This window comes from Mytilus edulis, chromosome 1, assembly GCF_963676685.1.
Source record: "Mytilus edulis chromosome 1, xbMytEdul2.2, whole genome shotgun sequence".
Taxonomy (NCBI): Eukaryota; Metazoa; Mollusca; class Bivalvia; order Mytilida; family Mytilidae; genus Mytilus; species Mytilus edulis.
This window is the reverse complement of record NC_092344.1, coordinates 28,046,225-28,118,313: the sequence shown is the minus strand read 5'-3', so window position 1 is coordinate 28,118,313 and position 72,089 is coordinate 28,046,225. Positions and strand designations below refer to the sequence as shown.

The 72,089-nt window shown below is 31.6% G+C and overlaps 1 long non-coding RNA gene and 1 pseudogene across 1 annotated transcript; both read left to right on the top strand.

Annotated features, from left to right (window-relative positions):
- Positions 1-28,623: 28,623 nt before the first annotated feature.
- On the top strand, positions 28,624-33,219 carry LOC139493192 (uncharacterized; annotated as a pseudogene).
- Positions 33,220-47,065: 13,846 nt separating this feature from the next.
- On the top strand, positions 47,066-55,057 carry LOC139528924 (uncharacterized). Its single transcript, XR_011665727.1, has 2 exons — positions 47,066-47,156; positions 53,885-55,057. It is a non-coding gene; the product is annotated as an uncharacterized lncRNA (long non-coding RNA).
- The last annotated feature ends 17,032 nt before the right edge of the window (positions 55,058-72,089 follow it).

Below are 72,089 nucleotides of genomic sequence, written 5' to 3'. Positions count from 1 at the left end.
TAATATCAAGCTAAATTCCAACATGTGTGATAAAAGAGATGATTTTTTCATTTCATATTAAAACATATTCAATTTTAGATGGTGACGTTCCCTTCTCACCATTGTTTGGTGTTTATATACATGTATATCAAATTGTTCGATTCGCTCGTGTAAATAGCAACGCATTTCAGATATCTCTTTATTACTGAGACATTAAAACACCACAGTTTTTCGATATCACAAACTAGTTAAAACATGTACTTTAATGTTGTCATCGGTACAAGGACATCATTCGTAAGTATAAACTAACATGCAGACATCTTATACGTCCAGGTATTTGACATTCAATATTTTATGGTTATATTCGTAATTAAGCACAAACATGTCGGCATTCACGTCAGACGCTAACCTAATCGTTTAACAGACTTATTTGGAAAGGATATAGTTACAATACTGTTGTTAAATCATTAAGGATTGCATACTTTGGTATTATAATTGATTTACTAATAGGGTCTTTGCATCGGAAATAAATACATTTATTAAAACACCAGTTGTTGGCATGATAGGGGTTATTTCTTCTCATATATTTTATAATGGCATGCTACTCAACCCCTAACGGGAGGGATTGTACTTGATTTTCATATGATTAAAACATAATCTTTCAATCAGTTTAATTGAGGTCTGGAGCTGGCATGTCAGTAGCTGCTAATAGTCCTTTGTTCATTTATGTACCATTATCATTTTGCTTAGCTTCTTTTAGTACCTTTTCTGACAGCGGACTAGGACTTCTTTTAATCTGAGTTTTACTGTGCGTAATGCTATGTTTTTCTTCAATCTACATTAAATAGAGGTAAAGGGGAAGGGTTTATATCTAGCAGAACATGTCTAACTCCCGCCGCGTGTGTGTGCCTGTCCCATGTCAGGAGCCTCTGGTGTTTGTTAGTCATGTATATTTGTTTTAATAGAAAATCATTTTTATGTTCAGGAGTTTAGTGTGACATCCATTTTCACTGAACTAGTACACAGTTTTTATTAAGGAGCCAGCTGAGGACAAACTCTGGTTGCGGAATTTTCTCGCTTTGTTGAAGACCCATTGGTGGTCGTCGGCTGCTGTCTGCTCTTTGGTCGGGTTGTGGTCTCTTTGACATATTCCCCATTTTTATTCTCAATTGTATAATGAATAAAATGTAAATTTGTGTTTGAAGCTTCTGGTTTATGTTCTCAGGTGGTGTGTTTGAATTGTTCTTTTCAGTGAAAATCAAACACCTTAAATGTAAAAATAAACAGATATTTAAGACTATTGGGTATAAGTAAAACCTAATAAAAATATACTCAGAAGGCATCACCGACATTTTTTTTAATCCCACGATTATACTTTATTTAAAACACTGCTCATTAAGACGACATTCAATTATTTAACCAACACGACAAGTATAATTGTACATTTGTAAGAATATTGGGCATAAGTGAAAAGACGGCAACTTAAAAAAAAAATAGGTAGAAGGCATCACAAGACAGTCACATGTAATTTATAACATTTGAGAATTAACTTACATGCAACAAAAACACTGAAAGACTTGCCATCAACGCCCATTTCATTCTTATGAAGGAAAAAAATGTTGTCTTCGTGCATATAATATTTACTAACGGACGTTAAGCATTTATCAAGCGATCATTGTCATGAAATGACATTATGTTTTGAAGCTCGAATTTAGTATATTTTTATATATACATATGGAGTTATGAAACTTTGATTTTGTTTTTTTATGTGACTTGACTATAGGTGTTGCTGTTTACCTTTACTTGTACGACTTTGCCTCCAGAAGAGCCATTGAAAAACAGTAAATTAACGGAGGTTAAACGGACACTATTTGGATGATACACTTTTTATGAATAGAATCACTCATGCATGATCAGTAAGTTCATGGGCACTTTTAATTTCAATTAGATTTGATCTTTTTGTTTTACCGACGTATTTTCTGTCTTTTTTTATAAAAATATTTACGTTAGCGTCAGTTATTTCTTTTTCAAACAATTCCACTAAATTACTATTCATATCAGGACACTAAGAGATTGATCATTTTACTTTAAATGGGGGTTATGGTTTGAAAAAAAATATTTTGATCCTCAATTTTATGAAAAAAATAAATTGTGGTCAAGCAGATGCCAACATAATGCTTTGATTCCTGATTTTCCGAATACAGTATTATATAGTGGTAATTTCGAAAAAAAAATTATTTTGGTGATAGCGTTAAAATACTAAATGAATTTCTTACTCAAAAAAGAACATATCCGCTTTTGAAGCTAAATGGTCGGTCTATTAAATATGTTTTTCATTATATGGACATGATTAGTATTCTGGACAATGCTGAAAGTAAAGACATGCTGATACCCACGTTTATATTCCAATGAAAAAGACAGGAAATATATTAAAACAAATCAAATCTTGTCAAAAGATAAAATCCAAATCAACTCACAAATGCACGATTGATCCTACAAATAAAATGTGTCCGTGTAATACATGTTCAAATAGGCAGTAAATCCTGAAGAAAATCATTCAACTTATGTCATCAATTTTGGACGGTAAGCTGCGATTTGATTAATCCTGATCCACACTATCAGAGACACGTAAAAACCTATAAGCATGAACTTTTTGTTAAAATCTAAAATATGTGTCTATATATATCTAACAACAAGACAAGATCCTTTTTTCATAACATTTCATTCACTAATGAAATAGATAATTCATTCTTTTGATACGTTATTGAATTGATGACAGTTGAATTTGTATGTATTGAATTCATATACTAGTATTTGGCAGCAGACGTACGATTTGTACGATTTTTTAAAAGGGGGAATGGGGGGGGGATGGAATGGGACATCCTGCATTTTGAATTTAGTTGCATATGATATCAAACAGTAATTGCAAATTTGAAATTGACCCTGTTTAGCCGAACACTTTTTATTGGAATAATTATCTCCCCTATCTCTGTTTTTCTTGTGTCCGCATTTCCTTTGCCACCGTTAAAGATTACGACACAAATAATTTTGCTTGTTATATCCTAAGGATCTAAAAAAAATAATGTTCACCAAAGCGATACGGAAACTCCATATGGATACAATGAAAAATACTGAACACCGAGGAATATCAAAAACGGAAAATCCCTAATGAAATGGTAAAATCAGAAGCACAAACACATCAAACGAATGGATAACAACTGTCATATTCCTGGCCTGGTACAGGCATTGTCTTATGTAGAAAAAAGTAAATTGAATCTAGTTTAATAACTAGCTAAACCTCTCACTAGTATGACAGTTGCATCAAATTTCATTATATTGACAACGATGTGTGAATAAAACAAACAGACATAATACGTAAAAATGTCAAAAATAGGGGTACACCAGTCAACATCGTGTTATAATCTTAATCATTTAAAAAACATATAAATATGTAACAAAGAAGCACACTTTGGCATATAAAACTAGCATATTAGCAACAATTAAACACAAGAAAACACAAATATACCATAGAACAATAACACTATGACGGGAAACATAAAAAGACATTTAGACAAAGCATATAGCAAATATGAAAACAAGCATACAAACATGTTTAACAATAACACAATAACGAGATGTATAGGTATAGAGCCACGCTTTATGTATCAAGGTAACACCATAAGACATATAGACAAAGCACATTAGCAAAAATTAAAGACAAGAATAAGAGAATTATCACAAACAATAACATAATGACAGGATTTACAAGAACCACAAGTTTCTTAATCATAATAAAAACAAACAAATATTTAACAAAGAAGAACAAAAAGGGCATATGATTTCGAATCTGTTCAAAGTTTTGATTTTTCTACCCTGTATAGCACATTGCCTCACATTTTCATTTAGAAAAAAATCACACACCTAATTACATGGGCATTTAAAAAGTCAGAATGTGAAGATAGATGTTCAAACTTTGTTAGGTCATTTTTAGTAGCAATAAACCAAAAAAAGTATATAAATTGGATATCCTTTGATACCATATATGCCCTTGAAATTTTACTAGTTAACATTTTTGTTCATTTTGGGGATCCCGTATATCATAAGGTTATCGGAATTCCAATGGGGACTAACTGTGCATCACGATTTGCGGACCTGTTATTGTATTGCTATGAGTTACAATGTATGACAAAAATAAGCAAAGACCCATCAAAACAACATCTGATAAACAAATTTAATAATACTTTTAGATATTTGGGTGATATCTTGGCTCTAAATAATGACGACTTCAGTATGTATAATAAAGACATTTATCCTGTTGAACTTACTTTAAATAAAGCTTATACTAACAATGGCCGCTGCTCTTTCATCGATCTTGATATCTATATCTCTAACGGAATGCTGAATACTAAAATTTATGATTATTCTTAATTATTCATTTTTAGATGGTGACGTTTCTTGTCACCATCTTACGGTTTTTATCTTTCTCAAGTTGTATGATTCGCTCGTGTATGTAACAATGTTTTAGATTTTAAAGAGAAATTTATATATAACTGAAAAATTATTACACCAGGGTTTTCGATATCACAAACTTGTCAAAACATTAATTTAATTTTATCAGCGGTATAAGGACATCATTCGTAAATATAACTCAAGATGCAGACTTCTTATACGTTCAGGAATCTCACATCAAATTTTTTATGGCAATATTCTTTATAAAGCACAAAAGTGTTAGTATTCACCTCAGAAACTAACAAAACCTTTGAATAGACTTATTAAGAGGGGATATAATTACGATACTGTTGTCAGGTCATTACAGATTGTATAGTTTGGCGTTAATATTGATTCACTTATAGGGTCTATGCTTCGGATCTAAATAAAACCTAACGGGAAGCAGTGTGCCTGGTGTGCATATGATGAAATCATAAGCTTTCAGTCAGTTTAATTGAAGTCTGGAGCTGGCATGTTAGTTAACTGCTACATGTAGTAGTCTGTTGTTATTTATGTATTATTGTCATTTTGTTTATTTTCTTTGGTTACATCTTCTGACATCAGACTCGGACTTCACTTGAACTGAATTTTAATGTGCGTATTATTATGCGTTTGCTTTTCTACATTGGCTAGAGGTATAGGGGGAGGGTTGAGATCCCACTCACATGTTTAACCCCGCCGCATTTTTGCGCCTGTCCCAAATCAGGAGCCTCTGGCCGTTGTTTGTCTTGTATTATTTGAAACACTAATCAATTCAAATGTTGAAAAGTTTAGCAAACTTTTAAAGTATCAAAATACTAATTTTTTTTTAAAAATCTGAAAAATTTGAATTTTTAACCAAATAATCACATCTTCTTCATAATGTGAAAGCCCCACACCCAATTTTGAATGAATTATTTCCTCCTTGATAACTTCATGACAATCCATTCATGGAAAAACATATCATAATTTAAGTGGCAAAATTACCATAAAAGGCAGCTCAGATGGGAATGCATATAAACTAAATCTAGGATTGTATGCACAATGATATCAGTACATTTCAAACATTGCAAATAATATTCCAAAATGAAAAAGTTGAAAGGACAGACGAAACAAGAAACTGAAAACACCTGAGTAGTAAAGTCTTGTTTCTCTGAATGATACTTTGATGAGGGTAACAATTCTAAAGAATCATTATAATGTAAAAAACGATTTAATGTTCTTACATTTTAAAATGCACCTAAATAAATCTTTTACGGATTTATATTTTTTGGTACAAATCATCTATATATGGGATTTAAAACAATGAAAACCAAAAATATTTCCTTTCCGATCCTTTTTTAACAGAATAATCCTAGGCAAAGAAACACTTCAGGGAAAAAGAACGCTGTAATATTGAAGTCCGTGTACATTTACGCGAAATATTTGTCATTCTAAAATGAAAAAGAGATTTTGCAAATTGTGCAACTTTTAAAGTTAATTGGTTGGAAAAATGTGACAAACATCTGTTGAAGTCACTTTACTAAAATAATTTTCTTAATAAGATTTGAAATTTGTAATTTTTATGAGATAATAATTTTGATTTCACGAGGATAAAAAAATAATAATTAGATAAACACGTTTGTATAATTTAATTTATCAACAGTTTGAATTAATAAAATCATTTGCATTTGCTTGTTTCGAACAAATACCATATTTCAATCGCATTCTAAATCGCAAATATCAAAGTTGTTGACCTTTAGCATTTTTCATTTTGTATTTATATATTGAAAACTGCAAAATGCTCTAACGTGGAGCATTTTTCAATTTGCCTTTTAATATTAAACATTTTTCATTTTGACATTATAAATTTGAAAGTTTATAATGCTATAATATAGAGCATTTTTCATTTTACTAAGAAATATTAAGATTTAAAAATGGTCTACATTTGTTTTTACTTAAGATAGTAGCAGAAATAATGAAAATTTATGTACTTGTTCAGTAAAAACATACTTGAAAATCCAAAATCTAAACAAATTGAAATTAAAAGAAAAACAAACAGAACTATCTAGTAGAGAGAAAGATGATCCAAGTTGACATGATGCCCCGACGATGACCTTATGAAAGGCAACATGGACATGCAACAATCAACGCATGGTGTTTCCGATTTTCTTTTCATTTTGCCTAGGCTCACTAATTACTGTCGGAGCCTCAAAACTGAATCTGGTTGTCATACCAATGCTTCGGATGCGCCACAAATGGCCCCATTTGTTTATGATTAAATCCGAATTTTAATATTTTCTCTATCGTGTGTTCATCTTTGTTACAGTGTAACGCATGCATGACCAACGGCAATAGTTGTCTACTGCGAAGCCTGCTCCTTTTAAGTAAATTGCTATTTGGGACAACATCCCTAATGCGCCTCGAAATGAGGAACTCAAAAGTCACGTGTAAAGAAAAAATCTCTGTGTAGTGATATTGGACATGTTTCTATTTTTACCAAATGACTGAAAATAATTATTTGTGGTGATTAGGAAAGTAGAGGAACTTAGAATAAATGTGTAAAAACTATGGAGCTATTGAATGTGTTCAAAGTATTAAATTTTCAAAGAACTTATTGTGTTAAAAAGGGGATATTTTACCACAAGGAGCCGCATCACAAAAGGATGTTCGGGGTTTGCTAATTTACGGGAAAAGTAATCTCACTTCGTACCCCGAAAATTTAACCACATACATGTATGTGAAAATGTCACAGCTTCGAAACGAGCTATCATACATATTCAAGTTTACGATATGGACTGAGCTACAGGTAAAAACGTTACCATTACCGCCTATGTAAAAACAATTAAAGATATTGAGCCGTTTGTCTGACTAGCTGAACGAATAACACCATGACTATTTGTCCAACCAACCAATATAATGCACATATGTCTGTGCTTTTGAAATATTATCTTAAGCAGCACCAGGAGGTCGCAAATTATATAGAGGCATATGGACATATAAGAAGCAATGTTTTACAATCTAAATTGCTAGGCCCCAATCTTGTTACTAGTAATTGAAATCGTTGTTTTCTTCGTATACAGTACAATTTGGGGAACGTATCATCAGAACATTTAAAACACCCATATCAAAACATATGTCATTTTGTTCTAAATTAAAAGAATGATGCAGATTGGATCATTTTTCAAATTTTAATATTGCTAAGTAAAATGAAAAATGTTTCAAGTTTAAAAGTCAAGGTAAACATTATTACATTATAATTCAAATTGAAAAATGCTCTGCTTTGGAGCTTTTTTTCATTTCGCCAATATTTAAAATAAAATTTTAAAGGTCAGTAATTTTTTGAAAGACAATAGTTCATGACTTTGTATTACGACATGTTGTCCCTATCTATCAAATGAATTTTGCAACTTTATGACAAAGACCACAGTTAAAACATTGCCGAATAGAGTTCATATGTATATCTTTTGTTCATTTGTATTTACATTTATGGTACACATTATTCTGTTCTGTGTTTAATTTCTTAATTAATTACTTCTTGTTATATCAATGAATAGAATTGTTTTTAAATACAAGAACCATAGCCACTAATACTATGAATATAAACAAAGACATTCAGACGTTTGTTCACGAAAGAAAATACCAGGACTAAAACCACAAAGATGAACACACAGAACTAATATAGTCGTACATGTATAAGCAGCTAAATCACAACGACACAGATATGGTTAGGTTGACCTTCAAACAAGATTAAATAAAGATTGGCAAATGATGCTTCCGGACTGTTTTGAATGGTTTTCTAATGGACAGACCCTTAAGTGAAACTGATATTTGTGATGATAAAATAATGTTTAAAACAAATTCATTCAAAATTTTGTTGAAGGAAAATTAAATTGAATGTATCAAAATATCGAACTAGTGATTATCTGTATCCCCACTGGAATGTTAAGACAAATAAGATACAGATACGTATTACGGTTATATATTTGTCATGAGATTACTTCTTAAAGACAGTGTAAATATAGTTAATGCATGGATATATATTCTGATACACGAATTACAAAAAAGGTAAGATCAAATTTCAATTGCTGTGATGCATCCCTCCCTTATGTAGTGAACACAATAGCGACATGTAACTCCTTATATGGACATGTGTTATTTAGCTTAATTCTGCTCCCATCAATGCATGTATAAGTGTATCTTTACAATTTTTTGTTTATGTCTGTCGTTTAACTATTGCACTGAATAATTTGCAATGTGCAATTATTTCCAATGCATTTACAGTTGTCTTTAACTGACATACTACTTTATTGTTTACTGATAGCCAGAATAGATTTTATGCATGAATAAATAAAATAATACATTTGAGCACGTCACAGTAATTGCATGATAAAATACCCCTACAAGACCAATATTTATCATTTGGCAATTTTATTAGGGACTTTCCGTTTAGCATTTTCCTCGGATGTCAATATTTTCGTGAATCTACTTTTTTTTGAACGAGTGGAAATGTTGGTTAAAAACAAAACCGGTAGTAATTTCGTCAATCCAGTAACATATATCCGTAAAATGAACTCAATAAATGTAGTTTTGGCACACACTTGATTTTATGATTTATCATTACAAAGTAAATGCAACACTTTAAGTAAATGTACTGGTAAGTGCAACAATAGAAACACGATATGTTTAACGACTGTGACATTACGAATATAATTGTAGGTTACATAAGACGAGAAACCCAAATGCCTAATCATATTGCAAAATCAAAAGCTCAAACACATCAAACTAATGTATAACAACTGTCATATCCCTGACTTTGTACATGCATTTTCTTATATAGAAAATGTTAGATTACACCTGGTTGTATAGCTAGCTAAACCTTTCACTTGTATAACAATGGCATCAAATTCCATCGTCTTTACAACGATGTATGAACAAAACAAGTCACCAATTGGCAGTCAACTCGTAGTAGCCCGAAATTCAGTGTGTTTCATTATATGGAATGGTAAATTTATCATGGACATGTTTACATTTGTATTTTTCAAGTTACTATACACATGCATTTTTACATACTTAGGCGAAATACTTTTTAGCATGATATTTAAAAAATCCAGAAAATTTGATCATTCGAGTCTTCCATGTGTTCCGTGCAAAACAGTTTTTAGTCCAGACTACAAAACTGGTTTTAGAAAAGATCTGGGATCGTATTACAAACTAGTAATTGTTAAGAACTGTACCTGTGATAATATAAACGTCCGAAAATATACATCACTTCTTATAAAGTTGACCGACCCATGCGAAGAGCAGTTTATATTTTGTTGGTGATGTATTGGTGTGCTGTCATTCATTTGTGAGAGGATTCTGTAGTTATTCGGTGGTGTATATGTTGTAATGTTCAATTATGTCATATACATATAGATGTTTCCGTATGATGTTTCCTGTTATTGATTTTACTGTATTTATGTGACGTAGTGGTATTTGAAAAAAATGGTATATCTGCGGGAAATTAAATCAGCTATTAAACCAGGTCTATGCAACATTTCTTTCTTGAAATGTCTTGTACCAAGTCAAGAAAATGGCATTAATGGAGATTTCGTTTTTGTTTGTTTGTTGGCCCTTTCTGTTTCTGTTGATTTGAAGCTTGATGTAGTCAACCAGATAGCAAAATTGAAGCAATTCATCGAAGGTAATTCAAATGTTTCGTTAATATAAGTCTCATTAGTAAGGCTTAGGCCGTGTTCACACCAAACGCCGTGTAGAGTAAACATGTTTACAATTAGTTTAGTGTAGTGTACACTGGTTTCACATTACATTTGTTCATATCTATACACCTTGTGTAGCTACCTGTACATAAGATTTGTTCCCACTTGTAAACTATATGTCATTTAAATGTTCATTACGTAGAACTGAATTCAAAATTTTTGGAAAATTTTTCTAGCGGTAAGGGAACAACCATTTAACTTCAAAAGGGGGATGGGGATGGGAATGGAAATATTCCGATCCCCAATTTGATAAAAAAAATATATGGTCATACAGATGATAAACAAAAATATTCTGAATCAAGAGTTTCCCCATACATTATAGTGTTAAATATTGAAAAAAAAGTATTTGATTACCAGCATCGAAAAAAAGGAATAAAAACGTACGCGCGAAAAAAATCTGACTCAGATAGAAAAAAATTACCCTCCCCCTTTTTTTTTTAATTTAAGTGGTTTCTACTTTATGAAAGCCATTTTTAAAATTTGCAGTAGTTTGAATATACTAGAGATGTCTCGATATCATAACGCATTAGAAAACTTTAGCTACAACAGCGTGCTTACAGCCGAAAAAAAGGATTGAGATATTAGGGATCACTACATTTTTATCTTTTCTGTTCGTTTCAAATAGTATTTCTTCTCCAAGGAGTATTTGGTAAAGGAATAGGGTAACGTTTTTTTTTTTAATTTATTTTACGTGTTATTTAACGGATCTGAGATACTAGACAAACATATCATTTACCTCACACTTTTTTTAGTCATGCATTTATGCGTGAATCGTTTTTTGAGTAAAGACCAGTGGCGAATATTTCTGTGTACGTCAATTCGATTCGAAAAGACCTTTTCAAATGAATTAGGCAGCAACTATTTACTTCATTTTTTGTGGAGGGGGAGGGGGCGTGAGCTATTGATTTTTTTCAGGACAAATTTTGGTGACAAGTCGAGATCAATTTTAGCATTATATATAGGTGCAGCTGAGGGTGAAACAAACAATGTTTTTTGCAGGGCCAAAAACTAGAAGCATTTTCAACTATAATAGCCCCCCCTCCCAAAATCAATTGGTTGCTGCCTTGTGGGTTCGGCAAGGATGCTGCATTGAGTCTTGGTTAGGGGTTAATAAAGTACGTTATTTTTTTTAAACAAAAAAAAATCTGTAAAATTTAGACAACTAATAATTATCAAAAATATCAATTTTACTCAAAAATAGATTCCTCCTTATATATATACACGATAAAACTAATGTCCTAATTTCCTAGTTTTGTGTACACTTAACCTACACAAGGCCTACATCGACTATCGACTGTGTGTAGGTAAAACATGATTTAAACTACATGTAAACATTGAGTTTTATCAATGGGAACGCAATTGTGTTTAGTTTACGTGTGAGTTACACTAACACAACACCGAATTTAGTTCAATGTGAACACGGCCTTAATCGTATTTCAAAAATCATTCATGCATATAAATGGTACCGTATTGATTAATCTTGTGAACCCTTTGCAATGAGATTGATCCATTTAAATACATTGGGTCGTTAACAAAGTAACGGAGTACACACAAAAATGCAAAACAACCAATAGATTTGGCGACACAGAAAGTGAGAAGAACCAGGTTTACAATTATATATTTTTCTTTGATCATCAGCAAAGTTTCATTTCATGTATCTACCTTTATATTATTCTTTTTTACATTTATGTTAGTTCTTGTCAAAATAGGAAAACAATTATTGAAAGGATTTATGTGTTTCGATTGTTTTAATTGGACATACAACTATTTAATTTGGACTACGACGTTTATAAAATCTAACAAAAGTACTAGTCGTATATTGTTTGAGACAAAACTCAGTGACGTTAGAGTAAAAAAGCGTACATTAAAACAATGACCATATTCCTGACTTGGTACACATTTTTTTTTAAAGACAAAAATGGTGGGTTGAACCTGGTTTGTATCAGGAATATGGCCATTGTTATATCATAGTTCGTTTCTGTGCGTGTTACATTTTAACGTTGTGTTTCTTTTGTGTCTTTTGTTTCCTCTGATGTTTGAGTGTGAGTTCACATTATTATAAGTCGTGTCACGGTACTTTTCTATATCAAATTCGTGTATTTAGCTTTGATGTTATATTTGTTATTCTCATCGGATTTTGTCTAATGTTTAGTTCGTTTCTGTGTGTGTTACATATTAATGTAGTGTCGTCATTCTCTTCTTATATTCAATGTGTTTCCTTTGGTCTCGATTTATGAGTTTTGAACGGTATACTAACGTTGCCTTTATTTAGCATGATCAGCAGTCCAAACCAAAATGTTGTGTTTCATTTAAATTTAATTTATTATGCAGTTTTGTTAAAACAGTGGATGTTTTAACTTTATTTTTTATAAGTACTGATCATATTCTTTGTTGGTTTGTTTCGATCAATTTGATTTTAAACTGTTTTGAAACTGAACTTGTATTTTTCGATATTATTTCCGTTTATCTTTTAAAATTAAAGAATATTGACTGATAATAATAGTTCTTTAAAAGCAATAAACTGTGACACTATATATAAGTAAATATTTAGTACGAATAATGTGTGACCGATATCAAATACCTGTATTGAACTAATGTCAACCAAACGACATGAACATACACATGATCATGATGATACAGTACACGTGTTAAAACGGTTCAGAATTGTGATTTGAATTGCTTAAGGTAGATGGGGCGTCTCAACTATAATCCATAGATTTTTTTAATAATTTGCCAAAATATAGTTTACATCATGCTTTAAAAAAAAAGAGTGTGTCACGGGGCTTATTTTCACGCTACAGGTTGTGCAAAACTGACTGATTTTGTATACTTGTAGATTATACAAGGAAAAGCCAATTTTCTGCCATAAAACGAAAACTACATCATAGAATATTTAGATAAAATATGAAAAGATAGCTCTTATATTATGCTTTCAGATAAGAAAAAGAAAAAGTGGGGTCACGGGACCCATTTTCTTGCTACATAATAAAATAGGTAAATTCCTAACACATTCTATTGTAAAAGTAACTTTATCTAAATTATCTCCTCTTACATTTGAGTTGCCTCCTCTTATCATGCTTATGGGGCAAAGTTGGAAAAAAAATGAATCAAACAAAAATATTTTTTTTGGTAAAATACAACCAAAAACATGATAAAACATGTCATTTTCTATATTGAAATGAACATTCTTACACATTAATTACCTACTACATAAACACATGATTATTTTTCATTGTTATCATACCCTGTCATAATAATAATGTATATTGTAATGCGGGGTTTAAAATAAGGAGAACATATATTCTATTTGAAGCAAAAACAACATCATTTTTCTTTTCTTTATTTTATTGTTTCAGACTTATATGTCTTTGTTATAAAAAAAAACCCAACTTTCATTTAGACTAGCTTTAAATCTAATCATACACTTTAAGATTTCAAACGTTGAATTTATTAAAACGATTTAACTATTTCATTTGATAAATGATTATCAGAAATTACAATACATGCAATAGTTAACAATTGTATTCGTTGTCAATAGTTGCGTTTTTTTTTTGTCAAATATAAATAAAAGGATCATTACGATAATCTATAATTAGGCTTTTAACCGACATGCCTTCTTTAGGGTATTCGATATCGGTCAAACAATATATTTATTCTGCCAGCAAAACAGCATGGGAGAATAAAAATACTTGGCATAATATCACGGCTGATCAACAATATACTACCCATCTAGCCGCCAGAATGTGTTACGCTAGTGAATGAATAAGAGCAAAATGGTTTGTGGAAATAAACTACCAACATCATCACTGTGGCCAAAAAGAGAAACATATACACAGAAAAACAATATTTCACAAACAAACCAACGAAAAACTGAAACTTTAGCAACACGACTCTCAGTAAAACAATATTGGGAATATCAGGTGCTCTGGAAGGATTGCCATTTCCTCTTCCTCATGTTTCATCTGTTGTGTTGTTTTGCTATTGCAAACCCTGTAATAAATCTTATTCGGCAGGTAAATTTCCGGGAAAATGAAAATGAAAAAAACACCATTTAGTTCTTTCTGAATAACGAGTGTTAATGCAGCAATTTACCCATCATTTCAAGTCTGAGATAACAATTTGTTTTATGCATAGCATAGTAAAACTGATGTAAATGATGAGAAATTTATATTGTAAATTTAACGATGGCTCTGTACTTACACGTTTTATAAACAATCCGTTTTCAAGCACCCACTCTTATGATTTTAAATACTGGTACGTATTACTCTAAATGGAACCAGGAATGTAGGCCTTATTTATACATCTAAAATATAAACAGACCACACACAATTTTATTTGTATTTTATTTAAAAAAAAAATAATAAAAAAAATAAATATGAAAAAAATTCGACTAGATATTTAGATACACTTTGTATTCTCTAAACGTGGTCGACAAATACGCTATCCATTTCGAAACATGAACATACTATACCAGTAAATAGTTTTATAAAATTGTTGATCGACGCAATCTTGTTTCAATATAAATGAGATGTTATTCATCAAAATAATAGTTCAACACCGAGTATTGAGCTACAGTTACTATAAGATAATTGGTTGGATTTGCTAAATTATTTTTTCTCAATGAGTGTTCAGTTGTTGTATGATTGTAGACGTTGTATCATTCCATTACTTATTAGTAAAAAAAAAACCGACTCATTAAACACAAACAGGTAGTGTATAAAACCTATATGCAGTGTGATATAATAAAGTACTCAGACAAACAGACAGTATAGTTAAACAGCCTTACGGTCTAAAGTGTTATACATAGTGTATGTTAAATAAGTCATATTTAGTTTTGCATTGATATAGACTTTGTTTATATAGATTAGACCGTTGGTTTTCCCGTTTGAATGGTTTTACACTAGTAATTTTGGGGCCCTTTACAGCTTGTTGTTCGGTGTGAGCCAAGGCTCTGTGTTGAAGGCCGTATTTTAACCTATAATGGTTTACTTTTTAAATTGTTATTTGGATGGAGAGTTGTCTCATTGGCACCCACACCACATCTTCCTATATATATTTACTTACTCGTATGAGTTACGTTATATATGAGAACACCAGTTTTAGATACAAAACATGTGGTCTACTTTTTTTATGTACTTACCTTGCAGTCTTGTAGTTGCGTAGATAGTCAACCAACTTAAATATACAGGTTATAAATATTTCATGAAGAGTCAGAACATCTTAGGCCTTAACTCGATACATCAGCGTGAATTCAAAATTTACACTATACACAATTTACATAAAGCTCTGTCTTCAAAGTAAATCCATAATACATACATATTAGTAAAATCAATCACTAAGAATTGCGTATATTTACTCTTTCAGTCTTTGAAACTCGTAGATTCATATTGAATATTGTTGTTTGGGTTTTTCGATCTTACCTTAAACCCGAAAGTAAAACCATACTTACTTTCTTATGATCAAGATGATCATTGGACACTGAAAATAAAAGCGATATATTAAAATGTCTCAATACAAATCTATAATACTAAAATAACGAGGTCTAATTTGTCAGCCGTCATCACGTAAAAACGATGAATCAAAGAATACAACTTGATAAATAACTAATATAGTACAATGCTGTTGATTAAACATTACACCACTCCAGACTCTTTTTTTTCACATAATTAATATTGCCAATAATTAAGAAGTTCCGGGTCGAATTCGATACCGATACAAATAGTATATTCACCTGTTACCTATTGCCTTATCTGTACGTTCCGCATTTGACAGGCGCACACCAAACGCTGTATTTAGGATGTTGCTATATAAACGGGTCGTAATCACAGGGTTGACACTACTAAATTCAATTATTGTCACATTGTTCCCAATTGTAGTGTTTTATTCAGTATGACTTTCTAAGATGACAATACAAAAATAAAAATCTGGACGGGGTATAGGTACAGTATGTACAGTTTTCAATTTGTGAGCCGGAATGACGTAACACAGCGAATCAAAGAAATCAACTTTATTTATAACTCATAAAGGACAATGCTGTTGATTTAAAAATTTCCAGGTCCTTTTTGTTTTCAATATAAAATCATTAATACCAATTATGGATAAGTTCAAATTTAAAAGAAGCTTTTAAAACCGAGATTATACCAGAATCTTGGGTAATTTTCAAGATCAGGCCATTTCATAAGAATAAGGAAAACAAATTTGATCCAGAAAAACAATAGACTTATCACCATGATCATAATTGTTATTTGTGTTGGGAATTTAATAACTTCGATCTTATGTCATATATTATGAAATTTGTCAGATTGAGTTTGTTCCAAAAAATCGAAAATCAAAAGGTCTTTCAACTTCTAAGGATTTATTTTTTAAATTGGTTAAAAATATCATTTCCAGTGGCAAATAATCCCGTAATTTACGCTGATTCCAAAAAAAGCTGGTGTCTATACAATGTTGTTTAAAATAATGGAGGTAATTTGTTACTTCCAGTCTGACAATGTCACTTTCACATTTAATTGAAAGTTTATTTGACATTGCATTCAAAAATATATTGTTCTATATATTTTCCCCTGAAATACTCACAAAATTAATCACCTGCGGTTGTAACTATTATGTAATTTCCGATTTTTTTTCTTCAAATTCATATGGCTTGTATGCTAATTCACAAAGTCCTATCGCTTGTTGATTAACGAATAGAATTTTGAAGCAATTTGACGCTTTATAGTATATGATGTTCATGATGTTATTGAATAACATTGATGGTCATAGGTATACATTAATTCATACGATGTATGATTATATTAATTCATGGTTATCAGATTATGGCAATACATCATATTATTTTTCATGCAATATTAGACTTTGTCAAGGGCAGAATTGTTTTTGGAAAACGTTTTCATAAACCAAAGCTTTGTTCGTTTGAACCCTATTGAATCTCCACTAACAGAAACAAATGGATATGTATGTAAAACGTTTTGCAATTCTCTATGAAACCAGGATTGTTTTTTTTCTCAATCGATTGATGACTTTATACCTTATACTACGGTTGCCTTTTTCTATGCAGATGATACTGTGCTAATTGCGGAATTGGCAACCTTCAATTGTTGTTAGGTAAATTCCACTTATATTGTGATGTCTAGAAAATCAAAGTTATAATTCATTTTCAGTAATTATAACGTGTATAATCAACCCTAAAATCTTAGACTTACATGTAATAACTCTGTAATGTGTATCGTTAAAATATTTAACTATCCTCAGATCTTTTCTCCCCGAAATGGCACATTTGGATTCCTATATTAAACACCAATCAGAAAAGGCTGCAAAGCCAATATATGAGGTAATAAAACAAAGCGGCGAAAACATGGCTTATCTATCACTTGTCAATTATATTTATTTGTCAAATTAGTGAAATCGGTCTTATTATGCGGTTGTGAAGTTTGGAATTTATGAATAACGTCATTCTGGAGAGAATTCAATTAAAATTTTGTAAGCTTCAGCTGCACTAAAAGTCTTCTACCCTTAATTGTAATTGTAATGTACATGTAATATAAGTTGAACTTTGAAAATTCCCAATGGAACTAGATATAAAGTCAGTATGATATCAGTTGAAATTAATATGTGGTAAACCGATTAAATGATAAGTTACCATAAACTACTGTATATGCTGTCAAATTAAAATGATGTATATGTAATTTGGTTAAATCATATTAAATCTATTTTTAATGAAACGGGAATATATTTTGTGTGGTTATTTCAAACATGTACAATCACGTTTGGTAAAAGAATACATTTAGAAAATCACTTCAAAATCAGTTTCACCAAATATGGTTTTAAAGTTTGCGAGTATGTTCGAAATGCTCAAATCATAATTTGTTAAGGATATTTCGGCTTTGAGATTTTTTTGATATTTTACAATTTGATGATATTTAACTCTTGTGTAAATTTAGAACCATTAACGTACCAAGATATGGAGATGGACACATATCTAGAGAGAAAGACGAACTTGTAAACTGTTATTCAAAAGATCTTGGAGATGGTTTTCATTATATTATGAATTGTAAAATAATGCAAATACAAGGAAATATATGTACTGATAAAAAGTATGCATCTCGCCCAAAAACACAGATGTTTAAGAAAAATATGAATTAAACTAACAAGCCTATATTAAGAAAGCTATGTACTTTTATTTGACATACACAATCTCCAATACTCATTTGTTGCCTCCTGGCTAAATACTATCAGTATAATTGTTATTAGTGTAAACTTATATGTCTTCATGTTACATAGTTTACAAAGTTTAACGAAACGTTAAATAAAGGCAATAGTAGTTTACTGTTTGCACGAATAGACAGTTAATATGTGTACACACGAAAAAGCTACTATTTTTTCGGGACAAATCAGCGTTAAACCTTTTATACTGATACTTTCAAAACTGTTTCAAAATAAACTACTTTGGGTAAACAACATTTTTTTGTTTTATTTAACGCGAAGGACTTAACAATATTGTTTAATTTTTCATTGACATCACGAATACAACTCTGCGGACACACATCTTAAAGTCATAAATAAGAGTGTTTGCTTAGAATATTTTCCGTTAAAACACTCTTTTTCAGACAATTCGTTTAACAATGCAATGTATTCGTCAAAACATGTATTGCAAACACACATACTTTAGTAAAATAGCACTTTATATTTGATAAAGTGTTAATTTCATACAATGTATTAATATCTTAACACATAATAAGCTCTTAGTTTTTACAGGTCAGTTTTCAATTTTTAATTATTTTGTCCTGAAGTATCAGTGAATATACATTATTTTTACAGTCATTTAATGTTTATTACAACTTTTTTAAGGTTGCAACATCGTTAATGTCTAAAACACACATTGCATAGTGTGGTTAGTTGGTAAATGCTTAATACAATATGCTACCGTCACGGTTGCAGCCGTTAACAAAATGTGTTTACGTCTTACCCTTCCAAGGTTTGGTGTGGTTGTAAAATTACCCATGATTTACATTGTAATCCTCTACAGTAACTGTGGGTTTGTTTTGTTTTTTTGTATTTATTTATTTTTGCGATCTTTGTTTGCTTTTTGTCGACTGTGTTCCGTTTATTGCCTTGACATTAACCTTGTTTTCCAATTGTATTGTGCGTTTGACGATACAAGAATAAATCGACGTTCTATATCATAGCATGTTCTCAGGCAAAGTTTTAATTTGGGCTTGTGAACAGTCTATGCATCATTAAAAATCATGTATGACCCCCTTTCCACTCCGCCTTGCTAAGTTATGCTCATTCCTTTTTAATGTTGCGATCTCTGTTTGTCTTTTGTCGACTATGTTCCGTTTATTGCTATGACATTAACCTAGTTTTCTACTTTTATTGTGCGTTTGGCGATACCCTAATGTATCTTATCATTTATTCTCCGTAATTAGAGTCAATTACAACTAGCCTAATCATATTAGATGCATCCGTTTAAAAAGAGTTTAAAACTATTGCAGAAGAAGCCAATGATTTCATATTAATTTATATTTCACAAAATTGAGTTCCCACTAAAAAAATATGTCCGATTATTTCAAATAGAATCAATATTTTTTCAAAAATAAATATGACAAAGTTACTACATGCCTGGTGTATATCAAGTCAATACATTAAGATGTACACATGTTAAATGCGTTATTGTTCATTTAGTCATGATGTTATTCTGGCTTATTTTAATTTTCTGACAAAGTGAACTCAAAGAAAAATATTTATGAAAAAATTTGGTGTATATTACATTCAGAATGAAACAGTAAAATTTGCATTTGTGTTTTTTCCTTTTAGAAGATGAATACAACTCTTACGAAATTGTATTCAATTAACAACAAAAAGTCGGACATTTCTTAACTTATTTTGTAAACATCACTCATAAACTTACCTGATAATTTTGTTTTCAAAAATATCGATTTTAGTTGAAATGATAGTTCATTTCTTTTAAATGGGAACTCGTTTGATAATATGGCGAAATATATCGGAGGGACAGTCAAATTCATTTATAGAAAATAAACTGACATCGCAATGGCTGAAAAATAAAAAGACAAAGAGAAGAATTATAGTTCACAAGACACAACATAGAAAACTAAAGACTAAGCAACACGAACCCTACAAAAAGTTGGCGGTTAACTCAGATGCCTCGGAACAGCCAGGAGTCTACTTCGTCAAAATTATCTTCCCATTACGCCAGTTAATTTTCACAATCGTAGAAATGGAAGCCATTGTAGGAATGACGCGCTACCAATATTGCTCTTGGAAACCGATAAATTTATCCACATTGCACCATTTCGATCCTTGTATGTCAGTTGTATTTTAAAAGACAAATGTATCAACTAGCTAATCAGCATCAGTAAATAATCTTGTCTGCATTGATTCAACTTAAAACTATTGTCTGATCGGTTGTCGGATGGAATTATCGAAAATTGATAAACATTTAAAAAAATTCTAATAAAATATTTCGTGGAAGAGCAGACTTGATTTTTTTAATTTATGAAAACTATAAACCCTAGTAATCACACACAAAAAATTAGAATTTTTCGAAGATATGCATTTGTATCAATCAACTTGACAGACTGTCGTCAAGTACTTTCAGTTAAAAAATAGCTATTCGAACACACCTTCTCTGATTTTCTGACTCATTAGAAAGGTATTTACCTTGACCCATATATTTCGTCTTTTAGTACTATGATTTTTTTTTGTAAAGTCAACCTGTAGCTTTAATAAATAAAAAATGATAGAATCTGAAGCGAGAAGATGTATGAAATATTCTTACTTTGTACGATATCAAGACAAAATACTCAACTCAAACACGCCCTAACATGAAAAGATGCACTCGATTTTCTCTTTTCGATACAATTGTTACCCATTTTTTGGATTTTTTTCTTCAGTCACATAATGGAAGGGCAGACACGAAAATTACTGAACTGATAGATTGATATGTTTTCCGTCCGTGGTAATTTTTTCATAAAAATCGGAGGTTATCTTCATCCAACTTGAAAGATACCCATGTCGTCGACTTGATATATATAATTGTTCTGTTTAACTATGTACTGGATAAATTGAAAACTTTTGCAAATGGTGTTTTTAAAATAAAACACCTCGTAATTGAGACGAAAATTGCAATTTTGTTTTCTAATAACTTTTAAAAATTTTGTCACTATAGTAAACAATACAGTAAACATTTATCTCCTTCTCTAACAAAGAGCTTCGATTATTTTGTTCTTTTTCAACCTGGTTTCCGAGTGGGAAGGATAAGCAAATCCTGCTACACATGTGGTACCCGTCGTGTTGCTTATGTTATTACAAACTCAGAAAAAAGTCGAATTTGGTAGGTCACATTTCTGTTGAAAAAGGAAGTGGATTATAGTTATGACATAAGAAACATATCCGATATCTTCTGTGAAACATTTCTTCCATAACTCGTTATTATGCGGAAATGAATATATTGCGTCACTGTAATTTAAGTAAATTTAAAATATGGCAGCACATAATATACTGCATATTCTTATATGACGTGCTTCTTTCGCTTTGTAAACACCACCGTGATAAAATTATCGATACATCTATACTTAGCGCATACCCAGATGATAAACGGATGTTATAATATACCTTTTAAGTAAATCCACAGGTATCGTAATCTATGTGCAATCGCTATGACGATTTCGCTGTGTTTTTGCGTTTCGAAGTGTAACAAAACCTACAGAACTTTCATTCTTTTTTTGTTGCATAACAAAACGAATGATCGTATTAGAGCACAGGAAAATGTAAAGATATAATTGAAAAATAGAATTCCGCGTATATATTTGGCACATTAAAGTCATTTCAAAACCAGACGTCATACAGATAAAAACGCCAAAGCTTAGGGATTTTCCGTTTCGTAAACCATCTATATTCGGGTAAAATTTAATTTAAATGGAGTTTGTGGTAGGTTGCCGTGTTTTATAATCTATTGCATTTTTCGCACATTTACTGATTTTGGCACCTTTGTTACAAAAAAATCAAATTCGGATTTGACGGTGGCTTACAAGACAAAAATGTTAATAAAAAAAACCCATGTATATTGGGGTAAGATTTTAAAGAATTAAATATAATTTTTATTCTAGCGGAAATTAAAGAAAAAAATGATGCAAGACCTAGATTGCTCGGACAATGTGTAGTTTTATGTAACAGGGGGTAAACAGACCAGCAACACACAAGGCATACCAACCCTCGCTATAGTTTTTTTAAATTGCAATATTTGTCCTGTTTTAATCGAAATAGTTCATGAAAGCCATAGATTTGTTGAAAATTTACACATGGCCTCGCTAACGCTGATGATAAAATTCCAATATCACGGCCAAGGCTATGTGTAATTTCCATCAAATATATGGCTTCCATAAGTTATTTCTTAAATAACTTGTTTTGTTTGAATTGCTATCCATCAGGGACATGTTTCCATGATCATTAGTCAAATCTGTCAAGTTTTATCAAAAACTAAATATTCGTCACCGTAAACGATTTTACACTCTTTATTTCCCCCCCTCTCATCATGTCGACAGAACGGCCGGTTGGAAAACTTCATTTTACATAAAATTATAGAGGGGAAGCTACAGATGTTATACCACAGTATACTGCTGAAATTTGCATTTGGTGAGTAAAAATGAACAATATATTAAAATATGAGTATCATCATTATCATGAATTCAAAATTGTGAAGAAAAACTGTGCAAATGTTTGTTTACAAGAATAAGTCAACGTTCTATATCATAGCATGTTCTCAGGCAAAGTTATAATTTGAGCTTGTGAATAGTTTATGCATCACTAAAAATCATGTATGACCCCCTTACCCCTCCGCCTTGCTATGTTATGCTCATCCCTTTTTTCTTTTTGCTCCTAAAACAACTCGCTTTAGCATGATTAGCTAAAAAAAGAAAATAGGAAAATTATCAACAGTTCAAGCCGCAAGTACAGATACAGTATAAAAGTATTAGAAAGTAAACAATCTCTATATCATATATATGAACACCAGACTATCATGACTATATATACATCATACAAGACCACCATCACGTGAATATGTGAAGCAATTCAAACAAGAATACTTACTGATAACTAAACAATTTACGAAAACAAATATGACACACATGACACAACGATAACCATTGAGCTACAGGCTCCTGACTTTGGGCAGGAAAATAAAGAGGTGCACGTGGCGGAGGTTAACACGTATGTGAGCGCTTAACCCTAACCTAACCTCGGACTGTCGTGAAACACCACAACATAAGAAGAAAATGTGAAGACAGTTTTGATTGGCTCAACTCAATAGATCAGTATGAATAGGTAATATAACCTCATAAGGGTGATCTTCCATTTTTTCTGTCGTTCCCCTTGTTCATACCATATTAGGTATGGGACAATACAGTCCTTAGTGTGGAGAGTGTCTTACTTGCTAATTTATTTTATACCCCTTCAAAATTTATTTCCTCATGTTTTATGCCTCAAAAAGCAATTAGGGGGATGAAATTACACTGTAGAAACTTGGGTCATGAATTCTAAAGAAAAGTATAGATTTGGTTCAGCCGAAAAGCTTTCAAAAGATTTCAAGACCCCCTTAACATAAAATGTGACCTACCGAATTAGACTATTTACCGGATTTGTAATCACATAAGCAACACGACGGGTGCCACATGTGGAGCAGGATCTGCTTACCCTTCCGGAGCACCTGAGATCACCCCTAGTTTTTGGTGGGGTTCGTGTTGTTTATTATTTAGTTTTCTATGTTGTGTCATGTGCACTATTGTTTTTCTGTTTGTCTTTTTCATTTTTAGCCATGGCGTTGTCAGTTTGTTTTAGATTTATGAGTTTGACTGTCCCTTTGGTATCTTTCGTCCCTCTTTTAACATAAAATTGTCCATGTTTTGAGTTGGAACCGATTACGTTTTCTATAAATTAAATAAATTGTCCGAAAAGTAGTAAAACACACTTTTAAAATATATTATTGAGATTTTTTTAAATTTTCATTTATTGTCTAAAAGAAATGCACTACGAAATAACTGTATTCTTTGACCATAAACTCGTGAACTTAATTTATGGATAGCGGTACTCACCCAAAGCGCATTACACAAAGAACATATGGAAATCGGTCTAAAAAATAGAACATATTTTTCCGAATTGGTCACTTGCTTTACTCTAATCAAGTACTGGGATAACCACATCAAAGAATGACAGGACCTCATCAAATACTGAAACATACACATCATGTGGTGTACAATCGTCAAATTTTGAAACATTATTACGTAATAGTATAGCTGTGGCGTTCCATAATTGACGTCTCTTCGTCTCTTTGCTTTGTGGATAATATTGAGATTGAACACAATTATTATTGTGGAACCATGTGTGTGACTTTGATGCAACTTGTTGTGAAATTTGTTGCCCCAGCATAGGCAAATTGGTTGAAAATAGGAAAGTTAACACATCATGTATTTGGTCCTCTGGGAATTGAATGGTTGAGTAAGTCATTCATTTAGACAATTTAAAGTTCTGTAAACAGTACAACACGGGTATCTACTTCTAACCAACGAATTAGTAAAAGGAGAAAAGAAGTGCGGTTTCTCGGGGTTTTTATATGTTCAATGTAGCTCATGCATGGAATTGAACCGTGTTCCTTATGGTTCCAAACGTAGAGACCATAGTTAACCAAAGGATGTAAACACCAAACTTGGAGCAGGTAATTTGCATATACAAATCTAAACATTTTAAAACTAAAATTGGACGAAACTATCATATACATGTACATATTGACCAACACTATGAATGATATATAATACAACATATGCCTGTAATGTACATAATAATATCATTATATGAAAATTATTTTAAATCCAGGTCAGTTCACGTTTGTAATAATTCAAAATCAAACACCAAGTCATTAAAGTCAAGGCAAGAAACTTTAGCCAAACACAAATTTCTTAAAAACGAGAAAGCTGAAACAAAAGTGCAGTGGAACTATCTGGAAGAAAAAATCGCATGCTATACGACAGTTGAAGGATTCACGGCTGCTCTTCAACTTGTCAAATAGTTGGCATGTTTGGATGAATCAACATGGCTATCAATCTTGTTACATGAAGGCGGACACTGCTTCGACATTAAATAATTTATATACAGTATATACTTTGCTAATATACATTTAGTAATTTAATCAGTATTTGTATTAAAGTAGAATACTCATTTAGAATACAAAGAAACATAAATGAAGAGCAATGAACTAATGCATAAATGTCTAAAGGAATGGCTCGTTCATACATGTTGTACATTGTATGTATAGGATTTTTTTTCTTTTTAATTTTTATGAATGTTAAAAACAAATTTGATACTTTACATGTCTTTCCCATTTCAATCTTTATACTTTTAATATTTCTTGTTTTTATAATTAAAAATAAATGTTAATAATATGAATTAAATACATAACTCGATCCACAATATAGATAAAATAATACATTCTTAACTTTTTTTTTATCCATGATAGATTCCTTGGAAGGTCCACAGAGGGTGATCAATGATCTTACCACACTTAACTTGCCCTTCATTTCACATAAAAACTTGAAAGTCATGGAGAGAAGAGCAGGAGATATGACTGAAGACTTTGCCAACATGAGTATGGAAAGAAGAGGGCGAGAAGTTTTTACAGCTGAAATGGACTTATAAATACATTAAAGTTAGTCAGTAAATATTAAGATTCAAATGTGGTTCTTGATTTGCAGGCTATTGATATGCTACATATGATAATTGAAATAATTTATTTCTTTAAAGAATTTCAACCCTGTTTTTTTTAGTAAGAATTTTTTTTCTCCCTTTATTGTATATATTTGGTGAGAAAATTTGTTTTATTTACATACATGTACATAGTACATCTAAACATGAACATTCCTTTTCCATGTATTATCGAAATGAAAAAGTACATTTTTGAAATAGAAATTTACATTTATTTTTTTAGAGATTTCAAACTTGTTGAAGATATGACATTAATCCCTCCAAAACTACAAAACACACAGTTCATTAGTAAGTTGCAATGAATGATATTTTTGATAATTTTTGATCATTTATGTAGTTTAGGGTTTTTATAATAAGATGACCCACCTCCTTTAACACTAATCCAAGTTTTAATTAATTCTTGGTAAAATTCTGGAACACTCTTGAAAATTGATTTATCTAGATCATTTTTTTTTTTAGATTCATTAGAAATATGATCAAGTTATTACCAAATTTAAATAAATAATATCTTGGTATAACTGTTCAATTGTCTGTTTCAGTATTAGATAATTTTGTTATCCAGCCTATGTGTATGGATTTTATAAAATTATCAATGTCTATCATTTTAAGTCCCCCTTTTTTGTACTCTGTTGAAAGAGTTGATCTTTTAATTTTGTCTCTTTTACCATTCCATATAAAATTGTATATGAGGGTTTTAAATTTTTGTAGGGAATCTTTTGGTATTACAGTATTTGATGCTATATATGTTAAGTTTGGTAGAATTAAAGATTTAGTTACTACTATTCTTTCTAATATACCTAGTTTTCTTTTCTTCCAGTTTGCTATTATTTTTTCACATTTCAATATTTGTTTTACAATATTAAGATTTTGACATTCTAATCTGTTGTGTCCAAAATAAATTTCTAAACTTTTGATAGGTTTATTACTCCAATTAACATTGTCATATTTTTCTTTGCAGTGCTTTAATTTGACAAGCCATATTCCTTCAGTTTTAGTGCTATTTAATTTAAGGCCAGAAAAGTTACCAAATGTTTCAATTAAATTTAATGCAAGTGTAATGTCCTGTTTAGAATGTAGGAACAGAGTAGTATCATCTGCTAGTTGACATATTTTTAGGGTATTAGTGCTGCTTTCTAGCTTAATTTCGAATCCTTTAATATTTTCATTTTCTCTAATTTTTATAGCCATTACTTCTACAGCAAGAACAAAAAGTAACGAAGATAGCGGACACCCTTGTTTAATACCACGGAATGCTTTAAAGCGACTTGAAACCCATCCATTATTAGTTATACATCCCTTAATATCTGAATCCAACATATGTTTAGTTAATAGGCATTACTTGTAACTTCCAGTATATATTTTACGACTCCAACTTATATAGATACAATTTGTAAACACATGTTATTTACATTTGTATATCAAGGTATAAATGAAGCCAAACAAGTTGTTAATGACTCTGGAGAACTTATGCTACATAATACACAGACAAACACAGATAGGAGTAGGTAATAAATAGAACAGTTTTCTGAGATGAAAATATGTGTCAATTGTTATATTATGTTTTGTCTTGAAAAAGATAGATTTGAATCAGTAACACCTATATACAATGTATACATGTATTAGAGAGTTTTCTACCCTAATTAAAAGCTGAAAGCTACTACCAGATTTTCATTCTATGTGTTCCCCTTTTGTCCATAATTTACTTAAAACAGGATATGGTTTGAAATATAATCTACAAGGTTTGGTAAAATATCTATAATGCTTGCATTAGTACAGAGTCAATTTAAAAAAAAAGAAAATGTAGTATGATTGCAAAAAAGACAACTTTACACAAGACACCAAATGTCTTAGAAATAAACCGTCATAAGTTTTAAGGCTTGGTGTTATAGTTATCTTATATTTTAAGTGATTTATTTCAATGCCCAAATATCAAAATATATGTTCTATTTACAGTGTTGAAACAATTAACAGAAATGCATTAAGGATGACAGTGTTTGGAGACTATTGGTGGCATTAAAGAGGATTTGATAGTTTATCAGATAATTTCTTAAAATTTTTAATTGAAACTTTTTAATATTGAAAGTGGATGGGGATTATCATTTATATCATGTCCTACCTCTATTCATTCCCAAATAATTGGTAAGTAAAATAATCTTGATGGGTTACAGATCTAGTTTAAATGTTGTTTTGTTTTACCTATTTTTGACAAAATTATGGGTGTGGACTTCATTTATGTGAGTTGAACTCCATCAATATTATTTGATAAATTAGATTAAATTATGATGTCAATGGTAAGCGTTGTGAAGTTATGCATAAAGCAAATATTTTTGGTTTGGATGCTTGCAATGGGAAATAACCAAATTTAGTGTTAAATTAGTATTCAAATTATACAAGGCAATTAAGCTGGCTTATATTGTGCATAATTTTTAACTCTTTATCGTCAGAAACATTTTGTATTTGGTCTGTAAAGACTTAAGCTTACATTTATTTCCGTACAAGTATATAGCAGATTCATTGTTCCTTGTTGAATATGCAGGTCATAGTTTTCTAATGACTAAGCGTATGAAAATACAATTTGTAAGACAGTTGTAAAACACAAAACCTGTGCAACTTGCAAATGGTGGAGGAGAAACAGGCCAGGCAGAAAACTTACACCTCATAGATGTGTCTGTACCATAGAGGATCAGCAAGGTTGATGGAGAGCCAAGCAGGTCTTGAGGTAGTCAAAGAGATGATGGAACAAGGACCTCCCATCAAGACTATTGAGGGTGACAGGGACAACACTTTAATGGCAAGGATAATATCAGAACTTGGTGTGAAAATAAGCCAAAAATATTGTTAAAACACTGCATGACCTCCAGAAAGATTAGACACTGACAAGTCTTGTTGTTTAACATTTATCCAAAACAACTAAATACATATTTCCTAAAACCAAGGCAAGCCTGAAGCTCTACGTAGGAACTTAGCTGCATTTATCCCACACCAGTTTGGAGCCCAACGTTAATGTGAAGCTATGTTTTGTGGATACCAACGAAATCCAGGAGCGAAGTACCCTAACAGAAGTTTACCTTATGAAGCTCCTTTGAAAAATCCAGCCCTATGTGAAAATTTATTTATTTTGTGTAAGCCAATAATTGCAAATGCCACTGTTTATTCTCAGATCTTGGACCAAGCACTTACAATATGGTGAACGTTAAAGTCTAGATTACATATTAAAAGCCACAGTTACTTGCACCAATGAAGGACGAAGCTGCTTATCTGAGGTTAATGATTTGTGACAAAAAAGTTTTATCCAGCTGTGTTTGATTAGTTAATGTGCATGATTATTTATTTATTCTTTTTTATTTATTTGTTTATACTCATATAGGGCTCTATAGACAGAGACAGGGAAGTTTTAGAACTTGGGTATTTATGTTATGTAAAAGACAGAGGCAACAATGTCCTATGAATACATGAATTCTAGTTTGTGTGTTTCTTCCTTTGCATGAAATGTTTTAAATTTTAAATTCAAAAATGTTTTCCATTCTTGAACATTTGAGTCATATGTAAAAAAAAATACATTATTCAAAATGGATTCTATTATTAAAAAGGGAACTATTTACTTATTGAAAAATGCACCAAGTTTTAATTATTAATTGTACCTGGGTTTTCGATTAAAATGGGAAAAAGTAAAAAGGTTTAACTATTGATTACCATGATTATTATATAATAATTGGAGATGTTTGATCGAAATCTTTAAAACAACAGCCCTAATTATAAGGATTGAAAAATGAGCATATCTTTATATCTAATCTAGATATATATATACTGGTAGTGAGACATGTAAATGTTGTAACAAATTTTTAAGTCATTAATTACCTTGTATTTTTTTATACTTTTAAAGAGCATGGCCTGTCTCCCGGCAGTTACACTGTATCATACAACTTAAAGAAAGATATGGAAAGAGAATGTCGTCAACAAAAAACACCGAAACCAGATAAAAAGTTAAGACGTCTTCAGTTTAAAGATGAAATAATGACATCCAAAGAAACATGCGAAGCATCTGAAGGAACAATCTATGACTTAGGTTTTTCTAATTACAAAAAGGAAGTTATGGTATGACTGTGAATGCGACAACTCTCTACAAGAGACCAAATGACACAGAAAAAAATAACTATTGGTCACCCTACCACCTTAAACAATGACCAAAGCCTTTTTTTAATAATCAAGTGCATATGTGCATAAGTCAACTTTGTAATGTCCTTATTAAATTAAAAAAGAAGTATTCAGTTCTGAAATAAGTATGAAATCTATTTCTGTATACTTCTTCTCATAAAAAAGTATACCTTGATTGAGATTAGATGGAACCATGCACCATTTTTTAAATTCCAAATGAAAATTACCAATTGAAATTCTGAATTTTATAAGAAAATGACCCATTATCATACTTATAATAGGAATTTCTGTGTGTATTCTGGTGTGTACATGTTTGTAAAACTAATTGGCTTGTTGTTGACATTAGTCTGGGAGATCAAGATGCAGATATCCACTAGATACCAAATACCATACATAAGCCAACATCTTCAAACGTTTCATTGTAATAAACTTAGAAACAACTGATTTGCATATGTTAGCTGACATGTAATCAATTATGTTTGAACATTTCTATATTTGAAAACCAATGGCCTCTATAATAAAAGGAATTCAAGAGCTTTTAAATCTCATTTTTAAAACCCTTAATATAAAAAAAAGAAGATTGTTATGATTGCCAATTTGAATAATTCTCACAATGGACCAAATGACACTGATATTAACAACTATATGTCACTTCATGGCCCTCAACAATGAGCAAAGCCCATACCGCATACATGTAGTCAGCTATAAAAGAACATATGTGTAAGTGTCGTAAAACATACGCACAATTGGAAGACATTGCATTCTAGATAATAAAATGCAAAAATGTTGGAAAACTGCACACAAGATAACAATCACATTATACTGTGGATTCATTTATTTTCGTGGGTACCAATTTTCGTGGATAGAAGAAAACTTGCATATTCGTGGATATTTAAAATCGTGGTTCTAAACAAGTTCACATGCATTCCTTTAGAAAATTTGCACTTCGTTGAACATTATAATTCGTTGTTTCCCTGTACCCACGAAATCCACGAAAATTGGTATCCAACGAATATTAATAAATCCACAGTATATTTTAACTAGAACAATGACATATATATCATATCATATTTATTTTCTTTGCACAATGCACAGCATGATTTTTTTCTTCTTGAGCATGTTTAATTTGAAAGTAAAATTGATTCATAATGAATTTTCTTTTATTTGTTCTTCCAGTTAGGCAAAATGTTATTCCTCATATACCTTGAATAGCCGCTGTAGAACATGAAACCGGCAGCCAATTTACCTGTTATGTGGTACCAAAAGCTCCCATATCACCAGTAGCTGAAGTCATACCAGGAATTGTGTTGGATGGGACCAACCTTAGACTAAAAGGAAAGTTATTGCAGCATTAAAAATAGTTGAAGCTCGCAGTAATTTTTCTTTTAACTGCAGAAGTTTATTAATGCTGCCCTTATTGGTCATAATGAACACAAATGTGACTTTCGTATTATTTCAAACGCAGCTGACAAATCTAAATTATTTAATATGTACTTGGAATGCTGTGGTGGCTGTATTGACTCTATTGCTGTTCTAAAATGTAAGTTTCGAAAACTTCCGAAATATTCACAACCTTACTTGGCAGAACATGTTTGCAATAAGAATTATAAAGCACATAGAGCACCATACGACGTGTCTATATTAAATGAAATATCAAAAGTTTACCTTTTAAAGCATACATACTCACCTGGTGATCATTTGCTACAGGAAAACTTTGATAAAAACAAGCTTAGGAATTTATCCAGCCTGCACTTTTTAAGTGGCCAGGGTGTGGTGAAAATAACTAGAAAACATTTCAGAATCTGGTTTAAATTTGACCACTTGGAACCTATCTGAAAACGTGAATGTGAAGATGGACACACACATTTTTTCTGCCGCCAAAACAGTATTGGTAAACCCAGAGTTTCCAGCGACAAAAAAAACTTATATCCTCATATGTTCAGAAGCTGTCTTAGCTTTTTGCAGGCACATCATTAGACTATATACTTTTAAACACAGTATTGATGTTATACATGTAGTTCCACTTTTTCAAGAGACATTTCTTTATAGAAAAAGTGAAGTCAAAATAGTGTAATAGATCATTTTGGGAATAATGTGACAATTTAGACAACATTTAAATTATTTTTGCAAAAAATATTATAAATGTCTTATTTTTAACAACGTTTCGTCTCTCATATATCCATTGTCCTTTACCTCATTTTTCTTGATTAGTGAATAGTTGAAAAAAGTTTTGTATTGTCAATTCTCACTTATGATGATTAATAGGATATCTACATTTGGTATGAGCATGCATTGCAAGTTTCGCATGTATGTAAACCCGTTTTACTTGACATTGACCACATGTCATGGATCAGTGAACAAAGTTAAGTATTTATGATAAAGCCCATATATCAGATACAAAAACAATAGGTCTGCTTTATTGGTTGCATTGTAAGATTGATCACGATCTCATTTTGATGGTTTATTGATCAATGTTATTTATTTCTTGTTTGGTCTTATTTCAAGTACTAGTAAGAAATAGGTAAACTATATTTTATTAAAATCTTTGTAAGTTGTATATATCTAGTTGGCAGGTGTATTCTGACAATGACTTATTTTCATAGTTCATTGTTCACTGTTATTTTTCTCTATTTGGTCTATTTTCAGATACTGTAAGGACATGTGAACCACATTTGGTGTATGTATTAACGGTGGTATAGTGTATTTGTCCAATTTGCACGTGTGTTCTGATCTTGACTTGATTTTCATGGATTATTTATAATTGTTATTTTTTTAAAGTTTGTCTAGTTTCTCAGATAATGTAAGTGATAAGTCAACGATTGTTCAGCCTACATGTATTTATCTCACCTTGATCTCAAATACATTGATCATTATAATGCTAAATGAATGTATAACTTTTAGTGTGATATTGTTTTTTTAGTTACAACATAAGTTGATAATGAACACTGTATAGGGCATGACATTCCTGTGTGTCCACTCTGAAAAACTAAAAATGTCTTTGTAATTCAATTAGAATTAGCTTTGCTGGCATATTTCTGAAAAAGTCTTTACTATTGATTATATAAATATGATAATATTTATTTGTATCCTCTTAACCACCATGACCATGTTTATACTTTCTTTTAAAAAAATCATGATTATGTGCAAATAAATATTGAAATGTGATTGAGTATATTGAATATCATAATAGAAGATTTCGTATATTTATCATATGCATTACGGAGTATAAACCCGATAAAAAAAATCAAGGGAGATAATTAATCTAACTTGGTTCAATGTTGCACAGGAATGATGGGGTATAATTTAGTGAGCTCTAGTGAATGCTGGTATGAAATAAAAGCCTATGCATCCTCTGCATTCAATATTGCATGATACTGTTCATGTGATGTCTGGTGTTACACATTGGACTAAATCAGAAGTATGTAGCAAAACCGAAAATAGTGTCTATGATTTCATTCTTAAACAATGTTAAAGGAATATTAACCCATTAATAAGTACAATAATTCTATTTTTTCATACTTTAACATGTTTCAATAACCTACTTTTGAAAACAAAATGAGCCAAAAGAAGAGTAAAGTCTTATTTCAGGTACTCAAATTACCTTTACTTTTGATCTTTTGACCTCAATGTTAAAGGTAATCCTTTATATATTGCATATCATCAAATAGTCATGATTAACAGATGTAATGAAATATAATGGTACCTATAGGTAAAGTTATGGTACCTATATAAGATTGACAAATTTGATACTTTTCTTCTTTTTCTATTACCATGATTACAAGTAACAATTACACATTTCTAGACTCGTTAATATTTTTTTGTTTAGGCTTGTATCATATTTTTCCTCCGGTTTATATGATCCGTTCATCCTATATTGACTCTTAAACTTTTATCTTAGTTTATCTAAAAATGAGGGTACTTTTTCTAAAAATGAGGATACTTTTTATATGGCCTTCCAAATACCGTTTCGATCCCTAACATCACTGAAGAGACATTTATTGTCAAAATCCAGATATGGTGTCCTAAAAAAATATTGACACTGTATGTTTGTGGCATAACATCGTGGCCACAAGTTATGTTTTCTGTTTAGTATTAAATTGATATTTAGATCCTTTTTATTACATCTTGTGATCTATTGTATTTTGCAATCGCCAATGGCAGTCAGCAGAGTTAATAAACATCAGTTGTTCGACCTGTTAGTCAAATGCGATTTGTTTAAATATACATTTTCACCTTTTTAGTCTTTTGGAAAATGTTGTTTGCGCTGTTTTTAGACCATTCTTCAACGAAACTTGTTTAACATGCACATGTATAAAGATTGCGGTTTTTATCCAACGCAATCATAGGTTGAAAAGTAGTTTTCAATTGAGACTCGTTTATATTTTATGTGTGGTCTTGTATCATATTTTCCCTCCGGTTTATATGATCTGTTCATCCTATATTGACTCTTAAAATTCAAGAGTTTATAAAAAAAATGAGGATACTTTTTATATGGCCTTCCAAATACCGTTTCGATCCCTAACATCAATGAAGAGACATTTATTGTCAAAATCCAGATATGGTGTCCTAAAACAATATTGACACTGTATGTTTGTGGCATAACATCGTGGCCACAAGTTATGTTTTCTGTTTAGTATTAAATTGATATTTAGATCCTTTTTATTACATCTTGTGATCTATTGTATTTTGCAATCGCCAATGGCAGTCAGCAGAGTTAATGAACATCAGTTGTTCGACCTGTTAGTCAAATGCGATTTGTTTAAATATACATTTTCACCTTTTTAGTCTTTTGGAAAATGTTGTTTGCGCTGTTTTTAGACCATTCTTCAACGAAACTTGTTTAACATGCACATGTATAAAGATTGCGGTTTTTATCCAACGCAATCATAGGTTGAAAAGTAGTTTTCAATTGAGACTCGTTTATATTTTATGTGTGGTCTTGTATCATATTTTCCCTCCGGTTTATATGATCTGTTCATCCTATATTGACTCTTAAAATTCAAGAGTTTATAAAAAAAATGAGGATACTTTTTATATGGCCTTCCAAATACCGTTTCGATCCCTAACATCAATGAAGAGACATTTATTGTCAAAATCCAGATATGGTGTCCTAAAACAATATTGACACTGTATGTTTGTGGCATAACATCGTGGCCACAAGTTATGTTTTCTGTTTAGTATTAAATTGATATTTAGATCCTTTTTATTACATCTTGTGATCTATTGTATTTTGCAATCGCCAATGGCAGTCAGCAGAGTTAATGAACATCAGTTGTTCGACCTGTTAGTCAAATGCGATTTGTTTAAATATACATTTTCACCTTTTCAGTCTTTTGGAAAATGTTGTTTGCGCTGTTTTTAGACCATTCTTCAACGAAACTTGTTTAACATGCACATGTATAAAGATTGCGGTTTTTATCCAACGCAATCATAGGTTGAAACGTAGTTTTCAATTGAGACTCGTTTATATTTTTCGTGTGGTCTTGTATCATATTTTCCCTCCGGTTTATATGATCCGTTCATCCTATATTGACTCTTAGAATTCAAGAGATTATCAAAAAATGAGGATACTTTTTATATGGCCTTCCAAATACCGTTTTGATCCCAAGCATCACTGAAGAGATATTATTGTCGAAATCCGGATCTGGTGTACTAAAAAAATATTGACACTGTGTGTTTGTGGCATAACATTTGGCCAAAAGTTTTTTTTTCTGTTTAGTATTAAATTTATATTGAGATCCATTTTATTTCATCTTGTGATCTATTGTATTTGGCAATCGCCAATGACAGTCAGCACGGTTGAAGAACATCAGTTGTTCGACCTGTTAGTCAAATGCGATTTGTTAAAATATACTTTTTCACCTTTTAGGTCTTTTGGAAAATGTTGTTTGTGCTGTTTTTAGACCCTTCTACAACGAAATTTGTTTTACATGCACATGTATAAAAAATTGCGGTTTTTATCCAACGAAATCATAGGTTTGAAAGTAGTTTTCAATTTAGACTCGTTTATATTTTTTCGTTTGGGCTTGTATCATATTTTCCCTCCGGTTTATATGATCCGTTCATTCTAAATTGACTCTTTTAAAATTCAAGAGTTTATCTAAAAATGAGGGTACTTTTTCTAAAAATGAGGACACCTTTTTATATGGCCTTCCAAATACCGTTTCGATCCCTAACATCACTGAAGAGACATTCATTGTCGAAATACGGATCTGGTGTACTTAAAAAAATATTGACACCGTATGTTTGTGGAATTACATCGTTTCCACAAATTATATTTTTTGTTTAGTATTAAATTTATATTTAGATCCATTGTATTACATCTTATGATTTTTTGTATTTGGCAATCGCTAATGACAGTCAGCAGGGGTAATGAACATCAGTTGTTCGACCTGTTAGTCAAATGCGATTTGTTTAAATATACATTTTCACCTTTTTGGTCTTTTGGAAAATGTTGTTTGCGCTGTTTTTTAACCATTCTTCAATGACCATTAATGACTTCCCTGGTATTCCCCTTTGCGTATTCAATTGCTAAAAGGGATTATTTCAGGTGTAAACGAGCATTATACTGGGTTTCTGATTTTGATTCTTTGAAAGAACAGAAACAGCATCCTTGATTCGTACCTTAACTCGGTTATGTCTTTCCTTAAATTAGCATTACGGTCTTTTTCCGTTTAAGCAGCGAACATCTGATCTCTAAGCACAATTTATCAGAAAAACCGTACAATTTTTATAAGCCATCTTTTAAGTGATATCACTATTTTCCCCATGAGTCATGGTAGACTTTCACAAAAAGAACGACCCATATGGAGCCGGGGTTGTGTTGACATTTTCTAAATATAGTAGATACAATTAAATTTAAGACATAAAATTGGTTCAGTATGATCCTTTGAAAACAATACAAAAAACAAGTTGTGTGAAATTGACTTTTGATAATATTACTGCTGCTGCGGGAGAAGTCATTGTAAAACCAAGACGGATCGCTTATCGTCGATGTTTGTAATGTGTTTTGACTTAAAGGGTTTAGACAAACTAGTAAATCAATATAATATAAAATGATATTCGGATACTTATTCTACTATGTTAAGTGTTTTCAGGTTTATTATATTTCCGACAAATCAACAAAAATCTTTGATACGGATAATCCAAAAGTTAAACGACTTCAAATCATATTAGGGATTTTAAGTCAAGAAAAGACATATGAATTTTGGTAACTGAAAGAGATACTTGGATAAAGTTACGTTTACAGAATAAATTACCTTTCATAATAACATATACATTATATAAAAGATAGACAACCCATCTTTTGAGTCAATCAAAGAAAATAACTTGCACAAAGACATATGTTATTTGAATATATGTCATACAATAATCGAGCTGTTATATTTAGTGAGAAAATGTACGTGTGGTGGAGATATATCAATAATGTATATATATACACTCTCTTATGGGACCCGAATTGACGACGATGCTTTCGTATGTGTACCTCAAATTTTGCAAAGATAAGATAGTTTAAACTCCTGAAGTCTGTAGCATGTGTATTAGAAACATTGGAGGAGAAAACCGTTGTATTTAGTTTTGGGAATATATCTCATTTCCCTTATTAGAAGACTTATTAAGGTGAAAGTAAATGCAATAAGCAGGACAACTTAGTAGAAACTAAATTTGGAAGTACGTGTATGACCGTGTGGTTGTCTGCATTACAATTTCGTAGCTGAAAATGACCGTAACGTGTAGTTAGGAGACACTTATAATGATAGTATTATATGAAAAATATCAAGCTTGATTTTCGTTGCAACAAAGTAGATTGTCATAAATAGACATGTGAAATGATTCATCAGCTCCATTCACACAATGATCACTTGGATAGCGGAAACATTTGTATTGGGTCTTCTATCTTTATTATTTTACTCTGTATTATGTGACCTTATTGAATGTAACACAAAATTCGGAAAAATATATTTGTTAAAATAAATTCCTGTTAGAATGTTGATAAGGTTCAATAGACTTCCATTGATATATTTGTGTTTCTGTAATTGACTCTCAATGTGTTATTTGAATCTTTAATGTATTACGAAAAGTTTGTGCGTGAACTATTACCTGTCTTGTTTATTTAAGCCTGTGAAAATGTTGTCTTAATTGGTTAAACATACGTTCATGAAAATGTTTTTGCATTGATAAAACTATGATGTGATATGAATTGATTGCAAATGAGACAATTTCCCAAAAGACACTAGATGAAATAGAAATGATAGCTTTAACAATGTGCTCTCCCATACTGCATAGTCAAATACGATATACAACAACAAACAACACCCACTTTCGGGTTAAATTCATTTGAAGGCACCAACCCTCCTCTTACCTGGGACAGTATTGTAAAAGTACAACATAAGAACAAACTTTAAAAATCAGTTGACGCTTAACTCATCAGATGGATGCAAAGCAGAAATACAAAATGAGAGATTAGATGTGGCAGGGAACTTACACATCCAAACTTACTATATTTACAGGGACAATTTAAAGGCATTTTGAAAATTTAAACTGATGTTTGAATGTACAGAGATACATTTAGTGGGAAAGGGTTGGAGGTGGTGGTCAGGGAATCATGAGACGACTAGAAGTTAACTGTTTAACCATTACTAAAAACAGGGATACTAATGTCCAAAATAGTACTGTAGATTCTCATATTGTTGCAATGTTTTTATTATTGCGAAAAATGCGACAGGGTTATAAACGCAATAATTTCAACTCGCATTTTAAAATTCTTCATTTGTATTAAACAGGATTTTATCTGAATATTGCAAAAATTAAATTAGCATTTCAGTTATAAATTACAAAATCCAAATAATAAATGCTTGCAATAATTTCTGAATTTACAGTACTAGGTATAGCTTTGTTTCATGGACTTCAAACAATTACCTCGTATTAGAACTCCTAATACACATTGATAATCATGTCATTATCAACTACATTTCCACGTAAGTGACACTAGTGGAAAGGTTTTGAGAAGAGCAACAGGGTTAATGAATACACATTAAAAAACATCTTGACCTATATTTTCCACATGAGTGACATGGTTAAAATTTTGGATTCAGATCAATATATGGTGTATAAAATGATATAGCACTTATTCTTTACCAGTGGATGGATTTTGAAAAGTCCAACATGATTCACTCAATTTAAAAAAAAAAAAGGAAAACTAACCTACATTTTCCACTTGATCAACATGTTTAACTTTGTGTGTTTATGTCTCTCTGTAATATAATAGACATGGCATTACATTGATATTTGACCAGTGGATAAAAAGCTTGGGTAGAACAACATTTTTACTATTTATAAAGTCACTTCGGCCTACATTTTCTGCTTAAGGTGGTATGGGTGTCTTTCGCCATCTTGGATTGTATAAAACAGAGAATCTAAGGTCCATATTTTCAATCAAGTTAGCAAAATTTGATGCAGGAATGCAGATATTTCATGTGAATTTTCATTTAAAAGAACCAATTTATAAGAATATAACTTATAAATATTAACTATTTTACAAGTATAGATTATTTTTGGTTGTTTTTTAATATTTTCAAATTGGCATTTTAAGGGGAGGTAACTCTAAAACAGTGCATTTTCTGAAGGACTCTGCATGACATTTTCCTATTTTGTCTTTTAGCCGGAAAAAACGTACGGTGACCCTATCTTTTCTAATTATGATCTTTTCAAAGCATTGTCTGAAAGCAATCTTTCCTAATTAATTTTACAATTCTATCATTTTGTTTAGTTTCTATTCACAAAATGGTGTTTTTTCCTGTATAATCCAGACAAAATGTGCCATTTTGTCATATCCTGTAGCTCGAGAAAATGCGCGGTGACCAATAATTTTTATAATATTTTTGAACATGAACCAATAGATACTACATTTTGACAAAGTATGAACAAATTCTATCATTTTTATTTTAGACTCCTATACCACCTTAAATGGTTTATTTAAGATTTTGCATTAAGACATTTAGGTCACATCTGATACATTTCATGTGGTATAGCAATGATTGTACTCCATCGGTTAATAGATCTGATATAAATTTTTTCAGTGCGTCTCGACCAAATATATTTCATAGGTATCTCTTATATGACGGAGATTGTATATTTGAGAACTAATTTATCTTTAAACTTAATAAGGGATATACTATTCTTTAAAGTACATTTGTAGATTAATTTTTTATCTGTATAGATATTGATGAAAGCCTCATTGAAGATGCTCAAATTCTCAAAGGAGTACATTCACAGAATCAACTAATTTTTCAAATATTTAACATCAGATTAGGAAACAGATTATTTCTGACAATAAGAAACTCAACAGAGCTTTGCATTTCCTTTGTAATGGAAAGTATCCACCATTTAGGAAACATTTGAATCTGGCATTGAATGTGGAATCAAAAAGCACAAAGGCTTTTTACAAAAAATTATCCTCACAAACTGTTGTTTTGATTTTGAATTACATTGTACCTGAACAATTCTTTAAAATGTTTTGGTTTGTAGTAGAAAAGAAGAAAATGGACGAAACTCAGTCAATATTATAACAGCATGTTATGACTGAAGCTCTTATTGAAGCATACTTAGACCTGAATAGTAATCAGACCTGGCTTTAGATCTCATCACTGTTTGCTTGCATTGAGACTGTTTTGCATGTTTCTCTTTTTGGCAGACTTCGCTAATATTATATGACAGTAAAGCAAACAGCCTGCATAATTATACAACTATTTTAATGAAAATGTCTGCACCACAGTTCATTTATCTGTGTATATTTGTTTGTATTCATGTGGGCATAACATGAATGTTATGTCAAATTGAATTATTTTGGTTTGTCTCTGGTAGTAATAGGCTAACTGCATCTTACATGTCTTATACCCATGCCTCAAGTTGTTAAAGACTACTTTCTAGGAGACAATTTAACATTGATGTTATATCAACTGTTATCCCAGAAGCTACATAGGGATCACTATCTGTCACTCATGTCAGTGTCAAAAATAATTAAGTCTTCATGTCAGCGTCAAACAAATTAAGTCACACTTTCCTCAGCATCTGCTTGATATTTGACATGAACCCAATGTGATAAAGCTTATTCAGATTAATTCCAATATAAAACATAGACCTTTTTCTATAAGTAAGAAGCACCCAGTCTAAATTTTATATGTGTATGTAATATCAAATACAAAATATATTACAATATCAAGACTGAACAAAATTGTGGCCATATCCACCTTTGACAAGAAACATCAAAAATTAGCGCAAGTGCAACAATTGTAAAGATTTCAGAAATTTAAACTTAAATAATGATGATACTTCCTGTTGAATATTCATAGTACAGTCGACTCCACTTAATTGCATACCGGATAATTGCACAATTCGGTTCATCATTCAAACAAAACACGCAATAGACATTAGTTCTGTCATTATTTTTTTTATATTTTAGACGATCATATACATTTGTAAAGTTTCTGTTGTAACCAATAAAAAATCACAAATACGGCGAATTGCCATCATGTCCATCTTTGATATCGTAAGAAGGCATCATTTGCCGAGCACCATTTTCTTGCATTTTCTAGATAAATATATAAGCTTCATGCTGTACATAAAATATCAGTTTGTTTGGAATATTTTGGATTCGGACCATTTCGCATGACTGGCTCTAAAAATATCAAAGTATGGCCCATGGTAACATTTGCTGTATTAGTAAAGCCCTACAGATAGGTGCGGTTCTAACCTTAACAAAAGTTAATTTGGAGCAGACTTGTTGACTGCTTTCTAAGTTAACTTGAACATTTTTAAGCAGTCAAGCAAGTTAGCTTCGTCGATGGTGGACCAGACCAACGGTCTGCTTTTTTATGACTGCTCCAGACCCATCGACAGGTCTGCTTTTAACCAGTCCTGAGGACAGGTCTGCCCCATACCAGACCTGTGGACAAGTCTGCTTTTCACCAGTCCTGAGGACAAGTCTGCCTCAGACCAGACCTGTGAACAGGTCTCCTCCTGACAAGACCTGAAGACAGGTCTGCTCCTGACCAGACCTGAGGACAGGTCTGCTTCTGACCAGACCTGTGGACAAGTCTGATATTGACCTGACCTGATATTGAGAACAGGTCTGCTTATGACATATTATCGTTATAAGAGTGTTCATATCAGACTTGCGCTTTAATTAAAATATGTAAACAACATCTGCATTGTTTTTCCACAGAATGATACCATTTATTATTTACTCGCTAGACTCTACTAGATATTATGCAAATTCTCTTTTTTTTTTATTTGATATACATGTATTCTTATATAAATAAAATATGGCTATACAATCATAGAGAGTGTTTTTTTATAAGAAGGCGAATAGAGGTTGTCAAACGCATCGGAACAATATTCTTATATCACGGGATATGAACAACATTGTCGACGTTGCTTCGTTTCCCGTTTTTTACCTGTCCCGTCCTTAATTTACTTTATGCATAAATTTGAACATGTATGGATATTTCATTGTTATTCAACTTGTTTGTATTAGATTTACTATTCTATCTTCCGCAGCATATTCTAACAGAAATTGTACAGTGTCCGTAAGCATACAGGGTGGTGAAACTATCAAAAATCTCGTCAAATTCGTCAGATTTATCGAGAGCTTTGTCTTTGCCGATTAATTGATATATGGGACGTCTCAAAATTATACTTTATTGCGCACTTTAATGAAATATTTGCCACTTGACGTTTAACTATAAACAAAACCAATCAACCGACATAATAGATGAACAGTATACTATTCCCAGAAGTGAATATCATAAACGTTTTTTTTTTATTAAAGCATTGACATTGTAAATAGTACAAATGAATTCAGGCATGTCAGTGTTGGTACTTTGATGATGCGGCATAATTGTTTTGTTTTACACACCATACTATATATCACATACTATATATGTAGTGACTGTTATTATGAATATAGAGATGAAATGCTGACACTCTCAATTTATGCAGAATATTTTTAGCATTAATAGTTTTCCAATATTATTGATTACATGAACATCCTACTAAAATGTGCACAGGAGCGCAAGGAGAAAACATTAAGTCGCTCGGTACAATATTAAGCGGGTATAAAGATTTTCTAATAAAAGTGCACATATGGTCACTTTTGGTCAGATAATTTTGTTGAACAAGTCAGCATGTGGAATTAAAACTACTGACATTTTGTTACGTATCAATATTGTGAATAAAAGGAGGACATGCTGGTATCTTAAATGTATGCGAACAAAAATTTGTTGTTATTATATTGCAATATTGCTGTCCATTGTATTATACATTGAATCTTGACATATAACATATGGCTGATTTACTATGCAGGTAAATAGATTTGAAATTTTACGTGCACATATGGTCAATTTTGGTTGATACGGTCAAAAAATGTTGTTGTACAAGTCAGCTTGAGGTATCAAAACTACTGAAATTTTGTTACGTATCAATATGTTCAATAAAAGGAGGACCTGCTGGCACCCTAAATTTATGCGAACAAAAATTGTTTTTCATTGTATTGCAATAATGCTTTTCATTGTATCATACATCAAATCCTGACATAAAAATATGGCTGATTTACAATGCAGGTATATAGATTTACAATTTTAAGTTCACACATGGTTAGTTTTGGTTGATGCGGTCCACTAATTTTGTTGTACAAGTCAGCATGAGGTATTCAAACTACTGAAATTTTGTAACTTATCAATATTTTGAATACAAGGAGGACCTGCTGGCATCCTAAAGTTATGCAAACAAAAAACTGTTGTTTATATATTGCAAAATTGCTTTCCATTGTATTATACATTGAATCCTGACATAAAAAAATATGGCTCATCTACAATGTGGGTGTATAGATATACAAATTAAAGTGCACATATGGTCAGTTTTGGTGTATGCAGTCAAATACTTTTGTTGTACAAGTCAGCTGGAGGTATCACAACTAGTGAAATTTGTTTACGTATCAATATTTTGAATAAAAGGAGGACATGCTGGCACTCTAAATTTATGCAAAACAAAATTTTGTTGTTATTATAATGCAATATTGCAGTCCATTGTATTATAAATTGAATTCTGACCTAAAAAATATGGCTGATTTACTATGCAGGTATACATGGTATATAGATTTACAATTTTAAGTTCACATATGGTTAGTTTTGGTTGATGTGGTCAAAAAATTTTGTTGTACAAGTCAGCATGAGGTATCAAAAATACTAAAATTTTGTTACGCATCAATATTTTAAATAGAAGGAGTACATGATGGCACCCTAAATTGATACAAACCAAATAATTTTTTTCATTGTATTGCAATAATGCTGTCCATTGTAATATACATCAAATCCTGACATAAAAAAATATGGCTGATTTACTATGTGGGTATATAGATTTACATACTGAAGTGCACATATGGTGAGTTTTGGTTGATGCGGTCAAACAATTTTGTTGTACAAGTCAGCATGAGATATCGAAACTCATGAAATTGTGTTACCTATCAATATTATGAATAAAAGGAGAACATGCTGGCACCCTAAATTTATGCGAACAAAAATGTGTTGTTATTGTATTGCAATCTTGCTATCCATTGTATTAAACATTGAATCCTGACATAAAAAATATGGCTGATGTACTATGGGGGTATATAGATTTACAATTTAAAGTTCACATATGGTCAGTTTTGGTTGATGCGGTCAAATGATTTTGTTGTACAAATCAGCATGAGGTATCAAAACTACTGATTTTATTTTACGTATCAATATTTTGAATAAAAGGAGGACCTGCTGGCAACCTAAATTTAAGCGAACAAAAATGTGTTGTTATTTTATTGCAATATTGCTATTCATTGTATTATACATTGAATTCTGACATAAACAAATATGACTGATTTACTATGCGGGTATATGGATTTACAAATTAAAGTGCGCATATGGTAAGTTTTGGTTGATGTGGTCAATAAAATTTGTTGTACAAGTCAGCATGCTCACGGTATTAAAACTACTCAAATGTTGTTACGTATCAATATTTTGAATAAAAGGAGGACATGCTGGCACCATAAATTTATGCAAACAAAAAATTGTAGTCATGTGTTTAAATGAATTAAACTATTGCTGATTGTGGATGCATAGTTCAAGGATGTATAACTAATAAGGACGTATACAATTGAACATCAAATACACTTCTTTTCAAAGATATAAATAATAAAGTGCAAATATGGTTGAATTTGATAGGTATTGGAATTTATATTCAGTGCCCGTTATCACTGTAACCGCGATCGTTTTGATAATTGATAGATTGTCAGATCACAGATAAATTTGTGTTACAAGCAACGTTTTATGTGTATTTAATTTTCAAATATTTGTATTTAATCCTGTTTATAAAACGAAAGTATTAATTTCACTTTATTTTCGATGTTAATACTACGAAACAAAGATATATTAAAAATATTTATAAAAAAAATCGATGTAGAGCGGTCCTGGTTACAAGTTAACTTAGTGTTGAGCAGACCAGTCAAAAGTTAACTTGGGAACAGGCCTGGTTTTGATCGAACTTTTGGTGGGGTTCGTGTTGTTTATTCTTTAGTTTTCTATGTTGTGTCATGTGTACTATTGTTTTTCTGTTTGTCTTTTTCATTTTTAGCCATGGCGTTGTCAGTTTGTTTTAGATTTACGAGTTTGACTGTCCCTTTGGTATCTTTCGTCCCTCTTTTAACTTATGTTAACTTCGTGACAGGACTGGTTTCGAATTTAACTTATGTTAACTTTATGACAGGACTGGTTTCGAATTTAACTTATGTTAACTAATGACAGGACTGGTTCGAAGTTAACTTATATAAAAAGCGGACCTGTTTCCAAGTAAGCTTAATGACAGACATGAAAACAGTCCTAGGACCAAGTCCGCTTTTCAAGTTAACTATATTTTGGTCCTAGGACTAGTCAGAACAGTCGTCCCAAGTCAGGAGCCTCTGGCCTTTGTTAGTCTTGTATTATTTTAATTTTAGTTTCTTGTGTACAATTTGGAAATTAGTATGGCGTTCATTATCACTGAACTAGTATATATTTGTTTAGGGGCCAGCTGAAGGACGCCTCCGGGTGCGGGAATTTCTCGCTACATTGAAGACCTGTTGGTGACCTTCTGCTGTTGTTTTTTATTTGGTCGGGTTGTTGTCTCTTTGACACATTCCCCATTTCCATTCTCAATTTTATAAATCCGGTCACAGCTTAACTTTGACCAGTCCAAATGATTGGTTATCAAGTAAACTTGCTGTACAGTTTAGGACTGCACCTATCTGTATTTCAGTTCGGAAACTGTTTTAAAAATGATAAAACATCTTAATCTAATTGTGTTACTTATGTATGTTGTATAAATCTATATTTAGTGAAAATAAAAAAAAATGATTTTTTTAATAATATTCATTTGTTAATTACATCAGATAGAGCTAAACATATATAACTGTAAAGTACACATACATGTGTTTATGAAAAGTGTCAACAAAGGGATGTGCTTTGTAAATAACTATCAGAACCGTTTCGTCAGAAATTTCGACACATCAAAGTGGCACATTTGTGTATTATAGCATAATTAGTGGCACATATCAGAAATGGGATCAAACCAGGGTCAACTTTCCGAGTGAAATCAAGTAAAATTAGAAGAAGAAAAAAATATGATAAATTGTCTTTTATCGAAATTTCGCATACTTCAAATTATACAAAATAGTTTGGACCATAATCTATTAAACACCTCCATAGTAATTTTTTTTACAGATATTCGAAAATACCTAGAAAATCATAACATACATGTGCGATAAAAGCACCGTAAGCATTGATATTTAAATTGAAGATCTACTTAAATACTCCGTCTATAATGGTAAAGTGAATAATTAAAATAAACTCATTCAAGCAAAGAATGTATCTGTATGATTGAAACTTTAAATGTGTATACCGTGTTTGTAAAGTCATCTACAAACATATGCAAGTGGCAAAAGACTTATTCGAACTTGAAACACGTATGTATCAGGTAAGCACTGACCATCGATGTGAATAGCAAAACTTTTTAGTTTCTTGTGTATAATTCGGAGTTTAGTATGATGTCCATTATCACTGTACTATTATGCATAATTTTAGGGGCCAGCTGAAGGACACCTACGGGTGCGGGAATTCTCGCTACATTGAAGACCCATTGGTTGCCTTCGGCTGTTGTCTGCTCTATGGTCGGGTGGTTGTCGCTTTGACATATTCACCATTTCCTTTCTCAATTTTATTTGTTAAAAGTAAGTGTTTGTTATTAACAATTCTGTCTTAACTAATGGGAAACACACACTGACATTAAATCATTTAGTAAGGCTTTTTTAGAAAAATTATATACCGGATAAATTTTGTTTGTACAATCATTTGAACTGTTGTTATTTTTTTTTTGCAAGAAATACAACACAAAAGTATTTCAGGAAAAAAATCTGAAAAATACCCTTTTATGAAACTATATAAAAAAAGCGGTGTGTTATAACTAAGATAACCTTTTAAAATATGCTATCTTGGTTGTAACATATGTGAAAAATCAATATGGTTTCGCTAAAGATTTTACACCTAAATGAAGAAATTTAAATATTGAGACCGTACAAAAAAAATAAAGCAATTTATCTGATTTTGTTTTGAAGCTGAAGACAGTGTATTGCACTTGTTTAGTTGATTTCATGTTTGTATTTCGATTTGTTTTACATGATACAAAAATGTATGTATGCAAATATAGCGCTACCCTGATTCGAACAAATTTGATTCAATGTAGTAGTTCATTCTTTCAAAGTTAATGTTGATATTTTAGATCTGTTGATATTATATATGAACACGGATACTGTGTTATGCAAAATTCTCCATCCGTACTGCATGCTACTATTGCTTTGCTCCTGACTCGAGGTGTCTTAGTGTAATTGCTAACTTGAGTCCTGGTTCTAACGGATTTCTGTAAAATGTGTTATGCTTTTCTTTGCGAGGGCTGACTCGCTAAAACATCTGCTCCAACAACTCTGGAGGTATTTAAAGAAATTGTACAAAAGACTGTCGATCCTAGAGCCTAAGTTTGGTCAAGATATGGTCACAAATACCACGACTGTGTCATCTTCCTTGAATAAGATATGATCTTGTCCACCATCCACTTTGTCTTCTTCTCTCCTTCTCCTTTTTGACAGCTAGTAGGTTTATATTTGCAACATATAAGTTCAGTTTGTCCTAAATAGAAGCTGTTTGATAGTAAAGATGTGCTCTTACTCCAAGATCCATTACGAATGATTAACCTGACATGCTAATACTTGGCATTTCTGACGCGATATTTTCAATTGAGATTCATTCGTAATCAGTCACCTATGTTATTTAAATGATTTTAGTGTAAACAAATGTATGCAAATAATGTAGTTGTTTTACTAAGTTTGATTAAGTGCAAAAGAAATCAGATACCTGCCAAAAACAAAATCTGAATTACGAATTGGAATCAGGATTACTTTGTTGCAAAAATGAGTCCTGGAGCCTATGACATTATAAAGGAAGAGATCTATGAAATTTTATATAATTTTGAGGAATACAAATCATATTCAGTTGTACAAAAACAAGATGGCGTGGAAAATGCAGGGTTTAATGTTGACTCCTGTTATAGAAAAAAATGAACTTGCTGCCACTATGCTGAAATGTACTATCAATCTCTATCACACCAGCTGTTTAATGTATGTAAAAGGTAAAATAGTGGACCTATTTTTTAAAGATATACTTAATGGATTATGCGAAAAAGAATTTCTCAAAAAAAGTATCCAATCGTATTTCGCACAGATGAAAAATTACACTTCTAAAGTAGTACAGATGTCTATAACCAACAACGGAATTATTCCGGAATGACAGCAGACTGATAATTTCAAAAGAATGAATATCAGCCAAAACAAAGGCTTCATAAGACAAAGTCTAGATACAAAATATTCAAAATCGGACAAAACTATCTGTTGAAAATATGTAGATAATAGAAATAGTTGTCATAGGTGTGATTTTTGATACCATTATGATTTTGCAAACATCACGAATAACATAGGCAATGAAGCATTGAAAAATATTGAATATTCATGCCGTTGATATGTTATATGAAAAAAGAAATCGTTTAGAATGTTATGCTAATGATGAATTCAAACATGATGAAGCACTCCAAACATTAGAGGATCTCAAATCAAATTGTACGAAATACCATCAACAAAACTCAGATAGCTCAGAGCAAAATAAAGATACACACATAGACACTGGCGATACAGTACAGAGTACTAAACAACTGAAAATGAAAACTTCACATTAAATGAGGTTAATAACAATACAGCTCAATATGATTCAGAAAAAGAAACACTTATAATATCAGTTATGTAAACCAAACCAAACATAAAAAAAATCAAGTATTTAATTAGAGGATAACACAACTGGGCAACCAAATGAGAATAATAAAAATAAACGAAAAAGCAATAGTACAAACGGATGAGAAGAGAAAATGAACATAATCCAATCCAGGAAGACAAAGATCTGATTAAGAATAAATAAAAGTGACAGAAAAAACAAGGATACTTAACTTAGAAAATGAAATTAAGCATATGAAAACTATCATTGATGCTATTCAATCTGAAAAGCAAACGTAAAATCAAATCAGACATCAAATGAGAATGCACATGGGAGATACCATCACCAACAAGAACACAGATTAACATCGAAGACATGCTTCTTAGGCATCGGCTAATTGCGATTGAAACTCAAATGATGCAAAATATGTGTATTAAAACTGTTAAAACAACTCAAACTGCACTACAAGCAAAACAGCATCCTCTTGTTTTAAATTACCACAAATGTACACAGGACAAGGGCTAGTAAACCCACACGTTGCGCATCAGTGACATGTATGCTAGTGTATAGTTTTCAAATAAAATCTAATAGTTTGTATTCATTAAAAAGTGGAGGATGGACCTAGAATATTATATTTTGATAATATTCTCATAAAGAATTCTAAATCACCCGTATGAAAGCACGACAACAATATAGTATTATGATGTAGTATAAGTAATAAGAGTCTCGTTAACTCAAAATTTCAGATGAATCAGATAAAGTTTAAACCATTAACATGCTAAATACTCTCTATTTCACATGCTAATAAATGATGTTATTTTATCTTTAAGGTGGTATAGGTGTCTTTCGCCATCTTGGATTGTAAAAAACAGAGAATCTAAGGTCCATATTTTCTATCAAATTAGCAAAATTTGATGCAGGAATGCAGATTTGTAATGTGAATTTTCATTTAAAAGAACCAATTTATAAGAATATAACTTATAAATATTAATATTTTTACAAGTGTAGATTATTTTTGGTTGTTTTTTTAATAATTTCAAATTGACAATTTAAGGGGAGGTAACTCTAAAACAGTGCATTTTCTGAAGGACTCTACATAAAATTTTCCTATTTTGTCTTTTAGCCGGAAAAAACGTACGGTGACCCTATCTTTTCTTTTGATATTCTCAAAGCATTGTCTGAAAGCAATCTTTTCCTAATTTATTTTACAATTCTATCATTTTGTTTAGTTTCTATTCACAAAATGTTGTTTTTTTCCTGTATAATCCATACAAAATTTGTCATTTTGTCACAACCTGTAGCTTGAGAAAATGCGCGGTGACCTATAATTTTTATAACAATTTTGAACATGTATCAATAGATACTACATTTTGACAAAGTATGAACAAATTCTATCATTTTTATTTTAGACTCCCATACCACCTTAAGTCGTTTTTTTATTTGTTTTAATTCTTTTTTTTTTTATCTTATTTTCTTTTTTACTTGACATGAATATCGTTATATTGTAATCCGTTGTATTTTAAAAGAGGACCGATATTCTTATTGCAGAAAACGATTTTTATATTAGATATATAATTTTATATAATGTTTATCATACTGAGCAAATGCTGAGTAAAGTCATATTTTTAAACAATATTTAACGAAAGAGATATGTTTTAGATTTCAGGCAATGAATATATTTTAAGAAGTCAAGACCAATTCTAATTCATATATACTGTAAGCCCAAGCTGCTTTCTTAAGTTATTAAGGCATACATACGTTTAAAAAAATTAAATAAAATGAATACACCATAATCTCCCGATGTAAAATTGATTCTAAATTATACCCATATAAGGATCTTTTATTTTTATAATGCTATTGCCATTGATATACATATACACACACATGTAAATGAGATAAGCTTGTAATATAAACAAAATAAAATTACTTTGAAAGTCATAACAACAACTAAACAATATATACTAGAACCAATCCACATAGTGTGCTGTAAAAATGAAAACAAACAAAAAAATATATAAAAAATGACCCTTATACTCTAATAATATTAGAAGTTTTCCTGGCCATAGGAAGCTTATAGAAAGAAGAAGAAGAATTACACTTAACAACTAAATTATTTTCATTTACCTGTTTACATTATTGTATTTGGTGGCTTTTTGTTTAAGGCTATTGTTGATTTTTTTTAAATTGTTTAGGAATATACTTCCGTTGCCTTTATTTATTCAATCCATTATTTTATTCATTTTGAATTTACAGTGTATCATACATCAAATCTGTTCGTTCAGTGTATGATCACTTGTGTTAGTATGTCATACCCCATCTTCTTATATCTATAAACTGATGTGAAAAGTAATGAAGGTCAACATATCAGACGAAGATACAGTCTTTAGCTTAATGATTTTTTTCGGATAGGTAGGACGCTCATTCGCAATAGGCATTAGAGGACTTTTTTTGACGTACAATAGACAGTTTATTAACCTTTATTTTAATTAAGGGTGAGGAGATTGCTAGGTCAATCCCCGCTTGATTCCATATAAACGGGATTTATAAGTGTTACGAACTTCACTTAAAACAAAATCGTTTACGATATTATGAAGCTTAAATTTGGTTTGTTTTGTTTACATTAATATTGATTGCAGATTAACCTTGTTGTGGTAAATTGTGCACCATTATCATTTATACAACACACAACTTTCAACTTTATATTCCGTTCACTTTTCGGTAGGAGACAACATCAAAAGATCAATGAAGGATACAAAACTTAATTCAAATAGTTTGGGGGGAAAGGGGGGGGGGGGAAGGGGGTTTTGTTTATCCAACATCGATTTTATATATATCCTTAGTGGTCAATCAATGTTTCCCAAATTATATTAGGAAGGGGGGAGGGGTCAGTGAAAACACTATGTAAATTAAGTTTTTTTTGTATCCTACATTGCACTTTGGATGTCGACCCTAAAGTGAATGAGATTTATTGTCAGTATAAAATCAGAGAATAAGCAGGCGAAGGATGGATACCGATATCGATGGTTTGTTTTATTTACACACGAAACAAATTGAGAATTATATGCTTGAACAAATGTAACATTTTGCATTGTGTTTGAAAAGACAATTTTTCTTACATTTTAGAGAACGGCTCCCATGTATACATAAAAAATATTATCTTTACATGTTGGTTCTGTTTAGCAAGGACAATATAATTTATAAATTGGCAAGAACATATTCTATTAGTAACAAAGATTTGAAATATCAACAATAAATAGTTATCATTTCCCTACTAAAATAGCAAACGAAAAGTACAACAGGCTATATATGGGTTGTGCATAATAAGGATAAAATAGTCCTATGTGAATAAATCCCTAGACAACTAGCTTCAACGACTGTTATTATACTTGCTGTATACCTCTTTATGCCTATTATTCGCATATGTATCATGTTGTGTCAATGGTACCGATGGCATATGAAGATGCTCTCTTTTTCAGATTTTACCATCTTGGCGTTTTATGCCTTGCCATACGGTAACGGGTTTGTTAATTGTTGAAGAAATAATAAGCAATGCTAATGTATGTAATTTTTATAGCGTTTACTAGAGGCACATCAAGTTAGAGTACAAACACAACACATTTATATTTTTGTCATTTATCAAATGGACATGATTCTAGTACGATTAAAGTGATGCCTGTCAAATTTAAAGTTGATGCCAAACAAAATGTTTAGGTATGAACCCTACGAAGTGTTCATTTTTCCATCAAGATGTACGAACGTACAGACGGGGAAGGATACAAACTCAATAAAACAACTGTTTTGTATGTAGTGTAATAGTCTAAGAGTTAGTCATTGTCCTCGAAATAACATAAAAAATGTTGTGCACGCTGTAACAATCCCGCTACGCGCGTTACTCTGTGTGCACCAATTTTTTTATGTTATTTCTTCATAGACAGAAAAAATATGACAGTCATTCCTTAAATAGATGTATCGATACATATATGACACCGATGAGGTTTGTAGATAATGCATAGAAAGTAAACAAAGACAAAACGCAGACAGTAGGTTCCACAACAAACAAGCTTTAATACAGTTATGAAAGCATTCACAGATACTGACAGCAATTTTAATGAATAAAACAATTAATTAAGACTATTTCGTATATTTCACATTGTTAATAATCTGTTAATACAACTTCGAATGTTAGAAATTGATGAGGAAAATTCAAAATGTTTAAGATTTTTAGGAGATAAAATCACTCATATTTTATACTTTTTCAGAATATTAAGAATCGAATTCAGATACATTCACACAAATATATGTCCTTTCATTATCTTATGACTTTGTAGTTATATGTGCAACAGCAACATTACTTTTGAACAAAATGAATAATTATAAGTCCTTATATTGTAGATATATTGTTACTGAATATATGCCATAATACAATAGAAGAACAGAGACGATGCAAAGAATTTCAAGAGGTTGTGCTATTGTCTTTGTATTTGGTGCTTTTATTATATTCTTATTTTATTTTAATACTTTTCAAGATACCAGAAAATATGCGTCGAATAATACAAATGGACAGAAACCTGAATTTCATTATATTGATATTGCTAAAAAAAACAATATCAATCGCTGGAACACAAAAGAAAAATCCAAGGAATCAAAAGATATCGTAAAAGGAAAAGGAAATTACAAACTCAAAAATAAGAATGGAGTGAAAAAAGATATTATTAGTTGGTCACAATATGGACAGGATCAGGTCATTGATAAGTTGTTTGATAAAAAACAAAATGGATTTTTTGTAGAAATAGGAGGTTATGATGGGGAATCGTTTTCCAATACTTTGTTTTTTGAAAAAATACGAAATTGGAATGGCTTGCTTGTCGAAGCCAGTCCATTTCTGTATGATATCATGTTGAAAAAAGACAGGAAATGTTATATGGTGAATGCCTGTATAAGTACAAGTCTGCCAACAATGACATTTGTGTTAGCTGGAGCAATAACAAGTGCTAAAGAAACACTAACAGATATGCATCGTAAACGTATAGACAGGGAGAGAATAACATATGGTAAACATGGAAACTGGGCAAACACCAACGACACGGCTAAGGTGACTTGCGTTCCACTTCTTCGGCTATTGAAGACTTTAGGGCGCACTAATATCGATTACTTTTCTCTAGATGTAGAAGGTGCAGAAATGCACATTTTGAATTCAATTGAATGGACAGATTTAAATATTGACGTCTTTACGATAGAAACTGATCAACATCGTGATCAAATTATCTCGTTTATGAAGCAAAAAGGCTATAGATGGATTCAAAAACTTAGAGGTGATGACATTTTTAGAAAACAATAGGTAATTCGTAATAGATATCTTTATTCACAAACCGTACTTTTAAGATTGCCATGCCAGGATGCTCTGATATTATATGTTGATATATTCCGTATTTGGCAGCAGTTTATTTTTATTGCTTATGACCTAACAGTTAAATACTGACCACACATAACATAAAGTAAACGTCAGTTAGCTCAATGTGCATATATTTCATTTGCTTACTTCAATTACCGCGTTAATTAGTAAAAGAGCGTTTCTTATATTTACATTAGCGCGCATAAAACGGAAATTTTGAATGTCTAATCCAGAAAAGTCGAATTTACTGTGTTTCTATTTACTCAGTAGATAACGATCATTCATTTCAGGTTACACACCTTTATTGGTACATTCACTCTGACATATACCACATACACAGTTCAGTTGCCTCATTTCTGGACTCCCATCTAGGAACTCACAATTTGAATCAATTTAGAACAAAACTTTAAGACAAAAGAAGTTATTTTAGCATCACGATTGTGATTTTCTTTTCTGTGTAGCAACATTCTAGATTGCCTGCATATGAATTATATGTTCAATTTCATACTAGTGATTGTGTTTCTTCTGATGATTTCCTTGAGAGATGATTGCAGCTTATACGAAAGCTATAAAACAAGAGGTCGAAGTGTTGAAGTTGAAAACATACCGTCAAGAATTTACAAACGTCATCATGACCGTTATGGTCGAAAACAGAATTTTGTCTTCCTTTTCTACGATTGACACACAATGAATCAGACTTAAACTTTTGGAGTGTCAAAAATAAGTACCTAATTGCATGCTTACAATGGTGAATTTGAATCTGTTCAAAGTTTTAATTTTCCTACACTATTTACCACGTTGTTTTGTGTTCTTATTAAGATAGAATCTCAAACCTAATTGAATCGGCATTTAAAAATTCAGTATTCGAACATAAACGTTCAAGCTCTTTTAGGTCATGTTAAGTTACAATAAACAAAAAAAACAATATCAATAGGACATGCTTTGTTACAATAACTACTAGCGTTTCCCCTATCACACAAAAAGGGCATGGTAACTTAATTGCAAAAGGGCATCTAGAGCGCGCAAAAATGTATTTAAAGGGCACCTAGAGTGTATGGAAAATTCACAAAAAGGCATCATCAGTATGATGCAGAAAACAAAAAAGGAACAGGTAACCAGTTCAATAATCACTATATGGAAGATTAGTTGTATTTTAACCTTATTTAGAAATAATTGTACGTGTTCTTGATGTTGGTTGGAAGTTATCTAATCTCATTTAAATTGTTACGAAAAAATGTATTTGTTTTAAGTTCACACCAAGGTGTCCCTAAGTAAGGAGTTTTGAAAATATAAAAAGTTGAACAGGAGATGATATATTAATACAACAATGCATTGCAGACGGTATTAACAGTTACTTTTTTTCTCTCAATAATTGATGAGGATAAAAACATTTGTTAAGAGCTCCTATATAAGGAGGATTATAGATACAAGAAGTAAAACAGGAAGTGGTGCAATCATAAACGGATACCATGTGGACATTTTCATTCTGTATTAAATATCTAGTATTTGTTTAATTATCTTTAATTCCATAATTAGCAGTAAACAATCATCAAAAGAGGTAATAAAACTGCCAAAGGCATAAGGTATTTAACGTTATCCCATTGTCAGTAAATTAGAGTGTTACACAATCAGATAACATTTTTACCGGAAATGCATGCCGATAGGCACGACATTTTGAAATTTAATTTTGAAATGTTTTCTATTTAGAGCATTTTCGAGACAATGACGTCTTCCAAAGAAGTGACAAAAGGGCATGGCGTCATATAACCATGAAATGGCGTCTATCCATGATAAACATGGTTGGGGAAACACTTATACCCTTGAATTTTTACAAGATAACTTTTGTGTTTGTTTTGGATATTCCGTATATCATCAAAATATCGGAATTCCAATAAGGACTAACATGCACCACATATTGCGGGCCTGTTTCTGTAATGTTATGAGTTACAATTAAAATCAGCAAAGACCCATCAAAACAACATCTTCATAACAAAACAATAGTACTTTTACATATTTAGATGGTATATTGGCTCACAATAATGATGACTTCAGTATGTACACTAAAGAGATTAACTTAGAATAAAGCTAATTCTAACAATGAACACTGCTCTTTCCTAAATCTTGATATATATATATATATATATATATCATTAACAGGAAGCTAAATACCAACATTTATGAAAAAAGAGAAAAAAATTTTCATTTCCTATTGTTAATCATCCATTTTTAGTTGGTGGTGTTCCCTTGTCACCATCTTATGGTTTTTATATATCTTAACTTTTCGATTCGCTCGTGTATTTAACAACGTATTATAGTTTAGCGAAAGATATATGTGTATTTAACTTACTGAAAATGATTACACCAGTGTTTTCGATATCATAAATTAGTCAAAACATTTACTAAATTTTATCACTGGGACATCATTCGTAAATATATGTCAACATGCAGACATCTTATACGTTTAGGTATCTCACATCCAATCTTTGGTGGTAATTTTACAAAGCACAAACATGTCGGCATTTACCTCAAAAGCTAGTAATTTCTTTATACAGACTTATGAAGAAGGGATATTATTAGTTACATAGTGTGCTAGTGACCTAATACGGTATATATGGGGTCAGTAAATTCCATATGGGATGAGAGCGAAGCTCGAATCCCCATATGGAATTTACTGACCCCATATATACCGTATTACGTCACTAGCACACTATGTAACGAATTTATCTTACCGACTATCTTAGCGTGTGAAATTAAAACTAGTGATTCTCAAAATGAGCAAGTATTCAATACTGTTAGCATTAAGAAAATACTTCCATTGATCCTACAAAAAACAGATGCTAACAATAACGACTTGTAAGGTTTAAATGTGTTTTATGAATTTATTTCAATCTTAATCATCAATTTCGTCGTCTTTTGGAACTTTTAAGCTTTTTTCTCAGTACCGTTTTGTTTTTATAAAGGGACATAACACCATTACTAACCGTGTATGAAATAAGCCCCGCCCCCTTCTTACCTAATATGGAATATAAAGGGACGTAACTCCACTACTAACCGTGTATGAGATAAGCCCCGCCTCCCTACTAACCTAATATCAAATATACACGGTTTGCACGCGGATGCTTTTAACCAATCGTATTCCTGGAAATGTATAGGAGGTAAGATAAAGTACGATACTGTTGTCGGGTAATTAAAAATGGCATACTTTAACATTATTCACTTACAGGGTCTTTGGATCGTAAATATACACATTTATTCTATACTAGTTTTGGCATGATGTTATGTTCTTCTCGTATGTGTTATGATGGTATTATGCTAAATACCTAACGGGAGGGATTGTTCTTGATATTCATATGAAGAAGACTTAATCTTTCAATCAGTTTAATTTAGTTCTGGAGCTGGCATGTCAGTAACTGCTATAGTAGTCGTTTGTTAAGTCATGTATCATTGTCAATTTGATTGTTACCTTTTCTGACATCGGACTCGGAATTATTTTAAACTGAGTTGTACTGTGCATATTGCTGTGTTTTTGTTGTTTCTACATTTGCTAGATGTATAGGAGAGGGTTGAGACCTAAAAAACATGTTTAAATCCGCCGCATGTTTGCGCCCCTACCAAGTCAGGAGCCTCTGGTCTCAGCTAGTCTTGTATGATTTTTAATTTTCGTTTCTTTTCTGTAATTCAGAGTTTAGTATAACGTCCATTATCACTGGTCAAGTACATATTTCAAATCAACAATCGACAACTCCTGAATATCGGATTCCTGACTAAGGACAGGTGCAAACAAATGCAGCGGTTTTATATGTTTTCAACTTTCACCCATTCCAGAAACAATAGTATAATAACAAAGCAAAGACAGACAGACTATAAAATACATTTGTATCTGTATATGACAGAATGTAAATACAAAATCAATAAAATAAGGGGTGATGTGTTAAACAATATCAAAAAGACAACTATAACCTTGAACAAAATGCCGCATAAATAGAATTGTTTATACAGGTAAATGAAAATAATGTTGTTGTAAGTATCATGAGTATTAAGTATAAATGGTGAACGGAAATATTTTTTTACAAAATTCATAGTACGAGTACAGAAGGTACCATGTATAGTCTTGCCAACAACATTAAATAATAAAACAAACATTTCAAATGGAATCAACAGGTCAAATTAATACGAAAGTACTCGCACTTTTCGAGGAGAAAATTTAAAACTTGGACCGTATTTTCAATCTGCAGTATTTATATGAAGTTTGGACTCCACTCCTAGGCGTCGTTGTAGTCGCGACCGCCATTATAACATGTACAACCGTGATCTTTTTGAATAAGATATACATCAATTGCCAAGATCGCTTATCATTTGAATTTAAACACAAAAATATGAAGTCGTACTTGACCTCGGCCAATGATAAGTGCTATGAATAATAAAGTAATTAGATAAGGAATTTATGTGTATTACCGGCCAGGTGTTGTGTCCTTAAAATGAAACTGTATTTGATACGTAACACACAGGCTAGAACATAATGAATTATATACGAATACTTATCCAAGGTTACATTTCGATTATAATCATTTGGTAATTATAATATAGTTTATTAAAACGCATACTTACATACAAATAAATATTCTTGTTTAGTCGAATGTAATATATCCAGGTGCAATTTTATCAAATCATAGAACTTTCTGCGGTCAGACTTATAATGAGACCGTCTTAAAACTTAACAATTCTCTAATCCAACGGTCAAACTGAGACGAGAGTTTTTGCTTTTTAGTTTGACTCACGTATAATGCTCAAATTTGTTTTTCAGCAAGAACTGCAGCCAGGAATAAAATGTTTTACAAGCCTTAATTATCGAAATAGGAAAACGCCGTATAAAATAACCAAGTATTAAACTAAGTGTTTACTTCATAAGTACCATCGATCAACAGCTGATTTTTTTTAATTATTAATGACACATTGGTCACTTGAGAGGTTAATGGATGCGGCCATGTTTTCTAAGTCAATAACAGTTAACCCGTCTATATTTGAAGGAATTACTCAATAATAAAGAACTGCAATAAATTAGTTTATCCCTTTCCACTTGGCATGTGCTGCCTTAGCCTGATATTTTTCGAAATCTAGAAGGGTGTCTTTTACTTGCAAGAGATATTGCTCTCTCTCTTAACATCGTTTCTCAAGACCGTACTCGCAAATGGTGTCAAGGGAGAGCCGAAAATTCAGTCTCTGAAATTTTCTCCTCGGAACAGGGATCGAACCAGGAACCTTTGAGTAAGTAGTCCGATGTATTAACCACTAAACACTAACTCTACGACTATACCATCATTTGAAGATAGTTGCAATATTAATGACTTATTGAATTCCATAAATTAAAAAAGAATTCCCATGATAATAAATGAAACATTTGGAAGATCTGACAAGTCTTGAATAAATATTTTTGTTACGTATTTAGGTAATGCATTTTTCTATTAATTCAATACATATTATGTCATGCAATGTTGTCGTTAATTTACATTTTTGTTGAAAGTGAAAAAATAGTTATGGAAATGCAGTAATTCATTTAATATGATATGTCGGTGTATAAAGGATACCATGATAACCTGCATGAAAAATCGTTCACTAGCACAGATAAACATGCATTTACTAAAACAAAAATAGAAGAAGCGCCTTTTTTCATGTTACGTTTTCCTCTCATGATTTCCGTGGTATAGAGTTGCTGCTTATATTACAGCTATTAAACCAAGAGGTCGACGTCATGAAGTTAAAAACATTACTACACAAATTTAACGGACGTCATCACGACCATTATGAACTATCTGTTCCTATCGAGGAAACCAGAAATCTGTCATAATTTTCTCCGATTGTCACTCACCAAATAAGACTTATAATCGGGTTTGTAATTACATGAGCATCACAGCGGGTGCCATGTGTGGAGCAGGATCTGTCTACCCCTCAGTCACACCTGAGATCACCTTCCAGTTTCGGTGGGGTTCACGTTGATCAGTCTTTATTTTTCTCTGATATGCTTCGTGTGTCATTATTATCTTTTTCTTTCTTCATTTTTTGCCATGGTGTTTTCATTTTACTTTCGACTTATATGAGATTAAATGTCCCTTTTGGTGTCTTTCGCATTTCTTGTAAGCGTGCGTTTATTAATCGCGTTTACTATTTGTGGAAATTATCAATAAAGGTTTCTTTGCTTTGGAAAACAGTTTTGTATTGTATAGTTTGAATATAAAACTATAAATTTGTTTAAGAACATTCTATACGATTATCACGAACTTAAATATTGTTTATTCAAACCTGTTGTATGTATAATCAGTCTGTATAATACTCTCATATTGTAATTTTCTGTAAACTCTTATCTTTCTAAAATCTCATTAGGTGTAAATATTCCCTGTAGTTTAATGAGGTAGTTGTTTGTCATTCGTGCTTGATTGGTATGCAAAGACATTTGTTAATGTATAGTGTCCAAGTGAACATAAACATTGTAGGTCACCAACGGCAGGCTTACTAAGTATTTGAGTTATTTATATTTTCCTATTCCAAAGAGCAAAGGTTTCATAATGTAAGCCTTCCATTGATGAAATGAAAAGTTTAATGATCACATCAACCTGTTTTTTACAGCTGTAATTTAGGTAAATTATTTTCTGTGTGTATCGATAAGAAGTCCTGATTATTTTCTGTGTGTATTGATGATAAGTTCTTAATGTCCAATATTTAGTACAAGTAACTTTCCTGGTTGAGAAAATCTCAATTAAAGTCAAGACAGCAACCCACATATTTTAGCATTGTATTCAATGACCTACTCCAAACAAATTTTACATAAGGGATATCTGTGTGTTAACCAAAACATAATACTTGCAAATCACACTGGCTAAAGCAGGAAGATATGTTAAAATAATAATTTTATTATAAATAATAAAATCAGTTTTGGCCCTTGAGAAACATTCAGCATACAAAAAAAATGTTGAGTTCCTGCCTGAGCAGGTCAGCTTGCAACCTTCATTTAAATCAAGAACCTACCTGTCTGACAATGCGCCAGCCAGGAAGTGGAGTGTCTCTACAGAGAGGATGATAATAGACATCTCATCTGCAGCCGGGTTGTGCAAGGTCTGCAAATTAGATTAGATTAGAGCAAATCTGACATGGGGTTATATTGATTAAAAGTTCAAGTTCTATCTGCCCTGAAATTTTCAAATGAATTGGACAACCTGTTGTTGGGTTGCTGCTCCTGAATTGGTAATTTTAAGGAAATTTTGCTGTTTTTGGTTATTATCTTGAATATAATTATAGATAGAGATAAACTGTAAACAGCAATAATGTACAGCAAAGTAGGATTTACAAATAAGTCAACATGACCAAAATGATCAGTTGACCCCTTTAGGAGTTATTGCCCTTTATAGTCAATTTTTAACCATTTTTCGTTAATCTTCGTAATCTTTTACAAAAATCTTCTTTCTGAAACTATTGGGCCAAATTAACCCAAACTCGGCCATAATCATCATTGGTGTATCTAGTTTTATGAATGTGTGGCATGACCCCGCCAAACAACCAAGATGGCTGCCACAGCTAAAAATAGAACATACAATGTAGGGGTAAAATGCAGTTTTTGGCTAATAACTCAAAAACCAAAGCATTTAGAGCAAATCTGACATGGGGATATATTGTTTTTTAGGTCAAGTTCTATCTGCCCTGAAATTTTCAGATGAATTGGACAACCTATTGTTGGGTTGCTGCTCCTGAATTGGTAATTTTAAGGAAATTTTGCTGTTTTGGGGTATTATCTTGAATATTATTATAGAAAGAGATAACCTGTAAACAGCAACAATGTTTAGAAAAGTAAGATCTACAAATAAGTCAACATGACTGAAGTTGTCAGTTGACCACTTTATGAGTTATTGCCCTTTATAGTCAATTTTTAATAGATAGAGATAAACTGTAAACAGCAATTATGTTCAGCAAAGTAAGATTTACAACTAAGTCAACATGACCAAAATGGTCAGTTGACCCCTTTAGGAGTAATTGCCCTTTATAGTCAATCTTTAAACATTTTTCGTTAATCTTCGTAATCTTTTACAAAAAATCTTCTTTTCTGAAACTACTTTGCCAAATTAAACCAAACTTGGCCATAATCATCATTGGTGTATCTAGTTTAATAAATGAGTGGCGTGACCCCGCCAACCAACCAAGATGGCCACAACAGCTAAAAAAAGAACATACGGGTAAAATGCAGTTTTTGGCTAATAACTCAAAAACAAAAGCATTTAGAGCAAATCTGACATGGGGTTATATTGATTAAAAGTTCAAGTTCTATCTGCCCTGAAATTTTCAAATGAATTGGACAACCTGTTGTTGGGTTGCTGCTCCTGAATTGGTAATTTTAAGGAATTTTTGCTGTTTCGGGGTATTATCTTGTATATTATTATAGATAGAGATAAACTGTAAACAGCAATTATGTTCAGCAAAGTAAGATTTACAAGTAAGTCAACATGACCAAAATGGTCAGTTGACCCCTTTAGGGGTTATTGCCCTTTATAGTCATTTTTTAACCATTTTTCGTTAATCTTCGTAATCTTTTACAAAAATAATCTTTTCTGAAACTACTTGGCCAAATTAAACCAAACTTGGCCATAATCATCATTGATGAATCTGACATGGAGGTAAAATTGTTTATCAGGTCAAAATATAACTGCCCTGAAACTTTCAGATGAATCGGACAACCCGTTGTTGGGTTGCTGCCCCTGAATTGGTAATTTTAAGGAAATTTTGCTGTTTTTAGTTATTATCTTGAATATTATAATAGATAGAGATAAACTGTAAACAGCAATTATGTTCAGCAAAGTAATATTTACAAATAAGTCAACATGATTGATATGGTCAGTTGATCCCTTTAGGAGTTATTGCCCTCTATAGTCATTTTTTGTGCACAATTTTTCGTAAATCTACATGTAAGTAATCTTTAACAAAAATCTTCTCCTCTAAAACCACATGGTTAAATTAAATCGAACTTGGCCGCAATCATCATTTGGGTATTTAGTTTAAAAAATGTGTGGCGTGACCCCGCCAACCAACCAAAATGGCCGCCACAGCTAAAAAGAAAACATAGGGGTAAAATGCAGTTTTTGGCTTATAACTCAAAAACCAAAGCATTTAAAACAAATCTGACATGGAAGTAAAATTGTTTATCAGGTCAAAATATATCTGCCCTGAAACTTTCAGATGAATCGGACAAACCGTTGTTGGGTTGCTGCCCCTGAATTGGTAATTTTAAGGAAATTTTGCTGTTTTGGGTAATTATCTTGAATATTATTATAGATAGAGATAACCTGTAAACAGCAACATTAAAATTGAGAATGGAAATGGGGAATGTGTCAAAGAGACAACAACCCGACCAAATAAAAAAACAACAGCAGAAGGTCACCAACAGGTCTTCAATGTAACGAGAAACTCCCGCAACCGGAGGCGTCCTTCAGCTGGCCCCTAAACAAATATATACTAGTTCAGTGATAATGAACGCCATACTAATTTCCAAATTGTACAGAAGAAACTAAAATTAAAATAATACAAGACTAACAAAGGCCAGAGGCTCCTGACTTGGGACAGGCGCAAAAATGCGGCGGGGTTAAACATGTTTTTGATATCTCAACCGTCCCCCTATACCTCTAACCAATGTAGAAAAGTAAACGCATAACAATACGCACATTAAAATTCAGTCCAAGAGAAGTCCGAGTCTGATGTCAGAAGATGTAACCAAAGAAAATAAACAAAATGACAATTATACATAAATAACAACAGACTACTAGCAGTTAACTGACATGCCAGCTCCAGACTTCAATTAAACTGACCGAAAGATTATGATTTCATCATATGAACATCAGGCACAATCCTTCCCGTTAGGGGTTTAGTATCATACCATCATAACATATATGAGACGAACATAATCCGTGTCATGCCAACAACTGTTTTTAGAATAAATGTGTTTAGTTCCGACGCAAAGACCTTATCAGTGACTCAATATTAACACCAAAATGTACAATCTTTAATGACTTGACAACAGTATCGTAATTATGTTTAGAAACGTAAGATCTACAAATAAGTCAACATGACTGAAATTGTCACTTGACCCCTTTAGGAGTTATTGCCCTTTATAGTCATTTTTTTAATTTTTTTCGTAAATCTTAGTTATCTTTTACAAAAATCTTCTCCTCTGAAACTACTGGGCCAAGTTAATTATAGATAGAGATAATTGTAAGCAGCAAGAATGTTCAGTAAATTAAGATGTACAAACACATCACTCTCACAAAAACACAATTTTGTCATGAATCCATCTGCGTCCTTTGTTTAATATTCACATAAACCAAAGTGAGCGACACAGGCTCTTTAGAGCCTCTAGTTTAACGTCTTCTCCGTTTGGTTTATAAGTTAAAAATTACCGTTACAATGCATTGATTTTCACGGCTCTACTCTCACATTCTCAAATTTGCATAACAAAAAGAGTTAAGGACGACTCGATTTGTCGAGTCTTAGTTCTCGTATATATTATTTCAATGAACAAATTTCTAGTATTGAATATACCATTTGATCAAAGTAATCATTTAACATCATTTAAACAATCGAAATTCATAAAGATCTTGCGTATTCAAGATTTAAACATCAACCAAATTAAAAAAAAATACAATGTTTTTCATCTCATGTCAATATGAATTATGTGTATGGTAGATTACAGGTGATCATAAGGAAATACAAAGCGATGTTGATATTTTATGAATGTTTCTTGTGCTGATTGTATTTGATTAAGGAACATATCATTTCAAATAAATGATAGATGTACTCCATCGTCAGGATATAGCGCTGGATGACGGGCGTAAGAATCTGGATTTTAAATCACGTTTCCTCCATGTTTAAGTATATAAGACCTCATTCTATTGTTTATTTTTTTTCGTGTAACTTCAGTGGCATGGTCATCATTTAAGTAACACCATGAACGCTTGGAAAGAATGCTTGACCATATAAGTGAGCATTTTGGAAGCATACGAGAAAACTTGCTTTAGTAAATTTTATGTGATAAAACAAAGCACCACATGGTACATTTCATATATCAGTCCCAGCACGATGCAATATTAACGCATGCTGAACTTTGTTGCATACATTAATTACATTGTGAACGGTACCAACAACATCATCTTATTTCTAACAAGATTTTCCTGCCAAGCTCCGAAAATAAATGTTACTTTTTAAAAGACCTTAATTACTATCTATTACTCCGAGTGATCACGAGCACTGCATATTATTTAAGAACCAATAGTCCGTATTTCATTACAGAAACAAGCTGAACATATAAGTTATTTTGTTAGCTGAATTATTATATTGCGTTTTAACGATGCCGATTTCCAACGACCTTAAGTCATTATGTCTTCATCAGTATGACCGTTCATAGCAAAATGTGTACCTGCACCCAATCGGAATGAATGCGTGCTGTACTCGTTTTGATTACAATCAATACATGTTATGGTCTTGCATATCTTTTATATCTGGGCGTTATGTATTCGGGTTTAGTATTCTGTAATTAGTTAATACTTCAGTTTCATTATGTATATCTCTTTCATATTCATTTGATAAAATTTACTGTTTGCAATAGCATGAATTGTTCTATATAATAAGAATGTTCTTATCCCGGGCATACAAACAATGCCGTATTTGGCAAAACCTTTTCAACTATTGATCTTCAGTGCTGTACAACTTTGTACTTTTTTCACTTTCGATCTTTTATATCTGGGCGTCACTGGTGAGTCTTGTGTGGACAAGACGCGTTTTTGGCGTATTGCATTTTAAACCTGATGCCTGTTGTTATCTATTAATCATGTTTTTCTTTGTCTAATGTGTTCTCCTATTTATTTGTATTGTAGTCCTGTAATAGTATGTTGTCATTTCAATGTTATAGTTAACTTTGCCATTAAAGTGCGAGGTTTGACATGCCATAAAACCAGGTTCAACCCACCACTTTTATTCCCCTTTAAAAGTGTCCTGTACCAAGTCAGGAAGATGGCCATTGTTTTAATATTGTTCCTTTCTGTGTGTGTTGCATTCTAACGTTGAGTCGTTTGTGTTTTCTCTTATTTTTGAGATATTGAGATAAGACGTGGCACGGTACTTGTCTATCCCAAATTCACGTATTTGGTTTTGATGTTAAATTTGTTATTCTCGTGGTGTTTTGTCTGTTGCTTGGTCCGTTTCTGTGTGTGTTGCGTTTCGGTGTTGTGTCGTTGTTCTCCTCTTATATTTTATGCGTTTCCCTCGGTTTTAGTTTGTTACCCCGATTTTGTTTTTTGTCCATGGATTTATGAGTTTTGAACAACGGTATACTACTGTTGCCTTTATATAGTACACAAGAAAATTGATAACGTGAATCACCCGTTTTGTTAAAATGGAAAACAAGTGGTCCATTGTTTTTGTGTCTGGTTGAAATCTCACTGGGCAAATATCTGCTTGATTGAAACTATAAATTGTCAATGTTGTAGATAAACCTAGACCTTTTTTGAAAACGTATTGTGATATATGCAGATTGTGAATGATGTGAAACATTGACATTATCATTGTTAATGACATGATGCGTATTTCTACTAATTGTAAGTTCACCGACTCTCAAAAATGCAAAAAAAAAAATGCTAATGAAATCAAGGATCGAATATATTGCATTTGATTACTGAAGAACATACAAATTGCAAAGACTTTATCAGTCGGTTTAATATTTCTATAGTTATAGGTTTGGGACTATGTACTACACCGTATAATTTGTCCATTCCTTTCAACACCTTTTGCATATTAAACTATGAAGTAGAATTTTGAAAAATAAGCAACATAATTTACTTATAAAATTGAGGATGGAAATGGGGAATGTGTCATATCGACAACAACCCGACCAAATAAAAAACAACAGCAGAAGGTCACCAACATGTCTTCGGTGTAGCCAGAAAATCCCGCACCCGGAGGCTTCTTTCAGCTGGCCCCTAAATATGAAATATTGGGCGGCCATGTATTTCTTAACCCTTCTGTTAATCTAAATGATACAAATGAGATCAATCCATTGTTATAAATTGTTCATGTATTCTGAGAGTTCGATGCTACTTCTGGTCTGAAATGTCCCAATTTCCTCGGGGATTTTCACTACCCAATACGCATTTAATTTTCGACTTTAACTCCTATCCTTTCGTCCGGAATTTGAATTAACATTTTGCCTGTATCTATAAGCAAGCCTAAGTAACTAAGTTTTGTTGTTTTTTCATGAGCAATTTGGACTCCAAGACGACAACACACTGTATCAAAACTATTCATCCATTTTTTACAATCCTGAGTATTACTTTACCGGCCAATAAAAATCATCCAAAAAATGATCCAGATTATCTAGATCTTTATTGGACTCAATTAAATAAAAGTTGAAATTTTCGATTACACAAGTTGATTCTGAATATCACATAGGCAATGATTTATCAATGAAATAAAATCGATTAAGTTTAATAATCTGAGGGCGTATTAAATGTCCTTTTTTCCAGTTTTAACATTTGAACCTAATCTTTTAATCATATCAATAGCATTGTCAAAAGACGAATAATTTAATGTAGTGAAATTTTTATCAATAAAGTTGTTTACACTAATGAATGAAATTATTTATTCCAAAACTTATAGATCCGGACCAGAAGGGATATGTGTCTGGTATATAAATTGGTGAACATATTTAACTCATTGCTGATATTGTATTGTTTTCTACTTTAAAGAATTATCCGGGTCTTATATTACTAGTCGATTTTGAATAGACGTTTGATACGCTAGACTGTAAATTTATTCAAAAAGCATTGCTCTGTTTTAACTTTTGTTGCAAGTTTCGGATATGGTGTTTAAATTTATACTCAAATATATCTAGTCTTGTCGTTAATTATAGATTTAGTTCTTTTCCATTCAAAATTGAAAGAGGTGTTCGACAAGGGTGTCCTTTTTCTCTTTTTTTAAGTTATTTTGGCCGTTGAACTGCTGGCAATAAGTATTTGTAAGATCAATCAGATATCCGGTATAAAAATGGGAATACTGAAATAAAAATTTCACTGTTGTAGATACCACTTGTCTTTTGCAAGATGTATTTTCCGCGAAGATTTTCTTGGATTCCTATAACGATTTTGAGAAGTGTTAAGGTCTAAAAGTTATTATTTCTAAAACCGAAGCAACATGGATTGGAAGAAATAAATTTAATAAAGAAGGTTCCACTAAATGGAGAGATGGTTTTAAAACCGTAGGTTTAAAATTTCATGCTTTTGAGGAAATGGTTTGTTCTAATTTAGATACATGCATAGATGAAATGGAACCAATTATTAAAATGTGGAAGATAAGAAACCTGTCCTTGATCGGTAAGATTGTTATTCTTAAATCACTTGCAATATCAAAGCTTATTTATGTCATTTCATCTTCACATGTACCAATATATTATGTAATTAAAATACAACGTGAAATTAATTGTTTTTTATGTAATGGTAGTACTCCGAAAGTTAAATCGGAAGTTATTCAAAAGTCTCCTAGCGAGGGGGGACTGAAAGCCCCAAAATTTGAGGTACAGCTGTTATCCTTTCGTAATATGTGGGGAAAAAGAGTCCTTTTAGAACATGACTCCAAATGGAAACATATTTCCAACGCATTCTTCTCCCTTTTTGAATAAGAAGATTTATTAAAGAGCAGATGTAAATATGAGTATTAAAATTTAAGGTAGCACAATACAAAGATTTGTTCACTCCTAATCAGACAACTTTAAACTGATGTAATTCATTGCATCCTTCTTTATATTTTATAAATGAGGTACCAAAAGAAAGAAGAAAGATTAATCTTTCAAATTTTGATAATTCCATTATGACATAATTATTACATAATCAATTGTTATGTAATTAGTTGCTATATTGTGATGTCCACACTTGAATGGTATTACATCTATGGTTCTTCATAGCATCCCAAAATATTTTATAGATTCTTGTACAACACAGCTTGACCTCCAAAACTGTGTCTCAGATTTCCAAAAACATCGATAGAACAAATTTTATACCACATTGAATTTAGTGATCTCTTATGAATTGATGTTGCAAACTTCATTGAAGATTTATGAGAGAATGAAATACAACAGGAAAAATCTGAGACACCGTTTTGGAGGTCAAACTGTGTTGTGCAAGAATCTATAAAATATTTTGGGATGCTATGAATAACAAAGAAGCTAAATTCATTCAAGTATGGACATCACAATATAGCAACTAATTACATTACAATTAATTATGTAATAATTATGTCATAATGAAATTATCACAATTTGAAAGATTAATCATTCTTCTTTCTTTTGGTACCTCATTTATAAAATTTAAAGAAGGATGAGTGGAATTACATCAGTTTAAAGATGTCTGATTGGGGATGAAAAATCTTTGTATTGTGCTACCTTAAAAGCACCTCTTTTTATATAGATGTGTTATCTGCTTGGAAATGTTTCAAGGGTATTTTCATTCCGTTGAATGCGTTTCATGTGAGAAAAGAATACATTTGGTTCAATCTGTTTATCAAAATAAAATGGACAACAATTTATTCACTATTTATGGAAGTTATTAAATGAAATTTATTTTGAATATTATTATATATTTAATGAACTAAATTTTCTTTAGATGTATTATATACTGTGTACATCGTTAACTTGTAAAATTTTACTATGTCTTATTCGCATAATAACAACAGTATAACAATGTCATAAATGTCATGTCATTCACTTATGCCTTGTAAACATGTATGACGTTTTGGTTCTCAATAATGACGACTTCAGTATGTATACTAATGAAATTTATCCTGTTGAACTTACTTTAAACAAAGCTAATATTAACAATGACCACTGCCCTTTCCTCAATCTTGATATCTATATCACTACCGGAAAGCTTAGTACTAACATTTATGATAAAAGAGATGATTATCATTTCCTATCGTCAATTATCCTTTTTTAGATGGTGACGTTCCCTTGTCACCATCTTACGGTGTTTATATATCTCAACTTGTACGATTCGCTCGTGTTTGTAAGAATGTTTTAGATTTTAACGAGAGAAATTTATGTATTACTGAAAAAGTATTACACCAGGGTTTTCGATTTCACAAACATGTCAAACATTTACTAAATTTTATCATCGGTATAAGGACATCATTCGTAAATATGGCTCAATATGCAGACTTCTTATACGTTTAGGTATTTCACATCCAATTTTTTATGGAAATATTCTTTATAAAGCACAAAAATGTCAGTATTCACCGCAGAAACTAACAAAACCTTTAAATAGACTTATTAAGAAGGAATATAGTTACGATACTGTTGTCAGGTCATCAAAGATTGCCTATTTTTGGCATTAATATTGATTCACTTATTGGGTCTTTGCATTGGAACTAAACACATTTATTAAAAAAACAGTTGTTGGCATGACATGGGTTATGTTCTTCTCATATATGTTATGATGGTTTGCTACTTAACCCCTAACGGGAAGGATTGTGCCTGATATGCATATGATGAAATCATAATCTTTCAATCAGTTTAAATAAAGTCTGAAGCTGGCATGTCTGTTAACTGCTAGTAGTCTGTTGTTATGTATGTATAATTGTCATTTTGTTTATTTCTGTTTTTTTTGGTTACATCTTCTGACATCATACTCGTAATTCTCTTGAATTGAATTTTAAATGTACGTATTGTTATGCGTTTACTTTTCTACATTGACTAGAGGTATAGGGGAAGGGTTGAGATCTCATAAACATGTTTAACCCCGCCGGATTTTTGTGCATGTCCCAAGTCAGGAGCCTCTGGTCTTTGTTAGTCTTGTATTATTTTAATTTTAGTATCTTGTATACAAGTTGGAAATTAGTATGGCGTTCATTATCACTGAACTGGTATATATTTGTGTAGGGGCCAGCTGAAGGACATCTCCGGGTGCGGGAATTTCTCGTTACATTGCAGACCAGTTGGTGACCTTCCGCTGTTGATTTTTCTATGGTCGGGTTGTTGTCTCTTTGATACATTCCCCATTTTCATCCTCAATTTTATGTATGCACTGTAATTTGAACACCAAAAAGATCAATAAAAAAAAAGATATCACATTTTGCAAAGTATCTTAATGTTTTGTTTTATTAAGCATAGATTGTTTTTCTTCAATTATGTTTTCC